A 50793-nucleotide genomic window follows, 5' to 3' on the forward strand; every position below is an offset into this window, starting at 1 on the left:
TCAGTAGAAGAGCTGATAAAAAGGTGAAAGGGGGGGGAAAATAAAAGGGAGGACAGATAGGCAAAATATAACTAGTTATGTAGAAGTGGAACAGGAAAGATGGAAAGTAAGGCAAGATCTGTGTAAGTGAAGGACCTGCACTGTGGGAGCACGAGTGCAAATACTGGTGCTGGAAATGAGATACTAAAGAAAATGCATCACCCCCGGTGAGGAGAGGTGAGGGGAAGAAGCAGATGGTGTAAAGGAAGGGTCATGAGCCCTAGAAATACGATGGTGAGGACCTATAGAGGAACGATTGTTCTGCTGTTTCTCACATCTTTTTAATCCTGGTTTGTCCGCTTGCAAGCCAGTCCTTGTGCTTCAGTTATGCAAATATCTAAGAAATAATAATTAAAAACAAAGGTACATGCAGAGCATGGATACAGGAGGGGAATGTGTTCAGTGGAGTTGATGTGTTTGAGACTATTAGAAAAATAAATCAATGGTAGCTTTTAATATAGGTAATTACAAAGCTTGATGTAGAATAGCACTAGCTGTTTTATAACAAAGATAACTTCATTTAAGCCTTGTTTTGGTGTCTTAAAATCCCCAAGAAGGATCAGAAATCTTGCGAGAGCACTTAGCAGACTAGGAAGTTTGGAGGGCCTCAAACTTAAGTTCTAGGATTATCTATGCCTCTGAAACTTTTGTCTCACCTTTCAATAAAACTTGTGATGCTTTATGTTCTTGGAAAGATTGTGGGCAGCCATAAACGTGATGGGAACTTGGGGAAGTCCTAAATAAGCTTAATGAGTCTGGCTTTATTTTTTTACTCTTGCTAGAAATTCTAGGAAGAATTTCTTCTTAGTATTTTTGCCCAGTTGCATGGTGACTGACACTTCCACTACTTCTTTCTCATTCCCCAACTAAGTCTATACTGTCCTAGCCAAAATCCTCTTCAGTGGGGTGAACCAGCACATTTTTCTAGGCTGGGAGTATGCCAGTTACATCAGTTACTGCTGAATGATGATAACCACCAACTGGATCACATCTTTGTACCTTGCAGCTAAAGAAAAGGGTCACCTTCAGTAGTGGTAGAGATTTTGCAACACTTTCTGACGGTGTGCTTCTAATAGGGTGATAATGTTTGTCCTCTACATCCAGAAAACTTAATTACGTGGTCCCAAATCCTCTACAGAAATCAAATACTTGCATGTTTATGCTTGTTTTATCCATTCTCTTGCTGTTGCTCTTAGTGACTAAGGACTTAAACAAACTAATTTAGGTAAATAGTACTTGCCAGTGGCAGTGAAAATGTTTGTGCTTCTGAACTTTAGGTTGCCACAAGAAGGAATTTGAGTCTTCGGGCTCAGTGTCCCTCTGCAGCTTCCAACTTAGTATGTCAGCTGACGTCTTGACACACTTACCTGGCAGGGAGAATTCTGCCTGATGCTGCAGGATGCCAGAATCTTCTATTTTTTTGCCATCTCCTGGAGGAGACACCCCTTCCTACCTCCATTAAAATGGCTTGCTTTCCTTGTTTGCCCTGTTGTGCTCTTTATTTAGTTACTGTTGACCACGTGCCTTCTCAGTACCCTCTTTCTTCTTCTGATTCCAGTTCCCGTGTAGAAGGAAGAATGTCATCTGTCTGCAGTTGCAAAGAAAAGCATGGTTTCCTGGCTGAGGGATGGAGCTGCTTATAGTGACAACCTGTCTTTGGGCATCTGAGCCTCTGGTAGTCATCTGCTTGAGTTATGGCAGAGGCATGAATGATTCTGCTTATTTGCCAGGGAAGAGTGGCCCAGTTCCTCAGCAGCGCTGAGCAGCAGCTGTACTACCTGCTCTCTTCAGAGAACCCAGATAACATGTCACCCGTGTAAACATAAACCAGTTCTTTGGGCTGATGAGGGGAAAAGGAAGTACTTAACCTACATATTTTCTTTAAACTCACAGTCAGTTTAACTTAAGCTGATGGACTAGTCTTTCTTAAGACCTGAGTAAGATGACTACAGTATGTCTAGGTAGGCATGGAGAAGATAGTCTTTCTTTCTGGTATCTCTGTTAAAAAATAAAAAGGAACTTTCTGTCTCCTTTCTTCTGTCTCCAGCTTAACCGCCCCCCTTCCCCTTTAGGTGTTTGGAATTTTTGGAAGATATTCCTGACAGAGTGCTCAGGACTGACTTACAGGGAAGGAAACCATCCAAACGTAAATGCCACAGGCAGTGGCATGAAGTGGCTTGCTGGGGCACTGTTTGTGATGTAGGTTTCAGAAAATAAGCCATCTTCCTCTTACTTTGCAGTTCAACAGTACTGTAGCTTCTGTTGTGTTTACGGAGTACTGAATGAGAAAAAAAAACCTTCTTCCGCCCCCCCCCCCCCCCCCCCCCCCAAATTTGTGACTTGGTGGGAGACCTAAATAGGTGTATATACTTGGGATGGGGGGGAAGAATGGTTAAAAACAAAAACAACTAAATTGATCTACTACTCTAACACTGTCAGTCACAGTGTCCTTCAGCTGGCCTTACAATACTCCACTTACTGCTTCTGTAATAGTGCATGCTAGCATTACATTTCTGACTGGCAAATGCAGCGTAGTTCTCTGTTTCTTCTGCTGAACTGCATGCTGTGAGGTTACTTATTTCTCTCATGTCTCCTTCAGCAGTCCTTTAGAAAAGAATTGAGAAGAATGTATTGTGGAGCAAGCTGCTTTTTCTGATGCTGCAGTAAAATGAAGACCAGAACTGGAGCGATTCCTGAAACCCCAGACAAAAAAAAAGTGCATTATGTGTTCACACCAACTGCTTTGAGTGACTGACTTGAACCTTGCACCTCAAATTGGACTTTTGTGGTAGTGATGATTTATAGAGTTGCCTCTGCGGCACCTGTGTTCTCCAAGGCCAGCAGAAGCGTTGATGCAGTACCACTTTGGGGCAGCAGAGCACGTGTGGCAAACAGGTTAGTCAGGTCACTGCTGGTACAGGTAACTTGTAAATGTGGTACTCTTCTACTCCAGCCTGTTGAGCTGCTGGGAATGCCAGTCCAGACCTTAACTCAAGTTACTTGTTAGATGCTACAGGTCAACTTCTGCCTCTGAGCTTTCCTGCTTCCTATGACGTGCCCTGTTTGTCTCAGGTGGGATTCCTGCCTGGCTCCTCTGCCCCAGCTCCTGGTGTACAAGGGAAAGTCCTGAAACTGCGGCCCTGGCTGCTAGGGCTCTGTTGAGCAGCTGGCAAGGATAGCCCCTGCTTTCTCAAGGGCATGTACTACATAAGGATAAGTTGATATGTATCAACTATTCCATGAAGAACATTTGTGCTCCTTTTTTTTGTGTTCTAGAGTGCTGCAATAAATGGAACAAAGCTTTTTCTTCTCTCTCTCTCCCCCCCCCCCCCCCGCCAAGCACAGCGCGCGCCACCAGTGGAGCAGTGGACAGGTAGGAGCTCACTTGTGGTCCGTAGCAGGTAGCTTGTAGTGTGAGCAGGCTAGACAACACACTCAAGGGGTTGAATATTGTACAGGCCTGCTCAAGGCATAAGACTTTTACTCTTTTTTTTTTTTTTTTTCTTCTGGGAGAGAGATTGTTAGGTGTTGAGCTTGGCAATCTGGGTACATTTCTTCCATGCAAGTGAGTTGTTCAGTAGGTAAAATGCTACCAGTATGAGTTAACGTACCCCTGCTTGAAGAAGGTGGAGAAGAAAAACGTTGTTTCTAAGAAAGAACCTCAAAACTACTTTGAAGTCTGTGAGCAAAGTTAAGTATGTACTTTGTTAACTAACAGATGATAGCAGTGGACACTCCTGTGTGATATGTGAGTGTCTGCATCCTCAAATTAACCCTTAAAGTGTTGGCCATTGGGACTGATTCTTAAACTGTAAGAGAAAAGGGAAGTCAACTTCCCTCTTCCCATCTGCTGTGAAGAGAAATAGACTGAGCAGAAAACAAATAGTTGCTTTAGGGCTGGAGCAGGTTGATTCTGGCATATTTAAAGACCCATCTTACTAGAAAAGCACTGTGGAGAAAGTTTTCCTTTAAAACAACCATACAAATTTCTCCTAAAAATCCCACCCTAAATCTGCTTCACATTATCTAATATCTCTTCAGGGAATTGCTTGAGACTTTTTTTCCTCCTTAAAGGACAGGCTGCCTGTTGGAGAGACATATGCATTGTTTCACCAAAGCTGTAGCCCTCTAACTTCAGACAAGAGGGAAGTGCATTGTTTTGTGTCTTTGATAAGATCCCTGCAGAAAACAGCCTTAGGGAAAAAAATTCACAGTCCTTGGCAGCAGCGCTGTCTTTCTGTCTTTTTTTCTGTCAGTGCCACAATGTACGCTGTTCTAATAATTTGAGATTAAACTCACATGGGCCGTCTCAAAAGTCCTTCTTAAGACTTAAGGTCATAACTTGCTGAAAGTTCAGAGGGACGAGTCTCATTTTCGTAATGAAAAAAAGTTCCAGGGTTATTTTAGAATTAGGTCTAATAAGAAACTGGTACAAGAAGCTACTTTAGTACAGTAATTTAGTGACAGTGCAGCAAATTTGTAGCGACTACTGAAAACTTTCCACCTTCCTGCTCAAGCAAGCTGAACCCTGCAAAATTCAGATGTTGATTGCAAAGGTGATGGATGGTTCAGGTCTCTGTAGGCTGCTTATTTCAAATGCATGGTCTGGCGGTACCTCCTAGTGCAAAATGCTCAAGAAACTTCACATATTGTTTATTTTGGTTAGAATGAGCCCATTGTAGTTTGGCAGGTATCCTAGCTGAGAAATGTCACAATTTATTCAAGGGCAGCTGCATCTTCTACTTACACGCTTTTCAGAGGGATTGAACATGCTTGTAATAGTCATACTGTGAGCTGGGTATCTCTTGTAGCAAATAGACATAGTTTTAACAAATATTTTTGTGATTTATGTATATTACTGTATAGTATAGCTTTGGCAAGGTCATTGATTAACCTACAGGGAAGATGGTGGGAAGTGAACTAAAGTTCAAGCCTTTAACATTTTTCAGTAACAGAGCAGGACAACAGAAGAAGGAAAATATTGGTTATTACTATTTCTTTAGCTTGCCCATTATTCTAATTTTCTGTATAGTAGTTTTTCTTTTTTCCACTGTGTCTGAGTAAAATCTCTTCTTCCCCTTTCCTTAGAATATTTATAGTTTTGGTATAAACATTATCATGTTTATACATTATTTGAAAATTTAGCTGAATCTAGTAAAAGACGCAACACTATTAAAGTGTTATTCTTAGTTTTAAGCACTTTTGAGTAGTACATTATACTCGTATCTGATGGCATCATATGATCTGAAGTGTTTATAATTTTGTGTTGGATTAAACTAATAGACCATTTAACTTCCGCTGCATTTGCGGGTGGGGATAAATGTGAATTCTTCTATGGAAGAATTTAAAATACATCTGTGGTCTGAGGCTTATGAGCATGATAAATTTAGCACGCTACTGTAATCAGTCCATTTTGTGCCATGTCTTCATAGTCTCTCATTATTGGCTATAACTCCAGCAGAATGAATATCTGTATTCTCATGTGGGTTTGTGGTGGTGGTGGGGAACCCTTATTATCTTTTTTGATTCTGAACTACTCTTGAAAAACAGCCAGCTCGTACGAATAACATGATTGTGAATTTCTCCTTAAGGCTGAAGTTGTGGTTTGCTGTAAACTATTTTTAAAATATATCTGCCTTAATGAGAAGTGCACATTCTTACATCAGCACCGTTCCTGCCTTCAGTAACGCACAAAGTAAGGCAGAGGGGGAAGTGTGTGCATTTTCAACCTTAACTATAGTTTTTATTATGGCCTACCTGAGAATTTGTAATGTTTTTATGTACTCTCTTCTAAACAAAACAAATATGCTACAGGGATGCTAAACAGGAAACCACCCAAATACTAGAATATGTTATCTGGGTGTTTGTATTAATCATAGATGAATTAATAGGGAAATGTGAGTTTCAGCATAGTGCCAAAGCACTTCTGCAAATGAAGTGGAAGGGGGAACGCCTGAAGCTGATGCTTGTAAGACTTCTAAGGCTGGTTATTTTTTTGTGCCTGAATTACCTTTACCAGTGGGTGGGAAAGAGGAATGGAGTCAAACCCTGTTCCTTACTCTTCTGTAATAATCTTGAATACTAAAGATTTGTGTTCTGATCTTTAGACTAAACTGGTTCTTTGCTTTGGTCTTCTCTTCCCTTGCTGTGCCCATTCGGTGTAGGAAGTAGAAGAATCTTACGTCCAGCGCTCTCTAAACCCATTAAATGGTTTTGGGTGGGTATAGGTAAATGATACCTCCCAAGGCATAATAGGAGATAGGAGCATCGTATCTCCATGGCAGAGGTAGGACCCAGTGTGTAGCTCTTCAGTGCTCCTTCCTTTCCCACCTGTCCGGTTGTCTGCCAGCGATATCCCCTTCCCTCCACTTCGAGCGCTTCAATCCTGCTTGCCTAAATGAGTACGTGTTTCCTGACATGCTTTGGAAGAATTGGGTGTGATTGGGGATTCAGGAATAGAGTGGCAGGGTATGCTTCGCCTCAAAACCTTCTACCTCTGATGTTAGTCATCCTCTTCATGCTTGGATGCAGATGGAAGGTGCTGGGAACAGCGCTTACTGGCATCCTACCAACTGTGACTGCTACCAAAATCCATCCAGTTCTCCCTCCTGTGCCTAGGGTGCTCCCAAAAAATCCTGAAGCCACGCGGGTGTGGGTATCAAAAGGCACATGGCAGACAGAAATACCCTAAAGCCGGATGTGAAGTGTAGTTTTGCTTTTGTCACTTGCTTGAGTGGGACTTTTTCTTCACTTAGATTACATGGGATATATATGAAGAGCTTTCATAGTAAAATGTAACCCTGTGATCATCTGTACCCCAGACAGGTGCAAACTCGCTTAAAACCTGCGGAATAACCTTGATTCTTCAGCTGATCTTAAATTTATGTTGTTTTTTGACAGCGTTGTGACTTCACTTTGATTTTTAGCTCTAGCAGCCAGCTGGTGTCTCAAGTGCATGCATGTGATGCCAGGATCTATCAAGATTTGTGGGGTGTGGTGCTAGAGCAATACAGGACATGACTAGCCAGGTTAATGCTCCTTAGTGGTTGTGTTTTGGGTTTGTTGTTTTTTTCTTTTCCCCCCATAAGATTGCTTGAAAGAGGAAGACCTGTTTAGTGGCTTGAGAAGTAGACTTGCGAGACTCTAAAGTAAAGAAAATTAAAATGTATTTCTGTTCCTTGCTTTGTTCTGGGGAATTTGGGTCATTTAATACTCCAGAATTGCTGCGTCCCTTAAGGTACTTGTAAACATTAAAGTTGACTTATAAAAGGCATTACTACTTAGTTTCACAAATATTTAATTATGTGTATTATGGATTGCATAAATACAGCAGGAAATATAAGGGGGAAAAATCTGTGGTGTTCAGTCATTGTTTTACTAGACTTCAAATTTTTTCTCATTACTTCATGAAATTCTTCTCTAATTCAATCTTTGTCTTTTGTCTTTGCTGCCTTGCAGGGTTGGTACAGTAGGCCTCACTAAACTTAGCTGCAACTAAGAATTTCTCCTACATCAACTGAGTTAAGGCTGATGCTCTTGTGGAATGTGGATTAAAAGTGCGTGCTAAGTTCCAAATTTCCATTTGAGAAGCGGAGAAAGTAAATGTACCACAACCACCAGCATCAGGACAGCAAACCAAGGGACAAAGAATTTGATCCACAGTGTTGATATATGTTAACTGGTTCACGTGTTGCTTAAAAGACGTTTGCTGGGGGGCGAGAAGTGGACGTCAGCTGTGCGAAGTCATTTTGTTTACAAAAATGAGGGCTTCTTTGGAAACAGCAGACATTGCCATTGTGGCACTGTACTTCGTGCTTGTAATGTGCATAGGTTTTTTTGCCATGTGGAAATACAATCGGAGCACCGTAAGTGGCTACTTTTTGGCAGGGCGTTCTATGACCTGGGTAGCTATTGGTGCATCTTTATTTGTGAGCAATATTGGAAGTGAACATTTCATTGGGCTCGCAGGATCTGGAGCGGCAAGTGGATTTGCAGTAGGTGCATGGGAATTCAACGCCTTAATGCTTTTGCAGCTTTTAGGATGGGTCTTCGTCCCAGTCTACATCCGGTCGGGAGTATACACCATGCCTGAATACTTGTCCAAGCGTTTTGGAGGGCATAGAATTCAAATATATTTTGCAGCATTGTCTCTAATTCTTTATATCTTCACCAAACTCTCAGTTGACTTGTATTCAGGGGCACTTTTTATTCAAGAATCTCTAGGTTGGAACCTCTATTTGTCAGTTATCCTCCTTATTGGAATGACTGCACTGTTGACTGTGACTGGAGGTCTTGTGGCTGTCATCTACACAGACACACTTCAAGCTCTGCTTATGATTATTGGTGCCCTCACACTTATGATCATAAGTATTACGGAGGTTGGTGGGTTTGAAGAAGTTAAAAGAAGGTACATGTTAGCGTCGCCAAATATTACGTCTATCTTGTTAACCTACAACATTTCCAATACCAATTCCTGCAATGTCGACCCAAAGCCTGATGCTCTTAAAATGTTGCGCGAGCCAACAGATGAAGACATTCCCTGGCCTGGATTTCTGTTGGGACAGACCCCAGCTTCTGTCTGGTACTGGTGTGCCGATCAAGTCATAGTTCAGAGAGTTTTAGCTGCAAAAAACATTGCTCATGCCAAAGGATCCACTCTGATGGCAGGCTTCTTAAAGTTGCTGCCGATGTTTATTATAGTTGTCCCAGGGATGATTTCACGAATACTGTTTGCAGATGATATCGCCTGCATTAATCCGGAACACTGTTTTCAAGTCTGCGGGAGCAGAGCTGGATGCTCTAACATTGCCTACCCACGTTTGGTGATGAAACTTGTGCCGGTTGGTCTGCGGGGACTGATGATGGCTGTGATGATCGCTGCACTGATGAGTGACTTGGACTCGATATTCAACAGTGCCAGCACCATATTCACACTTGACGTCTACAAACTCATTCGGAAGGAACTGATGATTGTAGGACGAGTCTTTGTTGCGTTCATGGTAGTTATAAGCATTGCCTGGGTCCCGATAATTGTAGAAATGCAAGGTGGTCAGATGTACCTTTATATTCAAGAGGTAGCAGACTATTTGACCCCACCGGTGGCTGCTCTGTTTCTTATGGGTATCTTTTGGAAGCGTTGCAATGAGCAGGGGGCTTTCTATGGCGGAATGGCCGGGTTTGTTCTTGGAGCGATACGGTTGATACTGGCGTTTATCTATCGTGCTCCGGAGTGTAACCAGCCGGATACTAGGCCAAGCTTTATCAAAAACATCCATTACATGTATGTTGCGACAGCTCTGTTCTGGATCACTGGGATTGTGACCTTTGTGGTGAGCCTCCTCACGCCTCCGCCCACGAAGGAGCAGGTTCGGACGACCACTTTCTGGGCCGTGAAAAACAGGAATGTAAAAGAGAATGCCGCAAAGGGGGAGCTGTACAAAGTGCAAGAAAAGAGCATCCTCAAGTGCAATGAAAACGCTAACCATATCATTCCAAACGGCAAATCGGAAGAAAATATTAAAAATATTAAGCCGGAGGATATCAATCTTCTGGTTACTTGCAGAGATGACAGCAACCCAGTGATTTCTGTGAGTCACTCTGAAGTTGAGACACCAGTTGATTGTTATTCGAACGGACAAGCGGCTTTGATGGGGGAGAAGAAGCACGAGGAAGAGACTGATGATAGAGAGAGACATTTGAAATTCATAGATTGGTTCTGTGGCTTTAAAAGTAAAAACATGAACAAGAGAGCTGTTCGGGAGATCGAGGAAGAGACTGTTTGTTTACAAATGCTGGAAGAGACTCCAAAAGTTAAACTATTACTAAATACTGGACTGGTCTGTGTCTGTTCGCTTGGAATATTCATGTTTGTCTATTTCTCTTTGTGAGTGAATAGTGAACTTTTAAGGGTATGGCTAAACATACAGAAGTTGATACAGGTCTCTGGAGATTTTGTTTGGTTTTTTTGTTTGTTTATTTTGTTTTTTTCTTTTCAAATAACATAACTGCAACCCAGGCATTGTTTACGCTATAATTGTAAGATCAACTCAACTTTAGCCTATTTAGAGACCATTTGAGACATGTTGTCCTATCTCTGCTGAAGGCAGAACGTGTTGTGTCTTTTTCTTTTTTCCCCTTTAGTCTTTGTTTTTTTTCCATTTGCAGTACTAACCTTTTGTTTTTCCATGTATACATGTATAAATATACCAAAGGCAGGCAGGTGGCTGTGTTTGAAGTCAGGCAGTTACAGAGCTCAGTCAGCATTAGGGTGCAGATAACAAGTAATCATTTACCAATGTGTAAAATTTAAATGATTAAAGCTGTGTCGAAAGGTTTTTTTGTGTTTTTTTTTTTTTTTTAAATGTAAGGCTGCGATGTGTAGTTGTTCTTTGTAACATAGCTATATTACCTTGGCCAACTTAGCACTTTTTAATTTTGCTCACTGCTTCTAGTTTTCAGTTTTCTTATTTCTTTTATGGCAACAACAGGATGATATTTTGTCTCATCTTGTAGCACTTAAAACATGATAGCTGTTAGTAGCTTTCTATCTTTTTTTCTCTGTAAGAAAATTTTTGTCCTTTGATTTTATCCACTGTAAATTCCATTACTGAGAAGTTGCTGTATTTAAAAAAAAAAAAAAAAAAGAAAAGAAAAAAAAGAATCAACAGCCTGGAGATGACAAACTGGCAATGGAGGAGAGGGGAAAAGGAAAAAAAGCATACTCTTTATTTGGGTTTTGTAGTATATTGAAATAGAAGAGTATATATTCAGCCTCTTCAGTCCCCAAACCTTTAGGACATAATTAGAGTTAGCCTCCTCTTAGAGAAAAATCTGTACGTAGGTTCTACCACGTGGGAAAGAGAAGTGTGAGACTTTGCATGTTTTCACTTTGGTAAGCACACTGAAGAATAACTGTTTTCCTCTGCTGTGTATGTCTAGAAGGAAATACTCTGCAGCCCTACCTCTGCTGCATACTGAGTCTGTAAGGGGAGGAAAAACAAGTGGGAAGACAAGAGGAAGGAGAAGTGGGGGAAAGAGGTGGAAGCGGTCCTTATTTTCCAGAATCCTTTTGCCTCATGTCTTCTCCCACTTCCCCTTTCACCCTGTCAAAGCTTCTATTTTTAAGGAGTGACTCCTGAGGGATTCTGTGCCAGGAGAAAAGGAGCGCGTGCAGTCGTAATCTGTGTCGGCAATTGAGGTCTGCCCTTACGATTTTTCAAAAAAAGTGACGCTTTTCCCAGGCGATCACAGACGACCAGTAGGTCTCGAGATGCTGAGGTTCTTTTCTCCCAAAGGATGGATGCCCGATGCAGGGATGAACAGTTTCCAGGTGTGGAGGACGTGTGCAGCAAGTCGGTGGAGCTCAGCAGACCGAAAGGCTGCAGAGCTCGGTCCACTTCCCCCTTGGTAAAGCAGGAGAACGTGTTGCCATCCTGGGTGCTCTTGCCCCTGTGCTAAACCAAGTCAGGGCCTGTTTTCGGGCGCAGAGGCCAGCCGACAGTGTGTGGCTGCGCTCATAGTATTAAACTCCCTTACCCTCCAGGACAGTGGTCATATCCAGGCTTCCCGTGAAAATAATTCCTCCAGTTGTCTTTGCTCCCGAGCTCATCTGGGGAATTGTTCGGGAGAGCATGAACTGGCTGGGCCAAAAATGGTCTGAGGGACCGTGCTGACAATTCAACAGCATCGATTCAAGGGACCAGAAATGTTTCCTTGGCACAGTATAATTTAATAATATAAATAAGAACCAATACCTATGGGTGAAATAGTTCTGTAGAGATGAAATTTGGGTTAATCTTGCTGTTGGCTGCTGGAGAAAGTTTGCTTTCCAGTACAGTGGTGCCGTAAGCTGCGGGCCGTCCGAATAGCTTTTAGTACTATGATGTACAATACACATTTTCAGATAAAATTGTTAACTTCCATTTTTGTAGTTTTTGTTTTGGTTTTGTTTTTAAATCAATTGAATCCTGTTAATTCCAAGACTTTAAACAGGGGCCAACATGTCCCGCCTTTCTCCACTTTGTTTAGTTGTTGCTGCTGGAAAGTAGACTACTCTGACTGGAAATACAGTAATAGGTGTAGGAGTGGTGTTGCAATGTATGTAGAAGAGGAGAGTTACCGTACCTGAGTCTTAATACCAGTGTGACAAGACACATTTTCTTATGGTTTGTGTGGCTGGCTTCGTTCAGAAAAATATTTTAAATCCTTTTTAATGGTAAAATTGTTGTATGTGAAATATGTTAACGGCATCTCAAAGTTAATTCATTAGTGGGCTGAGTTGGGAAGGACGCTACTATAAGAAAGATGTAAAACATAGTTAATTGTTTCTATGCAGGATAAAGTAATCTAGGGCAAAATTTAATCTTAGTGGGATGAAAAATAATAACTTGTGGAGGATAATGATAAGTCTCAGTCCAACAATATCTTCCTGAAAAGGCTGGGATCTGGCTAATATGCCTAATTTGGCACAGGGAATGAGAGACTCGTGTACCAGGCGCTGTCCCTTAGTAACTTGGCATGTCTTTCTATCAGTGACTGGTACTTGGATTTTCCAGGCTGGTCCTCTTTGCTCTCAATATTAACAAACGCATTGCCACCTGACCTGCGAAGCCAGGTTAGCTCAGGGACCCTTTTGCTTGGCTGCCATTGCTTCATCTGTGCTTGCTTTTTTCCCAGGGTGCCTTACATGGTTATGAAGCTGAAGGCATGGCTTTTATTGCCACCTGAAGAATGGTTTGCTTATAATGGCTTTTCCCAGCTCGTTTTTCCTCCTCTCTTCCCCCTCAAGTCATTTGCTATTTAAAGAGAACGCTGTTTAAAGAGTTAATACACAGGATGCCTGTGTCCTGTGCAGTATACCTGCAGTCGGATCCACTAATTATCCTTTGGCTGTGGTAGGGAGTCATAATCCTTTGCAAGTGTACGGTGCAGCCTTTGACTGTTGAATCTGAGATACGCCATCTCCCAGTTAATGCATTCTCACTTTTGCTAAACTAACCAGTTGCCGCATTAATCACAGTGGTAATTGGCAGTCAGTCAGGTTCTTAATAAAGTAATACTTTGCACCCCCCCATCTTTAGACCTGTTATTGTGAAGAAGTTTTTAAGCAAATTATTTCTCCAGTGCTTTTTCTCTTAAGTCATTTAGAAATGTGTTTCTGTGCTACTCTCTGCCTAATGCCGGCCTCTTCAGCCGTCTTCTGTTTTCATGTCGTGAAGGTCATAGAACTTGCTAATGTTCTTCGCTGCATATAACCACTTAATAAAAGGCCTTTATTAGGGAAAAAAAAAATGATAAGGCTTCAAGCAAACTGTCTATTGGTGAGCAAGTTCCTTGCCCTGTGTTATGGACCTTAGTATAAGAAGTTGCTAGAGGGTTTTTTATAGTGTAAACATGCCTTTGCTAATCTTCTGACCATGATCTACATGGAAGAGGTGTTAACCCAGGTTAATACGTTTTGGTTTAAACACCAGCTTTTTGGTCCGGTAAAACTACAAAAGTGTCTCCCATAATGGATAATCAGTTCCATGAATTTTAATGCCTGGCCTCCTCTTCAGAGGGACCAGCTAGTCATGTAGGGGTAGATCCAGGAGGACACATGCTTCTGTCTCGCAGCGATTGGTTTATTTATTGCCTTGAGCTTAGAACGACGGTCTTGAAAAACTTATTTTGGAATGACACCTTTTTTTTGTTGTTATTTCCCTTAACTTATTTTTCTGTTAAGATATTTGAATTTTCTCCCAGAAATTTGTTAGAAGCCTTTTATTTAAAAAAGAAAATAAAAATAAAAAAAGAAGAGGCTTCTTGAGAGCTTAATAGTACGTTCTGGGAGACTATTCTTATTTAATTTTTTTTTTTAAATGAATGATTTGATGCTATTCTCTGCCAAAGTTTGGGGTTTTTTTTGTTGCTATGTTTCCTGTTAGCTTTTAGCGATTGGTTTATTTATTGCCTTGAGCTTAGAACGACGGTCTTGAAAAACTTATTTTGGAATGACACCTTTTTTTTGTTGTTATTTCCCTTAACTTATTTTTCTGTTAAGATATTTGAATTTTCTCCCAGAAATTTGTTAGAAGCCTTTTATTTAAAAAAGAAAATAAAAATAAAAAAAGAAGAGGCTTCTTGAGAGTTAAATAGTACTTTGGGAGACTATTCTTATTTAATTTTTTTTTTTTAAATGAATGATTTGATGCTATTCTCTGCCAAAGTTTGGGGTTTTTTTTGTTGCTATGTTTCCTGTTAGCTTTTACTAATACCTGAAAGGAAACGGTGAGAGACTGTAAGAAATTAAAATGGCCTTCAATATACCGCTTGTGTATTTTCTACTTCTCCACTTCCGTGTTCCCCTTTCCACCCTAATCCCAGAAGGGCCAGCATGAGACTTCTGATGCAAGTCATGAGAGTACTGTAACTTGAGTAGTGAAAAGGATTTCCCACAAGGTTACAGTGAAGCGGGCAGAGCCATCAAAGGATCTCTGCACGAACGCTTAAAGCGGAAGATACTTACAACTTTAAAACGTACAGCTTTATTTTTTTTATATATATATTTTTTTAAATCCTAAGATAAAGGAGGTGTTGGGAGATGCTCCCTTTCAGAGAACAGGATGCATGGAAGAAGTTAGAGTTGCTAAGCTCTAGCTTTCTTGAGAAGATCTTTGGATTTAGCATGTATAGCGAAGCAAAAATACTCATCTGTTAATTTGGTATTCTGTATGTTCTGTGCCCTTAAATGTAATTGTTTTGAAAATAAAACTAACCTTGTTATGTGATGTTAAAAAGCAGACTTGTGTGCAATGTTTTAAATTTTTTTAAGAAAATGTTTGTATATAATTAAATGGTTTAATGTGCTTTAATTGGCCTAAGGTAAAGAGTAGTCCTAGAATGTAAACATATATAATTAGGATTTCTGATTTCACTGTGAGATCTCTGAACTCTCTTGTTTTGCAAAGTGGTTTGTTTTGTTTACAAAACACTTTCTATTCTTTCTTTTATGGTGTTGGTTTAAAGGCATTTGCTTCACTTCTAATATTGAATTCATGGTATAGTGACATCTGGTGACACTTAGCATTATCAGTTTCACTGTGTAAAGTCAGACACTTTGAGCAAAAATGGTAATGATATGACAATTCTCTGTGTCTATGAATACACGTTTTTAAATGAGGTGGTTATAAAAATAGTTGCTGTGCAAAATGTTAGTAGTCTTCTTCAAGAAGAAAGCAAATTTTCTAATATCACTAGAGCAGTCTCTTCATTCATCTTCTTATTTTTAAAGCACAGTGTCAAAGTGATGCTGCTTTACCTTGTATCTCTGATATAATGTTTTTTTTAGATATCTGTGAAGTATTTTTGTTTTTTGTTGCTGTTGTATTTTTCTGCAGATTTTATATAAAATACCAGTTAATGAACTGCCTTTTTGTTTTTTTAACTATTCAACTAAAATACATTTCAGACCAAAACCAAATGATATCATATAGCATTTGAAACCTGCCTTTTTCCTTGTCCCTTGTTTTTTTGAAATAAGCCAAATGGGCATGTAGATAAGATCACTATAATGGATCCAGGTCTCTTTTGGTAAAGTGTTATTTAAAGGTCTGTTAAGATCTTATAAGACAATATACTGAAAAAATTATTGTAGTAGGAATATAGATTTAGAAATGTTAATGAGATTAATACAGCTTAATTATATTGTAAGTTGCTACTGTCCATAATGACAAGCTTTTTGTCATAGAAACGATGTATGATAAATTAATTTTGGTCTAGTGTATAGAATTATCATATTGCTATAAATCTTTAAAGTAAATCTGATGCAAAATTTTCATAGTTAGCATTGCTGGCCCTGTGTATACTGTTCTTTGTATACTGTATGCATATTATTTTGCCTACTGCATTAGTCTTCAAACTAAAACTCTTATTAGAGAGTATTTGGATACTTCAGACTGTGTTTCTTGCAGTTTACATTCCTTTACCATGGCATTTTGTCCTGTCTAAAAGTATTGTATGGAAATGTTTAAAACTTCTGTACAAAGTTTCAATAAAAATAGAGAAAAAAAACCCAAAACAGAATAGATATTTGTGAAGCTATTTTGGAGAACTTGTCCATACTTACGTCATACATATTCTTACTTGTAGTAAGCGTAGCATCCCTACATATATATAAAGATACTTGTCATTTTGCCCCCATTATTAAAAGGCAGACCTTTTGAAGCAGGGCGTGGGCATTTGTTTAAAGAAGTAAAAAAAAAACCCAAAAAACCAAACTAGATTCTTTAAAACTGCGAGTACAACTTAAGGATCCAAAACTTGGTTGTGAAGTTTGGCTGCAAGACTTAACGCCGACTCCTGTTTGTGGGGAGGTGGGGCTGGACTGCTCTTTCTATGACCTGAAGCTGGGGATGCTGGCAGGGCAAGGCTAGCCGCCTGAAGCACCCTGCAGGGCAGCAGCTTGCGTGCAAAACAAAATGTGGGTGAACCCTCATTTAGCAGGGCAGCCTTGTTGGATATCGTGCAAAATTTTGTTTGTGTTTTTTCTTGGTTTTTTCTTTTTTCTTCTTTAAATGCCCTGTTCACCTGCTGCTTAATCAATTCTGGAGTGGGACGGGCACGTTCTTACTTGACTCTGGAGTGTCCTTAAATACCTCCAGTTGTGCTTTGGTATTCCTCTGGGACTGCCCCAGCCTGGATGGCTCGGTGTCTGTCTTGTGTGTATTTCTGACTGCGATCTAGAATTCAATCCTGGTGCCCATGTCCCGCAAGGAGCCCGTGCCAGCAGCCATGCTCCGAGAATGATGTGTGTGATGCTGTCTTCTCCCTTGTAGGAAGCAGTTACAGCTTGTGGTTGTCAGTGCTTAGATAGTTGCCTTTGGGGAGGGAAGGGTACCTTCTCATGATTTTTATTTGGAGAAGATTAAAACACCAGCACAGTTCTGGAAGCAGAGACCAAACATGAGTCTTCCACTTCCTTCTCCCCCTCGTCCCTCCCCCATAAGGATGTATTTGAACTAATAGCCATGGAAAGCGTGGTGTGAATCATGACTTCTTTGTTGTCCAGTGGTGACAGTTCAGCAAGGAGGGGGGTGGTTAATCACATGTGGACTGGGGATAAAGATGTCCTTTTAGAGATGGGATGTTGGCAGAAATTATGGGAAGGACACCAAAGCCAGATTTTCAGCTGTAGAGGAAATGCTGCATTCATCAAAATTATTCTTGGTATTCTCTTCTTTTGCTGCTGTGTTTTGAAAGAAAAGTGGAAGCTGTTGGTTGGTTGAAGGAATGGGTACAAAACATACTTGGAGAGGAAGCTTTGGATTTGGGATAAAAAATAAGCAGAGCCTGCAGACTTGGTTTGGATTTGTAATTTCCAGGAGGGAGTGGGACCCCTGTGTTTTTATTAGTTAGCTGTTAATTGGTTACCTAATGAGTTTATTAGGTGATTCTCTATGTAGTGAGCAGCTTTCCACTTCACTGATTTTAAAAGAGGCTCAAGAAGCCTCTTTGTCACCAGCTGGTTCCATTTGTATTAGTTAGCAAAGACTCTGTCAGTCCCCAATTTACTGATGTCTGAGACTTTAATGCTTCTTTGGGTGTGGAGTCCTGGCCCAGGCAAGTTGTGGGCAGGTTCGATAAATGCTGCAGCAGCATTTATTTTGAGGGTTCACTGGAAAAACCCAAGGAGATGGTTTTAATGAGTACTCTTTGCCTGTTGGCTCTGAAGTGAACTCACCCTCCTTGGATGTGGCTGTCCCAGTTCGCCCTGTGCTTGTTCTCGTGCCAGGAAAGTGAACCAGCCAGGAGGTTTCAGCTCTGTGATTTCTTCCTGCCTGTCTAGCAAGCACAGTTTAATCGGGTTGTACTTAGCTATTTTCTTTTTTGATGTTTTTTTCTGAGGTGTTCATAGCTTGATAGGAATAAGGTGACAATTTGACTTTATGGTTGTGATGCTGATAACCCTTAAACTTGTCAGCAACTATTTTTAATACTTATCTGAACCATGAAACTAGTTTTGTAAGTTAGCTTTGAGTATGCCAGTATATATGCTGTAGTGTACAGGAGAACTTGAGCAAGAAATTGCCAAGGTTCACTTGCACTTGTGCACACCAGTTGGACAAAACAGTGAAACTTCTACCCTGAACGCTCTTCTGGTTCAGAGCCAAAGATCTGTTCTGCAAAAGCGTGAGGATTTAAAAATTATGGCTGTGGTCCTCACACGCTCTTTGGAAAGTTTTTTACTAACCATGTTCAGTTTGTTCTTAGTCCTGACTTTTCTTTGTTCTTCTACAGCAGTAAGGATGTGTGTGATGGGTATAACAGCTATGTGTTAGGAACCAGATCTCTAGTCCTTAAAAGATTTCTTTCATAGAAGGGAGCTCTTCAGTGGCTTAGACTAGTCTGGATGGTGCTAGTGGTACACCCTAGGTCTGGAGTGTTGGGGACTTGGTTGAAATACATCCTGACACCCGACTGCTACAATGGATGCTTTGGACAGTTGCAGGTATTTTGCCCAAGACCGGACTGTTGCTGGCACTCTGAGGCTGGATGCCTCCAGCCTAGAGAATGTAAAAATTAACTGTATTTGGCCTTTGCAGCTGCAACTCTCAACCAAACTAGTGTTTGTCTTCTGGAAGCCATGCAGTGCCTGTTTCCTTTGCTGCCGCACAGATTTCCCCCAATTACAGTCGTGTGAAAGCTGATTTGAAAATGCTGAACGTGCCCAGAGCAATTACACTGGAAGAAGCTCTGTGGGTTCAGAGCTGCTTGCACGTGTGCCGTGAGTGAGCTATTGCCTGCGGGAGAAAGTACCAGGCTCAGTATCGCGTGGCAGGGAGGCGGCTTGGGTTGTGAACTCTGGTCGTGTTGTGTACTGTTTCCAACACACCGAAACCCTTCTCCTTCTTAATACCGCTGACTTTGTCCCTGAAGCATCTAGGGAAGCAAACAGTAACAGCAGCAGCGTGACAGTGGTTTGATTCGTGTCCCTTCCCCAACTTGCGCAGGAGCTGGTGAATGGAGGTGCGGAGCAGCTGAAGGAACGATTAGCTCTGCGTTCAGGCAGCCTTTTCCTGTCGAGCACTTGGGGCAAGGGGATGATGGGCTTCAGCTTACCTTGGAATAGGAGCAGTCGCTTTTGGACCCTTTCTGTCAGCGTCTTTTAAGTCTTCCAAGCTGGTGTTAAGTATGTGGGTGAATAGAAAAGCTTAAAATAAGTTGATGAGATAAAATACTAGGGGAGCCATACATGCAGCGTATGGAGAGGGAAACGAGGCTGAGTAAGAGGGGAGAGATTGAAAGAAAGAGCTTATTTGAGAATAGAGATCTTATCCAGAATTGAAATTCTTACTTAAAATTAGTCTTGTCTTGAGAAATTTGATAGTATAGGTGACATTCTTGAGAAGTAAGCTTCCAAACTTAAGTTCCAACTTAATTCTGGTGCTGGGTTGTATGCATTATTTTTCATCCACAGCCTGTTTTCATAGGAATTATGTCATATTAAACATCGTACTAGGTAAAATTGCACCATAAGACCTCTTATCCAGAGGAGGCATAACCAGCTTTCTCAAGAAAGCAGTAAACTGTAGCAGTGAGCTGTAATCTTGGAAGATGGTGAGGAAAAAAGAGCAAAACTTCTGCTCTCTGTGGTGGTTAAAATCCTGAATATATCTAAAAATACTGTCGTGCACAGGATTTCTTTTTTAAACTTGTCTAAGGATGTCTTGATGCAGATCTTGATTAGTCTGGGCTGTGCAGTTAAGTCTGGCTTTCCATTTTGCTTATCTCAGGGTCTTCTGAAGGTGGATCCGTGAGGTTGGGCAATAGCAGTCCAAACACTTGAGGAATCAAAGGGAAAGTTTGAGAAGTCAGAAGAAGTTCCAGGGTATCTTAAAACCGGCAGCTCATTGCTTTGAGGAGAGGAATTGATGACCTGAATTGGCAAATGGCAACCATGTATCCCCTCGCAATGTGCTGAGGAGGAGGTTTAGCAGTGAGAAGTACGGAGATGGTGAAAGAAGCACTGGCTTCTTGACTGTGGTTCCAGCTTCTGTGCCACAAGATTGGAGAATGTTTCTTTTCCTCTCACCCTTTTTCTGCTCCTACTGTTATCTTTTTGTTCTCTTCATTGGAATGTCTTCTGGTTTTCATCTTAAACACAACAAATGTGGAAACAACAGGAATTGTACGTGAGTGCGTGCGCGTGTGCATGCATTTCAAAGGCCAGGGAGAAAAGGTGTTTGAAAATAACTCCCTCCGTGGTTTTTTTGTTGGGGTTTTTTTTTCCTTTCCACTCTTGAAGATTTAAGCTTAGTGAATATATAAAGTAAACCTGATGAAATGTATTCACATCTAAAAGTCATGAGAGGAGCAAAACTTACTTGTAGTTTCTGGTAAGCTTGGTCTTAGCAAGTTTCTGGTAAGTAGACTTTAGCTGACCCGGAGTGTTACATTGAAGTCCGTATTATAATTTATTGTGGTTGAGAAGAAAGAGGGTAAGGTTCTAAATGGAGTTTTAAGGAAGGTGTTTAATTGATTCTGAAGTTGTGGCCAATTGTTACGTTAACTGTTTCTAGTAATAAAACCTTGAAATGGCCCTGAATCATGGAGGATTTGGTTGCTTTATCAGCAAAAAGTGATTTATCAGCAAAAGTGATTCGGTACTTCAGACTTACAAGACACCTTCTAGAGTTCTTTTCAGAAATTATCAAGAGTATCAACTCTCTAAAATGAATTAAATTCAGCTAAGTTCAGTGTTGAGACTGATGTGTTAATTTAACTGTGGCTTGGTATTTATAGGTTACTTGTATTGCTTGGTTTTTAGTTCAGCTTCTTTAATAATTTCCTTTGATCTTAAATGTTGAGTTAAAAAAAAAAGATATATTGTGGAATTTAGATTCTTGGAAGAAAAAAGGTGGATTTTGGAACAGAAGAGATACTAGCATCACTTTGACTTTAAAAATTGCTGCTTCCTCTGCATCCAAGTCCCCGGGCTTCATATTTGCATCAGGTGAAGTTGCTAGTTCCTTGGCTTATACCCTGTTAAAATGCTAATTAAAGATCTGTTTTGAGGATGGGGTGTTATTTTTAATTCAGACTGAGTCAATTTTGGTCACTCCCCCAAACTTATTTTTGGTGACTTGCCTGCTATAACTTTCTCGCTATTTGCCAAATCCGTTTCTAGAACAGTATCACGCCTTTTTGTTCAATCGATGTTTGGCGGAAATACGAGATGGTTATCACATTCAGGAGCACCTGGGTTTCTCCCATTTGTTCCTTATTCTGTATCTGGAAAATTGTGCTGTCGTAGTTACAGAAACCTCTGTCCCTACCTAGGGCTGCCCTATGTCCAGCTTTCCCTAGACCGATCCCTCCCCCCCCCAGCCTGGGTCTGAACTTCCAGGCAGGTGTCCAGAGCCCTCACATTTTTGTTGCTCAGTTTCCGGACATCCTGATTGTGCTAATCGGTCCCATGCAGGCCGTTTTTAGCAGGGGTGCAGCACGGTTCCCACATCTTCTGTTTGCTTGATCTGCTGCTTTTATCTTTATTTTGATCTTTTCTGAATAGTACGTATCCTTCAGTGGTTGTACCCTACTTAGGACTGCTGTTCTGTGTTGTTTATGCTTTTATAGTAATTGCAGCTTTGCATCTTGCACCCAGAGTTCAAGTTTGTTCCCTAGGCAGACCACTAGCTGTGTTGTATGCCTGGCTATGTTTTTTACTAATATTAGCAATAATTTTTTCTTTGCTGTCCATTCTTAACCTGCTGATTATTTTTTCATCTGTTTGCTGCGTCTTCTTGTGTACTAAAACAGGGTGTGGCAATTAAATGACTCCTTCCAGCTTCCCCTTGTTTCTCATTGCAAAGATCTTCTTTCTTATACCAGTGTTGATCTTGGCTAGTTCACAAATGTACGTGTGGTTTTTTTATCATTTTCCCTAATAAGTTTCTAGTGTTTTATTATGTAGTAAATGACAGTAAGGACTTGTTTTTTCCCCCTAGTTTTGCTGCTTTTGAATTGCAGCTTTCTTCTAAACATAGATTTTTCATTCTTTGATTTCCACCTCAGTAAATAATCTCAGAACAACCTTTTGTAACTGTTTAACAACCAAAAAAAGACATAATTTTATCCTACTATTATTACATTGAAGGGATAATCAGCTAATTACGATGGATTTCTTTCTGTTTATAATTTAAGGAGATGTGCCCTGACTTTAAATGCTGCCTGTTGAACTGAGTAAGTGGCCAGAAGAACTTGAGTACAGTCCTAGCCCTAAGACTTAAGTATTTGGTGTCTGCTTCCTTTTCTCTCTCTAAAGACTCTTCTTGGAGGAGCTTTGGTGGCTTGAGAAGGCTTCTTTTTTAGTCAGTTCTGTTTTTTGTATCCCTTTGACTTTCTGTCCTCTCTTGAGCAGCTCCCTCTGGCCAGCTAACATGATGGAAAATTGAGCAGTGGCGCAGAGTCTTTTCACATGGCTCTAGTTCCAGCCACAGCGTTTGTCCTTCCCTTTAGGATTGGGCGTGTGGCTCCTTGTTTTTCAGGAGACATCAGCATTGGAAAAGCTTTATTTCAAGCCCTTGCCACGCTTCTGGTCTGTCTCCAAGCTGTTGTTTGCTGCTTCACGGCTGATGAGCTCATATCTGTTTGGCCTCCGGTAGAACAGAAGATACTTTGCCATCAGAGTATTCCCCATTTTTTTTCTGTTCGCCTATTTTTAATACACTTGCTGGTTGCCATGTGAGTTCTGTATGACTGATAAAAACTGTGCTATAGTTTTTACTCACGCTGGTGGTATATAACTTCCCCTCAAAGAGAGGTTGTTGGCGCTGTGTTGCAGTCCTTGCTGGCTATTACTGTGCGTTTGTGGCTTTGATCCTGGGCGGTAATTGATGGTGCGCCCCTGTCCATTTCCATTTGTGCAGTCTGGTGAGATGCTGAAGTAGGCTGTGCATTAAACAGCTTTCTGCTCACTTGAGTGATGATTATGCTAAGCTGAAAGACGGGCGAGGAGAAGAGGAGAAGCCAGAGGTATGGAGGAAGTGCTTAGGGCATGGCGTTCACCTGTGGTTTGCCTGACACCTGGGGCTCTGTATAACTTCATGGGAATAATGGAGTTTTAAATAAACAGAACTGGACTCTCTGTGGAAAGGTGCCTGGTGATCTCGATGCGTGCACTGGCAGCAGCTGCGCGGAGTCTCCCTGGCGGTGCAACCACCTGGTAAACGTGGCTGCAGCGATCCTCATCGTGGAGAAAGCCAACAATCCACAGAAAGTCTGTTTTGTAACGTACCTCTGTTGTGATCGTTTTGCCTGGCAAATACAGGGTTGACACGCTAGTTAACATGTTTCTTCTGGGCAGCTGTAAGTTTAAAAAATGTGGGAGCAGAGGAGTGGGGAATTTTGATCTGTAGACCACAGTCCTTCAGTTACTTCTTCCAGGGGCAGTTTTCCAAGGAAAAGCCCTTGGACAGTCTGCAGTGACCTCCCTCCTCTTCCTTCCACGGCTCGGTCGGGTCCGTAGGGCTGTACCTTTCTGAGAACAAGGTAACTACTCGTGGCCGAATGATAGTGAACCAAGTTCACTAACAAAGTTCACCAAGTTCACTAAGGGTGAAGCCAGTTGAAAGGGCTCTGGCTTGACTACGCACGCAGGAGGGGGAACCAGAGCTAGAATTACATACCAGGGCTTACGCGCTCTTGCTAGCGCTTCCTGCTCTCTGGCATGGATATCCTGGCACCAGCTTCCATTTTCTCCTTTTCTCTCCCCCATCTTTGCTTCCCCACATCTGTGGTACTGGAATTAGTGCTGGCTGTTCAGGAAAAAATGTTGTGGCTACTGGGTTGGGAGCCAGGCAATACCATTTCCTATGTCCTCAACTGGTCTGGCTCTGAGGCAAACCAAGGAACCTGTGTCTGTGGATATTATGGTTAGCAAAGGCTAGCCTATATATAGTTTGGTTGATGGCTTTAGGCAAGCTATGATAAACCATGATCTTTTTTGGAGAGGAAGAATGAGAGGGATTACAGTGACAAGCTTTCAAAACCAACAATTAGTTTATGTTTTCAAAGTATGTCCACAAGTGGGGAGGTTGCAAAAACGTGTAATATTTTACAATCCTTAATGTAGAAATCTGTGGCTTTCTTTTCTTGTTCTTTTTGTTTTGTTTTGTTTTTAAATACATAGGACTTGATCTTAGGCTTCATTGTGTTCAGAAACTGCACATCATGTTGGACATGCAGCCACTCAGGGAATGTGCTGATCTGTTGGCATGTATAAGAGAGACAAAAAGCTTGTGTGTCGTTTGAGGGTATGAGGGTTGTAGACGAGTAAGCTTACCCAATAACATTTAACTTAAATCTGCATGGTTGTTAAGAAGGGTATGCCAGACAACTGCACTGCTGGACATACGGCTGTTTGTCTAAAGGTCTCAATCAATTAAGATCTCTTTTGAACAGAGCTCTGTTTATGGATCAGCATTTTTTATGCAAGTGGGAGACAAGTAGCAACAGTAAACTTAACAGTATTTTTATTCATTGACCTGACAGATTTCTCCTGCGATAATTGTCTGAGCACCGTGGAGGCTTCTGCAACCTAACCACACGCAGCAGGCACAGTTGGAGAAGACTTGAATGGCAGATCCTATTGCTTTCCAAGAGTGTATTTTCAAGCCTAGGGTTGGAAGCACTACAGGTGCACTGCAGTGCACAATATATTAAAGCTGTTAGGTTAGCTGCCCTTTCTCTCCTAAAACTGCTCATTTCTCTTACTAATGTGGCTAAGTAAAATCCTAATGGTGGGTGTCAGATACTTGTTTAAAAGGCAAAACCTTCTAGGTAGTAATGCGTACCTTGGTGCCTGCTTCACAAACTCAGTTGTTCTTGTTTTTCTCTTGTTTCTTGAAGCCAGATTTCTGGTATGGTTCTTACAGGATTAAACTATGGATATCACTAGCAGCTTTGTTACCCTAGTTTTTGGCTTGTCTGTGTGAAGCTGCTGCTTCACAACAAATGAGGGTGTCTCACCAGTAGCTCCTGATTTAGATGGGTTTGAGTGCTGAGATCTTGCGTTGATGGAAGCAGCATAAAAACTGTCTAGAGTTTGGGCCAGCTTTTCTCGCCTTTGTGCCATGTAAGTCGAGCTAAAACAGCCATAAGGAGCTTAGGTAGAAATTCTTCATGGGGAAAGTCTTAAGAAAAGAGCCTCTGCACCCCTCTCTCCCCTTGTGTTTTGGCATTTGTGGAGTGTTGAGGACAGGGTCAAGTAAAGTGGAGCTGCTACCTTTCTCTGGCTGTTACTGTTACTCCAACAGCAGAACTTTGAAAGAACTCTTTCCACTCTGGCAAAACAACACGTGGGTGTGATGCAGAATAAGAGATTTTGTTCTATGCTTTCTCCTAGTTGCTGGCATTATTGTGAAGACACTACTCGATCTCCTTACTTGGCTTTTCTTGATGGTGTTCCTCGCCTTCACTCCTGTCAGCTCAACCAACAGATTTCACAGTCACCCTTCCAACTCCTTGAGTACTGCTCAAAGTACTGAGGGAGTAACATGCTGTAGCAGCCGCTTCCCAGTTCTTCTCTGATAGTATTTGCTTGTCCTTCTTGGGTTTGTGGAGAGAGAGAGGACTGCATGTGACTGCTTGGTGGTAGTTGTCAGACAGATTAGAGGATGAAAAGTAATGCAAAATATGAGCATATAGAGAAACTAAGAATCCAGTCTTGGAAGAAAATCCTTGTGTGGATGGGATACTTGCTAGTATTTGAATCTAATATGCAGAAGTATTTGAGAGACAAGAGAGAGATTTAAAGGAGGGAATGAAAGTATTAACACGGTCAGCATCGACAATTGGTCAGCATCATCAGCTGTAGCATCGACATGCGTGTGCCTACATGATTTTACAGAATTGGTTTTATGCTGTTTTTCTAGCAAAGGGCTGTACAGTTGCGATCTGCCTGTCCATCTGTCTGCCTGTCATCTGTCAGTCTCTCCTTTGTAAGTTTTGAACACACTGGTTTCTTTCTGGGTAAGCTCGAACAAGTTTTGGAAATCTCAGAAATTCAGACTCCTGTAACATTTGTGGGAATGGCTTGCTTTGTGGCAAAAGGCCAAAAAGAGTTGTAAGGAGACTCAATTAGTTCTGCAAACGTTTTGGGGAAGGGGGTCCTAAGCATGAAAGGTGCTTACTTGAAAATCTAATGAGTGATAATGGAGGCAGCTATCCTAAGTCAACTGAAAAATATTGTTACTCCTGATTTTGAGCTAAAATATTATTTAAATTAATATAGTATAATCCATAAGATCTCTTAACCCCTTCATCCTAACTTTTCACACTGTGACAAGAGATACCTTTAGTATTTGTCTGTTGTGAGAAACTGCATTGAAGAATTTTGGCAAGGTAGCAACATTTCTTCTCGTGTGAACAAACTTGTCTGGTCCCTGTAATTGTTTTACAACACAATGTAAACATATGTTGGAAAAAAGAGTCCAGGCATTTTTGCTGACCTTATAACTGTTTAGGTTCTTTGTGTTGAAAATAAATTTCCCAGTTTATGCAGCTGGAGAGAGGGGGATAAAATTTCTGATTGATAGTGAAGAGCAGTAGGTGTGATCCTATGATGGGCTCTTGACTGCCACAGGGCAGTTAGCCCACGGAAACAAGAAAACATTTCAGGCCATCTGTACTTCAGGTATTTCAAAGAGCAGGCAATGTTGCAAAATGTCATACGTTGAACATGTCTGCTCTGCATTTGGAGGCTCTTTCATATCACCTTGTATCCTCAGGAAAATGAAGGAGAAATTGCACACGCCGGAGCATGGGCTGCACTGCTGGTACCACCTTTTTCCACCAATTTCCATTAAGGGATCTTGACATTAAGCAACCCTTTTTCTTAGTCAAGGTGTACATCTCTACCTTAGACTTAGGAAACTAACTTTCAGTCATCTTATACATAAGGCTTACACGAGTTTTATTCTGGCTGAGAAGGGACAGTGAAATTATTATGGTGGTCTGATTTAACAAAACAAAATCTGAATAAAGCTGAAAATCAGCTCTTTCATTACTTTTCCATTTACAGCTGTTGCCATCTCACTGGGCAAGTAGACGTGGGAATATATCTTGGTGTGAAATGTTGCAAGGAATACAGAAGAAAGCTATACAGTTTGATTTGTGTTTGGTTGGACATCCCTTTAGTTTCCTTTCTCTGTAGGAGATCTATTTCTTAAAATAACTTCTTGTTGCTGAGAGTGTATAAGTTTGCAGTTGTTTTCAAAACATTCTAATTTGTACTTTGTTAACATTTTCGTAGATATTGTTGAGTGTCATTACCGAAATGATTCAGCACTCCAAAGAGCTGTGATACGCAATGAGCAAGAAAACGTTGCATCTGTTTTACCTACTGTTTTTTGGCTGCCCGTCCTTCAAACTTGTTTTTCTAAGGAGTGAAATGTCTGCATGTTAGACTAATTACTGCATGTCAGTTCCTTGACTCTTAAAAAGGCTTGGATGTCGGCTATGCAGAAGTAGTGTGCAGTGATGTAGCCAAGGGTCCAAATATCTATTACGCATGTGCAGTTGAAATGACCATATAAAATGAATGCGGTGCTAACTGTTGTCTCTGTAGCAAGCCATGGATTAGTGTTCGCCCCACACTGTTCACTTTAAATATTGCAGTGAACATTATTAGTGAGCATCGATGGTCCAGGGACCTTAAAACTCTTGCCAATTCATAATTGCTCTTTGCCACATATATTTACTTACACCTGTGCAAGGGTCAGCCAAAGTGATACCAGGTGAGTTAAATCCATTAACTATTTCCTTTTTCCTGTTGTTGTTGGGGCCTGACTTCAAAATCGGTGGAAACTTTCCTGTTGCCGTAATTCACAGAGGAATTGGCTGTTTGTTCTTAAAAATTTTCTTCCTTAGGAGGAGGTCTGCTTCTGCTTCCACTTTGCCCTGCCGGGTTATGGAATGATCTCTTCCAGCGCTGAGCTGTGCGAGTACAGATGGCCCTTCTAATCGCATAATAAGAATAACCAGATTTATGTACATTTCCCGCTTTCTCTTTTTTTTTTTTCTTTTAAAGCCTGAGACTGCAGCTGTGCTGAAGCGCACTGTTGAGGCTCTTATGGAGAGAGGAGCCGTTGTGAGGAACCTGGAAAACCTGGGAGAAAGGTCTCTGCCTTACAAAATCTCCAAGCACAAGGAGCGCCACAGAAGAGGAGGGTATGCATGATGAGTTTTTCCGTAAAATCCTTTAAGTGCTCCTTTATAAATGTACATATGTAGCTCTCATTGTTTGGTCTTCCGTGTGCTTTTTGGGAGTACACCTGTAACGTCTGCGGTCTCAGTAAGGTGGTGTGTGGCTGTGCGTGCAGGCGTGCGTTCTGCTTGAAGTGTTTTGTGTTTTTTTTATTCTGTGTGGTGTCGGCTTTTTGTTGGTCTGTAGTCGTCGTGTTACGGGTTGCCCGAGTCCAGGCCTGCGGAACTGCTTTCCCCAACATACACAGTGTTACTTTGTTATGTCATTTTTATGTAACTATTTTCCAAGCCCATCAGGCTGTTTACTGATAAAAGTTGTACTTAATCTGCTGGTTGCTAGTTGGCAGGACTGATTCTTCTTCTCTAATGCATCTGAACTAAATGTTAATTACCGTGTGTAGCCTGTAACGCTTGTGTTTCTGATACAGTTTTTGTTAAGGGTGTTAAAGATGACCGTGTGGTTTACGGGAAGTACGATAGATAAATGTAAATGAAGCTGTGAGTTGGCATCTCGGATGTCGGGCTTCCCCCGCAGTGCAGGAGGAAGGTGCTGTGGATCGCACCCCTGCTCGCTTACGCCAGTGTGTTGTTGCTCCTTGAGGCTGCCTCCGAAATGGATGCTGGCTCTCGCAAGGGCTGAGAAATGTTGCTAGGCAACCTGCGCTGCGCTGGGGCTGCCTGCGGTAATCAAAATAACAATTAGCGACACGCTCCTCCTAATCCCTGTAGTGCAACTGTGCGTAATCGGATGGTTGGCCAACCTGCCTACCTACTGCCTTCCATGAGGGGCGTTTGGCACTGGGGGAGGTGAGGTGACCCCAGCGGTGCACCTTTTATGAAGCCCTTCTTGGATCATCTCCCCAGGGGTGACTCACGGTTTCACTCCCTCTTCTGAGGACCTCTTAATTCTCCTGCGAAGTGGGAGTGGTGACAGCTGCCAGTTAAAGCAGACTGATAGAAAGGGTAGGGGAGGAAGTCTCCACCACGTGCTGGTTACTTAACGGAAAGCAATGGCCTTGTGGCCATGACTGTGTTGCACTCCTGCTCCACGGTGTCCTTCAAAACATGGCTTGATCCTGCCAGTTTTGCATTTTTGGATGAAGTCTTGTTGCCTACACGTGGGAGCTAATCAAAGCCTTGTCTCGAGACAGAATTGCTCATTACCTCATCCTTCTGTTGGAGTAGAGGCATTTTATAAACATTAAGGTCTTTTCCGACGGCTTCAGCAGAACAAGGAGCTGGTGTTACTCTCCTTGTACAGGTGGGGAGCTAAGGCAGAGGGACTAAGTTCCACTAATTTTGGATGCTGAAGTTGAGACTTTGAGCTTCTAGATTTTTTTTTTCTAGAGTACTTAGCACTCTCTACCACTTCACCACTTTGCCGCTTGGCTTGGGTGGCAGTACTGCAGATCAGGTCTTGGGTTCTTCAACAGGGAAACCAGGACAGGAGAAGACAGTAACCAGCATCACAAGAGCTATGTAGTAGAGACGAATAGAAGCCATTTCTCCAGGGGATCTTTCAGACACGTAAACTAGCTTAACTCATTTACTGTAGCAGATTACCTACTTAATAAGCAGGACGAGGGGATCTGGAGACTATAACCGTCTTCTTTGCAGAGTCCTCAGAGCAGACGTAGTTTGTGTTCTGAATGAGGCAAGGTTTTAGAAGCAAATAATTGCCATCGTGTCTTGAAACACGGGCAGGAAGCCATCAGATTAATGTCACCATCGCTGTTCCTCCTTCACCTCCCAGTTCAAGTATCTCTAAATATTTAGCAGTCATTCTGCTTGCCCTGGATTTGGATCCTCTGTATTTGAATATGACATCTCCCTCCCCCAAGTTGCTTGGCTTCTTGAAAGGGGGAAGTGATTGAGAGGGGGTACTACAGGAAATAGTTGTTTTGTGGGCTTTTAATTGGAGAACTCAAATTCAGGAGACACGAGATATTACAAGGGGAAGCAGCAAGCAGTTTCAGTACCTGGTAATGTGGGAGAATTGTATTTCTGTAGATTTTACTGGGGAGATTGCAGTTCAGCATATGGGTATGGTGGATTCCTGGTATACCATCCAATATTTTATGTAGTCTGGAGAAGTTGTTATTCAGGGTATTAAACATAATCTAGGAATAGGAAGTGAAAAGTCAGTTCTTGATCCACCTTATAAAATCAGTCAGTTCTACTTTACAGCATCTGTTAAAAGGAATAATTTCTTTTTAACTTTGTCCTGTTAAAAAAAAAAAAAGGCTTTTCAAGATACCTCACTAAGCTGAATATACACCTGTACTTACTAAGATATCCTAAGGTCTTTTCTCCTTCATAGCCAGTTTTTAATTCTGTTTATGTTCCCTTTCTTAACAAGTTGGTGTAGAGTGGTGTTTAAGTAGTACAGAGTGTGTCACCTTTTCCTTAGTCTGGGCTTTTTCTGAAGTAACTGAAAGGGCTTCTGTGAGAGTGCAAATAAAGCTGTGTGTCTGTAGAGGGGAGTGTGTTGAATCTTTCAAAGCTTTTCATTTTGGTTTTTTTTTTGTTTGCTTTTTACATTTTTTTTTTTTTTTTTTTAGTTTTGTGATTCTTAGCAGAGCTTCAGCTAGTTCATTTTCCAATAGTATGTAGGTGGTTGGAGACTTAGGAAGTACACTGAATCCGTTACTTCCTTGGACCTCCTGGCTGGTGAATTATACGAAAATTAATGGAACACAATATCCTTAGCGACAAATTGTATGAAAATTAGTGCAATACAATAGTTGTGACATAGGTCACAACTTAACAGCGTGTCTCTTAGGGACAGCTCTTGTCCTAGTGACTGCTGCACGAACCGTCTTCCTGTCACTCAGAACGGCATGGAATCCCCCCGCCTGCGTGGGGTGTTTGCCTGAAAACCAAACCAAACCAAAGCAATCTTCCTGACATGCATAGTGAGCCTAGCTTTGCTCCCTTATAAAACTCCCAGTGCTATGCAGGCTGTCTCTCTTAACCTCGAATCAAGGGCCGACAGTAGGGCAGCACCGGCTATTCGCAGGTCAACCGAGACATGCTCTGTGGCATGCCTAGTAGTCATCCTTCTCCCAGACTTCCGCTGTACATTTTCTTCATTTAGTTAATTCCGTTTTTGACTGCAATTCAAGTCTTCGTATACAGCATATCATAAACTGAGTGACTGACAGCGAAAGGACACACAAGTGCAATGTGCACGGCAAAGCTACTGCTGGACTTAGCCAGGTTTTGGTAGTGTCTTTAGTGAACAGTAAAGAATTAAACTGGAAAATACGTATTCATAGATTAATAGGGAGGACAGCTGTCTCCTTAAAGTGCTTTTTCCCCTCTGAGTTCTGTAGTGCTTCAGCATCATCTGTCTTGGATATACTGCATTACAGGCACATTACAAATCTAAGAATATCCAGCAGACTTTACAGAGAATGAGAATTTTACTGCCAATTGATCTGTAAAGCTGAGATTTTTCAAAGCCTGCCATAGGGGATTGTGGCCCACAGCTGTCACTGGGCTAAACAGTTTTACTGTCCCAGGCAGCTTTGAAGACCTCAGATCGTACGTATAATTGACTTTGTTTCTTCTCAGGAAATTATATTCACTGAGCAGGTGGTGCATGTGCATTGAGGGTATATTAAAACAAATTTGGGCCTTTCTCTTAAATGCATCTCTTTTGGCAGAAAACACCCTCCTTTTTTTAGAGGCCTAATATTGACAGCTTTTGCATTTAAGTAATTATGAAAATAGTATGTTTCAGGAACTGTGTGGATATGTCTGAAGAATCAAACTTTTAAATCACTGGTTTACTGATATTTTAAACTGAAGTTGAATTAGCTACTAATTCACATTTATGGTATTAATGGCCATAGTAGAACATTAATATTTTGTTTTGAAAGTATTTAAAAGCGTGATTCAAATAACATCTCACAAAATTGTAACAAATACTATTCACCTTACAGATGAATAAAATGTGACAAGGACACCTTGGTTCCAGTATGGGTTAGGTATGTAAATTTAGTTGAGGCACTGAGCCTGAGTGACTTGCCCATGGCCACCGTGTCTCTGAAAAAACAGTGGAAGAATGTAAATAACGATTCCCAGCTTTATCTCCTAATGGGCAATAGATTTGTGCCAAATATTTGTTCTACTAGCCACTACTTGTTTATCATTTTTAATGAGTTGTATTTAAACTGCTTGTAACACTTAAAAAAATGTAACACTTTTTTTTTTAATATTGTATTACATGTGTCAGGAGGTGCTTATTTCTGGAACAAACAAAAGTGAACTGATTTAAATAAGGTGTGTAGTTTTGCATTTAAGTAATTATGAAAATAGTATTTGAATCCAAGAAATGTTAAACTCTGGATTTGTTGGCTGTTTAAGATGATGCAGAAGCATTGAATCCCTCAAAGCAGCTTTCAAATAAAGGGTCCAGACTGGGGCTAGGTGATGACATTGCAGAGCCATTGCTGCATATTTGGTCAATGCTAAACTGGAGAATATTGCAAGTGCTTGTAAAATGATAGATCTCAGTAGCACAGTCTGTGGGTTTGCACTTTGTGGCATACCTGTTTTCTTTGGCCTTGCCAGGCTATGTCTTAATCATATGCTTGTGACGCTTCATGCTTCAGGGCATCAGATAAAGGAGGTGGTTTGGGGGACGCGGTTTGTATGTAGGATATTTTTACTTTAGGGGAGATGGTACAAAGGCGGCTGCAAAACAGATCTTTAAAAAAATAAGATTCAGACACTCCTTTGGGAAGGTAATGGCTCAAACTTTTTGCAGACCAGGAATCTATTAAACTGGAAGGAGCTACGACAGGGGCTCTGGGGAGAAGAAAGTGGCCAGGTGTAACTGGGTTTTGAATACTGGGTATCTTGCTATCCCCTAGAGATTTGTTTTTAGTGATTTTTATTTCCCCCCCAAATGTTGCTTCCATTCTTTTGTTATCTCCGTTGTAGAAAAGATGATATACATCAGCCTGGTCAGTGCTATGATTTAGTACGGTTTTGTAAATCGTTAGAGCGCTGTGGCCTTTCCCTTCTACTTTGTTTTGCGTATGCGCGTGCTTTCCCCTGTTAAATCTACCTATAATACAGTAATATTTTTTAGACCTTTCGCCCCATATTTTTATTATTTCATTTACTTCATTTGTGAGTTCTCCAGCTAAACTATGCATAATTCTGATTATTCATAACAATTTCCATGTTCTATTTGCCAGTTTTTCATTGCCTTGTTGTTTTTTTCCCTTTCAAATTTGATTTTGAAAAGATGGCAATTTTCTTTTGTTATTTGCTTGCTTGTCTCTTAATCTTTTTGTTTTGCTGTTCACTCCCAGTTATCTCATCAGCCCACTTGTTCTCTGAAATAGCAAACTCCTCAGGTCTTACATTTGTTCTTGCTGAATTGTATTTTGGGAGCTTATCTTAACACATGCATGGGGAATTTTCTGTAGGAGGTGTGCAGGGACCTTGGTGATTGCTAAGGTTCACTGAGGAGCACGGGGTATATACTGATAGCATCTAATGGGATCGGGAGTCAGAAGATCCAGGTGGCCATGTTAGTTGTGCTGTGGACTTGTTTGTGTGATGGGGGAAAATGGCAAGGCAAAGAGGTCCTTTCCCAAAGACGCAGCGCGATGAACTCAACTTGGCTTCCAGGCCCTGCAGTGCTGCGATTACTCCCCAGGAGCTGGGAGCACCAAGCTTCAGTACTGTCTTCCCCTCTGCTACAGCGGGGAAGGCTTGGAGGCTGTCCTGGCCTTCCCGCAAATCACTCCCACCTCCTCTGGGTGGTTTAGAGTCTGAAGTGGTTGGCCCTCCTGCGGGAGCACCTTGTGTTTCGCCTTCGTGATGTGGCGTGTGATGTAACGTTGCTTTGCCAAAGCGCGTGCTCAGGAAAGGGGGCATGACTCCCGTTTCTTGGTGACTCGGTGGCCCAATGCACAAGAAATAGATAGTTATTAAGAGGAGTATTTCAGTAATTGAGCATCATGTTGTTTAAGAGATTTGAATATTTTTGAAACATATCTATGTAAATTACGTTACATGTTCAAACTTCTCCCCTTTCCATAAAGTATCTGAGCTTAGGAACTGTACTTACACAACTTATTTTTAAACAAGCAGCTTGTGGCAGAATAGTATTCCATGTGGACAAGAGATGCTGAAGTGTCTTCCAGTAACCCACGCTGTCTGGATACAATTTTATTGACTTTATTTGTAAGAGTAAAATAATAGTTACCCGTCAGAACTTTTCTCTGGAGCATTTACAAGTTTTAACAACCCTTCTCTTCTCCCCACCCCCTAGTAAAATACAAACTATTGCATAGTTAAAGGACTTCATCCTGCAGATAAATGTACCGATGTGTTTAGCTTCACTCAGGTAGACTCTCTTGATGATTTTCATGGCTACTGAAGACCAAAGAGGAGGAAAGAAAAACAGATGAAAGAGGTTGCAAGCTTTCCTTTCTTAATACCACCAAACTAAATTTGTAGCTAATGCACAACCTGTGTTGTTTATTTCTGTTCAGATTTTAGAACATCTTGGTCTGTTTCAGCAAAAAGGAGTTCTGGGTCTGTAATGCACTTGGATGAGAACAAAACCAGTTTGAATATTGGAGTATTGCGCACATCTGTAGTATTTTCTGCTAAATTGGTTGTCGGCTTCCACTAGATGGGGCTTTCTTCATTGATGAGTTGAACCATTACTTTTCTTTAAAATGCTTGTGTCCACATGTACATGCATGTAAGTGTGCATGTGCCCCAGGTATCAGAGCCCTGAAATGTTTTTTTTCCCCTCACCTTATCTGTGGGAGTGCAATTTGCAATTTTGGTGCTTTTCAGAAGAAATGGCACAGTGCAATAGTTGGTGATGTTGAGGCACCAGTGTCATTTTCTGATGCATTAAATTCTGTAGCGTCCTTGTGCGAGCACATTGATTAAATGTGATGGCCGCTCTTAAAATAGTGGGCTTGGTGGGATGGGAATCAGTCACCATTTTGGTGGTTTTTAAGCTGTGAATTATACAGAAGGCAGAGAAGTGAGACAAGCAGAATTAATACTTGCTGTGTAACTTCAGCCCTGCTCATAACAATTTTGCAAACTTTTCAAATGCTGCCCAGCAAGCATGACTTTTCAAATACTCAAGTACGTCAGGCTGGTTTCTCTTTTGCAGTGTTAACAGTATTTTTTTTTTATTTTTCTGCAGTGCTGCAAAATGTCTTTCCATTATTTAATTAGCTTAATAACAGGTGTCTATGTATAGAATTTGGCAAACGACATTTCTGAAGACTGTGAATGGTAAAATTTATTTTTCCCCAAAGTACTTGCTCATTGTGGATTATTTGCTTCATTGCTGTGGCACAGTCTAGTTACTAAGGTACCAGCCTTTGGGTTTGATCTGGTACTTCCCAGTTGCTGTCCTTGTGATTTTCAAGGGACGTCCATCTATTCCATACCTGTTTTTTGAAAGCTGAAAGTAACATGTGTACTAGTCCTTCCAGCTACAAAATGATAATCCTCCTGAGCATGAACTTGCCTGCCTGCCCTGCTGAGGAAGGGTAGCTACCACCAGAGTTGAGAAGAAAAGCAAACTACCTCTCTTCAGAGCAACGCAGTGGTCCCAAAGATGAAGTGGTCATTCAAGTAGCAAATCAATTTCATTTGTATAGGATTACCTTAATGAGAACGAATGTCCAGCTGCTCTCACGCGAGTGCTGCAGCTTGCTTTCCTCCAGGCGATTTCCTGTTTCCCTGTTCGATGCTTCATCTCTACCTGTTCGTCAGAACATTTTTTTTCCTTTGTATCTTCCACCTCCCCGCTGGGGGATCTTACATAGACTTACTGCCACTATGCAAAGGAGAAATTTAAGCATACAGACATTTTTGGGGCACAACCACGGGACCACACAGCCTCTTCCAAGTCCACCGGACGTCTGCTTTTCCCTTGGCTCCCCAGGCTGACAGAGTTGTATTCTAGGAGGATTTAAAAATGAGTTCTGATGCAGGTGCTTTTCAGGGTTCTTTGAAGTCCTAGACTGTCCATTTGAAAGCAAAATATTTAAGTATCCTTAAGACTCAAGGTTCAAACAACTTCTGGCTTGAATACGTTAAAAAGGATAAATGAAACCTGGCTTTCCCCCCCTCATATGCAAAGGCATGTTTCCTTTACTTGAGATCATACGATTTTTAAATTTTTTTTTCAGTTAATGCATCGTTTTAATATGTTTCGGTCTGCTCTCCTATATTTAAATCATCCTTCTATTTACAGGCGAGCAGGATGACAAAAATAACTGTGGTCTTGTAGTGAATCAGTGGAATTTTCCTGCATTTCTCCCCTGATGACTCGGCGGACTCCTAGAGAGCCTAAATGCTTTTGCATTTTTGCTTGCAAGAATGAGGTGGTTTCCCTCCTGCATTCCTGTACTTTTCCCTATCTTTCAGTCTCACTGGGGTTTGATTTTGTTTACTACATAAACAGTAGCTACAGCGTTGTGTATCGGGTCATAGATCACTGCCTGAAATTAAGGTTGCTGCATGCCTTAGTGAGGGTGGGTTAAAAAAACCCCACGGCCTCATGACAGCTGATTTAAATGTGTATAGTGGGGATAGGGGTTCCAGATCTCCTCAGGGATTGCATTGGCAATTGTGTTTGGTTATTGTTTTTGTAGCCATTAGTTTCTTCTCTTTCTTTAATGAAGCAATAATATCTTTTTACGCTGGCCCTCTCTTCCTTCTCTCTTTTTTGGCACAGGAAGGCAATCGTTGCTTGTTAACGTTGAAGAGTGGTGGTTGTTTTTAAAAACTCGCATTGTCCCCAGTTACTGCAGTTTTGTATCCTCAGATAAAACACCTATTCTGCGAGGAGTCATAAAGATATGCTGTAACAGCTCATCCTCCCATCCCCCCTTCTCCTTCAGTTATCAACAGTGCGTCAGTGGAAATTTCCACCCTTCGCTAATGTGAGAGAAAGCGCAAAGTTGCAAAGCAGCCTTTGGAGGAAAAAAAACTATTGCCGTTTTAGGAACACAATGAAAAGCAGCGTATGACTTGCAAGCAGAAATGAAATTAAATTCTCGAGAAATGGTGGGACTAAAACAGTGCAGCAAAGAGCACGGTTTGCAATACGAACGAATGCCCTTGCTAAGGGAAGGGGGTATGCAAGTGGTGGTGGATCACCAGCTAGAATTTCTCCCCCCATCCTCCTTTCTGTTAGTTGCAACTGTGAGAGGATTTGGAAGGCTTCTTCCCAAGGAGAAGAGTTAAGTGTCATCTGTTAAATTTACCAGTGGCTTTTAATGGCTTTAACAGAAAATATGACTTTCCCTTTTTAAGGGGTGTGCATCCTTCAGATGTTGCTGTGCAGTATTTCTAACGAATTGTCCAAGCTTAAAAATTGTTTCTCTCCCTAAACTTTTAACCAGGTGGCATCTCTTAATTCTGGAGACCAGATAATGGTAGGCAGTTCAGTTTTCCAAATATATTAAGCCAAATCCTGTTCCCCGTTGAAGCTTGTGAGGATTTGCGAGGAGAACTGAGCCCACCAGAGTTCCTCCAAATCCTTCTTGAGGCAAGTTATTCCTGTAGCTCTCAGTAGCCCTGCTGGAGTCAGCAGAGCCGCACCTTTGCTGACGTGACCTGGCACTGGTCCCTTGGCTTCAGTGACAGTCGGCCACAGCCTGCACCAGCTGGGCATCTCTTCTGGAGGACTCATTGCTTCAGTACAGGCTGCAGGGATATTTTTTCCATCAGACCCCTCACATACAAGAATTCAGTGCTTCAGTCTGGTCTTTCTGAAAAAGGCTTCAGAGCTGAATTGTGGCTATTAAGATTTTCAGGATTAGGATGTCTGGCTAAGGAGAAGTTTCTTCGCTGTGTTTTCCACGAGTGGATGCCACCCCTGTGCAGTAATCCAGCACACACTGCTTGAGTCATTTCTGGCCCGACAGGTCTGCTCTGTGTGTAATATTTTTGATGCAAGACATTTAGTTGGATGAAACTGAACTCCATGCAGCATGAAGAACACGAGTGTGTCTGTCGTTCATGACCCCATCCTCCTGCATTTCCTGTTCAGACTCAGAGTTCAGCTTCTGGTCTTGGGGACTTGCCATTCGAGATTACCTTTATGAAGGTGGACTGTGAAGTGTGATGCTCACGCTATAGTTGACTTAGTAAGAATCCATACCTCTTGCAGAACAAATTCCTCTCTGTTAGGTACAGTTTTTAAATCGAACGGGGATGCTCGATCCTGCTTGGGTAATATGACTTCATTTAAGGGATATCACTTTCAGGTTATACTGATGCTTCATGGGGAGGTGTGCTTGAGTGGACTAGGAGGAAAGGGGAGCTTTAGTAAGAGGATGTGTAAAGATTAAAATGAAATAGCTGGGTGGGAAGTGCTGTGCTGTACATTTAGCCTTTAAATTACTGCTAGTCTTGGAAACGAGGTGAGTGGTTAGTTCTCTTCAGTAGGATTTCTGAGACAGTTGTGGTGTCTTTTTACTGTACTATAGTTAGTGCCATGCCAAATGCAGACAAAGTGATTAAAAAGTGTTCTGGTTACAGCTCCATTGACAATGCTGGTTCATTCACAGCATTTCAAGGGAGGAGGGATGGCCAGTGACACGGCTCACCCATTTTTTGCATTGGTATGATGGCTGGCACTAGGTCGCTCATAACTTGCAGGAACAATAGACATAATGTTGCTAATGAATTTAAGGTACGTCTCCTGTTAAGAGATGGGATCTGAATTTGCATATCTGAGATTAAATTAATGCGCAGTGTATAGTTGTGTCCCTTGTCTGAAATGGGGCTCATGAAGTGCAGTAGACCTCTTCGCTTGTTTGGGTGTACTGGAGTTTTAAAAGCCTCTTGCAAAATTACAGCTGAGCTCATGAAGAGGGTTCAGTTCTTCAGCAAAGGAGTTTATTGCAGAAGTGACCTCGGTGACCTAAGATATTAATGGGGAGCAACGTTCTCCTTGCCGTAGGTAGGCGGTTGGCTTTTTCTTTATAGATGTCAAAGATAGCTGTGTGGTGGACGTGAAGTGCTTACCTGGAGCAGTGCGTTTTATACGTGCTCTGCATGTGTGGAAGTAGGACCTTTTCAGTCCCGCCATATATGACAGTCTGCTCGTCAAGTGCCAGTGGCGCAAGTGGGCATTGCCTGTACGCGGCTTCAGCTTCCGCCCTCAGGTTGAAAATCTAAGACATGTTCACATCAGAGGTGTGCCTAATTTGGGATAAGTCCGTCTCCTTGGGTTTCTTTTGCTGTTTTGTTTTTCCATTCAGCTCCCAAGCAGGACTTTAAAGGAAGAACTGTGCCTGTATGTATATAAGCTTGAGATGTTTCGCACTGGCATCTGTTCCCCGAAGAAACAATGCTGTGAATTCGAAGAAGGAGAATGCATGTTGTAACTGAAATGAATGTGCCACCCTACCTTTTTTTAAGACTATTCAAATCAAGGTGTGGAAATGAATGGAATAGGTACAAGAAGAGCAAGGTCTCTTTAATCTCCTTGTGTAAGCAGTGCTGTACCACAAAGAAAAGTTCAGGCTGAGCCTGCTTCAATTGAACTTTTCTTATTTGAAATCAAGATAATACTGAGCTTTCATTTGAAACAATTCTGGTACCAAAATGTAAGAAAAAATTAGAAAGTTTCACTTAAGAAATCCCATAGAACAGTTACTTGAATTAAAGTTGTGCAGTACAGGTATTTTTTTTTTTATTGTGTGTATGTTTCTCATTGCAGGTATTTTTTGATAGACTTAGAGGGCCCACCTTCGATTGTATCGACCATGATGGATCATTTAGGACGTGATATTGATGTAATTAGACGTGCTTTTATAAAGCATCCTGTGTCAAAGACAGAAGAATGCAGTGGCATAATTCCAGTCAACTATGAAGATAAACTAATTGCCAAGAAGAAGTGAATATTCCAAATAGCATGTTTGAAACTTTTAAAAACATTTTTTATTCCTGCTTCGGAAAACAATTGTGATAACTAATGTCCATCAAAAATAATCAGTTTTGGCCATGTTATGTGTGTGGTGTAGTACACTATCTTAAGTTATTGTAACATTTGAGGTTTCTTTTTGTTTCAAATAATTTGAATAGACTTAATCTGTATGCTTATCTTGATATTTGACAACTCTGAAAATTGATTTTCTTTTCTCTTAGAGCATTACATTGATAATGAAGATTTATCCATCATCAGAATGCTAAAAATAGCATTCTTTTCTAAAGACAGATTACTTCAGAGTATGTATATTTACATAAGAGATTAAGAAGTCTACGGTGTAAATATAGCAGTATAGGATGTGATTTGTTGGAGGGATTTTTTTGCTTGTTTTTGGAAAAAGGTAATAAAAGCGTGATTAAAAATAAAACTTGACTCATTTTTTAAAAGCAGAAAAGGTACAAGAAAAAATAACTTACACTGCCAAAAGACATGCCATACTTCTTTCTTTAAGGTAATAACTCTGTTCAAAGTACAGGTAAAAATTTATTCTCTATAGAAAAGGCCAGAAAGTTCCAGGTGGCAGGTTGGAGAATAACGGTGCTTATATATGAACAGAAGAATAGAAGATGCTTTGCTTTACCATCAGCTAGACCCAGGTGGACATTTCGAACTGAAAAAAACGTCAGAACACAGGTCTTAATGTACATTTTGTCTTTCTTCTGTAAAAAAACAGAGAAACAGCAATGTGTGTGCAAAAGGTGACATTAATGCAGTACAACCTGCAGGTCTGACTGCAGGTAAATTCAGAAGTTTCCAGAGGATCTCCATATTTCTCCCATGCTCCTGAAGCAATGCACTGGCCATTTCTCACAACTAAGAGTGTGTGTGCAATTTCTGTAGAAAAAAGTAAGTTGACACAGATAAGTTGTTAGGCACAGAGGATGTTCTTTACCTGAATAAGCTTCATCTAGAAGCTGCCGCCTCCAGCACTCCAGCGTTGTGCGTTGCCAAAGGGAAGGCCAGTCTGGAGGCCAAGGTCAGATTCCCAGAGACCCGTGATGCTATTTCATCACGTGTTTGTCTGTTCTCTTTTGTGGAGGTAGCTGGGTCATTTTTCGGAGGGGGGGTGCTGCTTTTTTTTTTTTTTTTTAGATACAGAACTTCGGGGGAGAAAGAAATGAGTGTTTCTTCTCAGTATCTTCTTTTTTTAAGGAAAAAGTGAATTAGAAAAATGAAAGGAAATTTTCTTTCTGTACATCTTTATTTAGGAGACATGAATGCGTGTGTGTTTGTGGTTTTCGTGGTTGTGTCATCCCCGCGCCCTCCCATGGTTTTTCTGATTTTAAATCTGGTTTTCTTTTAAGAGCAGACTGTCACGTTTTGTCTCTTCTTTCCTGGAAACAATGTTGGGAGAATAGAGAGAATGCACTACATGCTTACTGAAGCCAGATCTATATTAGGTGTGCTTTTTTTTTTTTTTTTTTGCAGTTACTGCCAGTTTCAATCATGTGGTTGCTGTGTGCACCGGTGCCTGCTCCAGGCAGAGCTTTTCTTACCAATGATTTTTGCTTGTAGGACAGACCTTCCTTCCATGTGGGTGTGAGCTTAGCCAGGAGGAGCCGTGGGTTTGTAAGTCTATGCTACAGGCTTGGCTCCCTGAGCTGACCTCTCTGGTGGGCTGCTGAAAATTCAGATTCGCAGCGTAGAAAGCACAAACTGCAAGTAGGGAAATACAGAATGCTTTAAAGAATGTGTTTTACTCAAAAGTTTCTCAGAAGCTTTTCTTAAATAGAAAGTGAACAGAAAGCCTATAGTTTAAAGTCACTTTGCCTCTGGCTAGGACTTTGGGCCCTAGATTTCATTTGGGTAGAAAGAATATTTAAGCTTTCAACTTCACAAAATGAAGATTATTGTCAACAGAGGCTGTACACATATAAATGTTGTATGTTTGTCTTTATTCAATTTCCTTTAGCGTAGTATTAAATTTTGCATTTAATTTGTTCCAATTTCTGGGTTGATGCCTGCATTCAGTAGGAAAATCCTAGATGCTCATTAGAGATGAGCCCATCAGCTTTAAATGCCCATCAGCATTAAAAATGTGACATTATTTGTTCTGAATTAGGACCTTTCGTCAGTCAGACATTCTTGCCCCTCTTTTCTGTGGGGCTCATTTCTGATCTTAACAGAAGATTGGTGGATGTCAAGAACAGAAGACTTGGACTCCTGCGTCCAACTTATCCCAAGAGCGGATCAGTAGTAGCACAACTATCGGTGCCTCAGCTGATCCCCCAAAAATACAGCAGTGCCAGCTCCAAGGGAAAGTGGTCTCAAGTAGGCCACAAAGCAAGGCGTAAGGAGATGTTACCAAGCCTGTTCTCCTGTCTTCTGAAGTACTAAATGTGCAAAGGGGAGTGACTGAAAGTCGTCTTTGCCTTTGGGATAGAAGCACTGACCACTGAAAACAGTGGCCACAAGCAGAGCCGCGCTTGCCGGACTGGTGCGTGGTTGCATAAGCACTGGTGCTTTCTCAGCAGCAGGATTTATTTATAAAAAGTCTGCTGAATAGCTGGCTCTCAACTGGATGTAGTATTTTCTTCATAATTGATAGTTTCTAATATGAACAATTTTTTTTTTCTTTTAATAGGGGATGGGGTGGGGGAGGCTAAGGAAGGAGTCTTGGGTTGCAATTTGTTTAGCCCAGTCAGCCACCCAGACTGGTAGTTAGCTATTTTGGGAAGCTAATGCATAACAGTATGCGCCTTCTCTCTCAATAGCTGTAAATGCAGGAATGGACACTGGAGTCTATCAGAAGATTTGAACAGTTCTGGGTTTGAGCCGTCTGAGTTGTGCCATGGAAGAAATCGAGTAACTGTACCTTGAACGATCATAAATTCTCCCTGCAGAGAAAAGGAAACCTTAGCACGTCTTTCAGATGTGTTTGCCTTTTTGATCGTCGATAGCCGGTTTGTTCCACCGGCCTGTAAGCAACTCTTGATCTCTAAGACTAAAATTTCAGGACACTATGTGGTGTCACTGGAGAGCCAGAAGAGTCTGTGCAGCCAAACCATGGCCAAATACCTAAAATGTCAAACTCCATTGGCATTCCCAAGGGCCTAAACAGTTTGAATACCAGTACTTTAAATTTTGTTTACGAAAGAATCTGATAGTGAAACTCTTCAACCCTTCCTTAGATTATGTTCCCAAGTGTATAAAATAAGTAGTTTTATACTCCTAGATACTCTGGTTTTCTTGCTTGTGGATTGTGGAGAAACACTGAGTTGGGTAAGTATTAAAATAACAACTGGCAGTTTTCCTGGCTCAGGAATGTTTTCTCCATCTTAACCTTCAGCAAACAAATGAGCACAAGTGGTTTTATGGTGAAGGTCTTAGGTATGTCTTCAATCACTTCTTTTTTTCTGATGTTCTCTCTCTCTCTCTCGGCTGAATCTTGGACTTTGAAGGTTTCTTCAGCAGACTGAGGGCTCTGCACCGTCAAAGCACTCGGCACTCTGCTTGCAGAGCACTTGCTGTGGCCACTGGCTTGACCCCAGGAGATTTGTGCATGCAGTGATTTGCTCCCACAGACCCAGAGCCTGTGCATCTTCTGTACATCTGACTCGTCTGTCAAAATCCTGTTTGTTGATAGTGTGAGCTTAAAGAATTTCAGGATCCTCAGCGTCAGCAGAATATTTCTGTCACTAAATGTTTTAATGGCACTCTGAAAATCGCCTTTCAGCTGGACTTCTACTTAGGAGTAAATTGTCAGAGCTGCAGGCTGAGCTGGATACAGCAAACGTGCAGGGATGTATTGCTCTGGAAATCATCCAAGGAGCCGTTAGAATGGCAACAGTGGACGTGACTCATGGGCTCCTACTGTTGAATCTAGGCTTTGATCGCTGAAACACATCACCTGTCACTTAATGAGATCAGTTTCTGTTTAGTAAGTTGCTACACTCTGTTATGAAGGAAGACTTTGAAATTTAAAGCAATCCTGTTGGAGTTGTAGAAATTTCTCTTAAGACACAACCAGTCTGCCAGACATTATTTCTGCTCAGAGAGGCTCCTAGGATCTGTCCAGCACTGCCAGTGTCTCCAGCATAAATGTTCAAGAATCATAAGGCAAACCCCCCAGATATTTTGAACTCGTGGCATGTAATCACGGGCTTAAAAATCATCAGTATTGTTTAAAATGTGAGGTTCTTTTTACTGGCCTTTTTGATTTTATGATTCACTTTTTTCAAACTTTGTTGCTGGCATGATTTTCATGTAACATCTGACTGAAGAGCTCTCAGGAAAACAAAAACTATAGCAAATGAGGTGCTTGATAAATTCATTGGGACTGTGCTACTGAACACAGAATAAGGGAAATTAAAAAAGGAATCATTATTGTGTCCTTTCCTGTAATTCTGAGGTTCAGATAGGATAAAAGTGAGAACTGATGTGGAGCCAAATCATGCATTTTCTCAACAGCTGCACGAAGGGAAGATTAAAAATGTGTTACTCTCCATGACCTATGAAATGTGTTGCTTTCTTAGTGCTGCTTCAACAGACCTTTAAAAACACACAGGCTGCAGCTGGTGGACTACCTTAGGCTAATGCTGCTCCTCTTTGCACAGCTATTTGTGCAGGGCTGTGGAGGAGTGGGAGAGTCACCACTTATTGAACGCTGGTTCAGAGGGGGAGTGACGCATTGAGAGATTCCAGTTCTGGAGTATTCAAGGTTGCCTTCTAAAAGCATTTTTAATGGGAGGTAATGCTCACTGTAAACCTGGGAGAGTTTTCGTCCCTGTTATTTTTGCATTGTGCTTAGGCTGCCAAGTCAACCTTGTTTGGAGAATGCTAACTGGCACATACATAGAAAATCTGGCTTATTAAAATCTTCAACACGTTTATGTTGAGGATAGTTTGGGGGGATAGCACGGCTCCAATGAATCAGTAAGAGGCCTCTGCCTGAGTTCTGTAGGAGCAGATGTATCCTGACAGTACAATGCACTTTCTCCCAAGGGGAATGCTTTAGCCACCTTAGCAGGGTTTGCTGACTTCTGAATTTTTGTTAATGAAGACTCACATGACCCTTCTGTGCAGGGGCTGGTTGGTGTACCTTGGAGAACGCCTAACACGTGCAGGGCTCTCACAGAGCTTCTGGTAATGAGGTAAGTTCAGCTCAATTTTCTGCCGAGGGCTGACGTGAAAGTTACATGCAGGCAGAAAAAGTCTTTAATTTTGAGTTTCCCTTCACAATTCACCTTGGAAGCAGCAGTGGGGTGGGGCAGGGTGGAGGAGGCTTGTTGCATACTCAGTGTTGCATACTCAGCGTTCTTGCAGGCTGTCTGCTCTGCTGGTTTTTGTATGTGACGAACAGAATGAAAATGTCATATATAATCAACTATTCCGTCTGTATGCATTGGTACCTGGGAGATATATGTGACTGAGGAAAATGTAAAGAGCAGGATGTTTATTACCTTATTAATGCATGGGCATCATTGCCATTCTCTTGCTCAGCGAGTGGGAATGTCATGAAAGAAATACACTCCTTAAATGTCAAGGAAGTAGGCACCTTAGAAGTGCTAGGATCCATAGCACTGGGGTGGAGGGGTGAATGGGGCCGAGCATCCTGTTCAACAGTAAGTGGTCGCAGCCATGGTCGTAACAGACCATACTGGGTGAAAAGTGTGATGGAGAATGGTGTCAAAGGAGTAAAGGGTCTTCGCGGAGAAGGTGAAGGGACCCACGCTAAGTACAGGCCACAGAGGCGAGTAGGAATGTTGGGGGGGAAAACCAAAGCGCATCCCTCCCTCCTGCCCTGAAGCAATCTGTGTGTTTGCACAGAGGAGTACTGGAAGCAGCTGGTGGGTATGGGTCTGTGCCCAGCGCGCTCAAAGTGTAGACACAAGACTTGTGCAGCGTCAGCATGCTGGAGGAAAATCAAACCAAAATTGTTTGATCCTCCAACTTGTAAACTATGAGGCAGGGTAGGATATTGCAAGTTGTACCAGCCACTGGAAAGTGCAAATGGTTTGCTTTAGTAATCCCTGTAATCCCCTATAAATAATGCCCTCCCCTATATTGATGAAAAAAATTACATAACAGCTACACCCAGCCAAAAGGGAAAAAATAAACGAAACAAAAAATGAACTAGTGCACTCGTGATGCTGGTCAGATTCATCTGAGCCGCATTAGGAGAGCTTAGGATTCCTGCCAGAGAAAGGAGGACTATCATCAGGAAGGAAAATCTGTGTAATCTTGGGCTGGAAAAGTAGTTTTCAAGAAGCTCCAGACCCCGAGGCTTTGCTTGTTACACAGGATGCAGGCTGAGCTGGAAGGTGGGGGATTGGTATGTTGGGTCACTCTCAGCTACTCGTTCATGGGAACTTTCACCCTGGGGTTCCTACACTGACTGGCCTCCAGGTCAGTAGTGGCCACCCCAGCTTTGATGTGGTGGCTCTTCCATGTTCCACATGCGCAGAGAAATCGCTACTGGCTTGCTCTGGCATCTGTGTTAAGCTTCGCTGAAAAGTGATTTAGTGGATCAGGAGATAGAGCTGCGAAGGGTTTCTCTCCCAGGGCTGGACATACTGGCAGAGCTGCTGGGAGATATTTGCCCTGTGGCTGACGGAAACTTTATTCTCTAGTTAATTGCAAAAGGGCAATCAACGGCCCAAGATTTGGCTTTAAAAAATGTGTGCATATTTGTTCAATGTATACGTAGATGCTTGGGGTTGTCCTGAGATCTTACCATGTGTCGGGCTGTGCTTTGGGCGGCAGTCTGCAGGAGTCGCCTGTGACTGACAGAGCTGACAGTAATGCCCATTTGGTGATCCTTAGATATGCCACAGGGGTTATGGAGTGCACAGAGAGACATGGCTAGCGAGTGCTGGTGCTGCACCTGCCTTTCTCCTTCCTCCTTCCCCCTCTCCTGCCTTAGCCACCTCTGAGAAGCACTCCCCCACCATCCTCTGCTACCCCTGCCCAGAGACTGCCAGCTCAGGCACCTGAACTTCTCGTGAGACCTGGGCTTAAATGTTGGTGGCAAGCCAGAATGACGTGTGGGCAGGTGGCCTGTGGCAGAAATCAGGGGTGTCACAGCTGCTGGTAAATGGGTAGGCCAGAGCTGGGGTCACTTCATGGATCCTCATATGCACCTCCTTCTCCGTCCCCAAGGGACAAGTGCATCACCTTGGTTGGACTTGATGATCTTAAAGGTCTTTTCCAACATAAATGATTCTATGATTCTATGACCTGGGGTCTCCGTGTGCCGGGAGGTGCATTCCCACACCAGGCGGCTGGTGCCTGCCTGAGTTGGAGGCAGCACCGGGTGGGCTTGTGCCTCTGCAGCACCCTGGCTTTGCAGCTTAGGTTCCGGGGTGGGTGGAGAGGGCTCGGCTGGGACAGGGAGGATGGGGAGCAATAGCCTTGCACGTGACAAAATGGTGTCAGGCCCATGCATGCAGTGCTGTGCCCAGAGAGGCTTGCTGCGCTGGCTGGCAATGCCCGGGCTCTGTGTGGGTGGAGGAAGTCCATGGGCCTGGTGGCAGGATGAGTAGCAAGCGGGACTTGCCTTTGGTGCCGGAGCTTGCTGCAGTCCCCCGGCACTGGTGTGCCGGCTGACGTGCAACCTCAGAGGAGACACACTGTCTGTGGTGGGGCAGGGAGCAGTCTGGGGTGTGCAGTGGTTTGGCCGGCGCTGTGTTATCCTGCGGGTACATAAGGGGTTTGGGCAGCTCTGGGAAAGCCACTGCTGAGGTTCCCAGCCCATTGTACCAACCGAGAGGCTCTCGTGGCACCCCTGCAGACAGTCTGAGGCCAGGGCAGCATGGAGGGTCAGGGAAGGGGTGCTGGGAAGCACACCGACAAGGCAGTGTAGACGCAGCCCGTCTTTCCGGTTGAAGAAGGCTGCAGCAGGTTTCTCTGAAGGCTTTCTGTGCTCGGTGGCTGAATCACTACTGAGAAGTGTGGCACTTCTTGTGTAGGTCTGTGCTGCCGGCTTCTCCACAGCCTCCGCTGACGCTGAGTAATCACTCGGAGACGAGTGGGGCCGATGACTGTGAAAAGGATTGTAAATCACAGCATTATAATCTCTCCTGCACGTGACATTCCTCTTGACCTCTGGGAACTCTAAAAACAGCTGTGGTCTAAAACCCCCAGTTAATTGCACTGTGAAGAGCAAGAGCCCCCTCTGAGTGTTATTATTATTTGAATTACATAGTCCTTAAATGCTGGCATTTAAGAAAGTACAATAGTGGTCTTCCTCATGTGAGAATCCACAGAAACGTTATGGGTTCTTTTAATGGTAAATGTGGCCAACCCACTGAAGCCAGTTGGAGTCCATGGTAGATGGTTTTACCAAAAGTATTTGCTAAGGTATTTTTGTGAGGATGAAAATTAAGAAGTCCAGATGGTCACCAAGGTATCTCATTCTTGCAAACACATGCACATGCTTTGTTTTATTCCTATGTCATTGATTTCTTCTTGAATCTGGGGAAGAACGTGTGTTTACTTTGCTTGCCCTGTTGATTTCAATCTGACTGCTTACTTGCACAAAGCTAAGCGCATACCTGAAAATTTGCAAGATCAACAACTTGCTTGATGTCATCCGGGCCAAAAATCAGAACTTTCTGCAGAATTCTCCTAAGAGATTTCTAACAAACATTCCTTGAAAAATAATAGGTTGGGTTTTCTTTAAATCCTGAAAATAAAGTCTAGCAGGTTACCCGCATACCAGTTCTTTCCTCATTCAGATGTCAGTTTTTCCTCAGACCTGGGTGAAAGTAAAAATTTTGGAAGATTTTACTGAGAGCTCAACTGTTTTGACTTTGATCAGTGCTAGCAACAGAGTTCTTAAAAAAAAAAAAAAAAAAGAAAAAGCAACTCTTGGCAGAGAGAAGACTCTCTAGGTGGGCCAATTAACTTTAATGAGTTTTCTCTTCTTTGCTATGTGTGTCCATTATTTGAAAATACCTTGTAGCATTTGGTTGAGAGCCTTCTGGAGTTTATGGAAAGCCTGCTGGCTTCTCAAGGCTGGCATGTTGTAGGCATGCTTATGGAAAGATAAAGACTTTTCTGACTTCATATAAACAGATGCCATTTGTTTCTGACATCTTTCAAAGTTCTGTCCCTTACTTGGAGGTCAGACAGAATTTCAATGGAAATGCCTGAATCCTCTTTTTTCCCTTGTCAAGTTTTTTGTAGGTTTTCTACAGTACTTTTTACCATAAAGAAGTTCAATTTTATTTTTTAATTTGAGCCTCATTGTCAGGAAACAAACCATTTCAAACAGGATACATCAATCCTCTTTCTATTGTAGGAAACTCTGCAGTTCAGAGGTACTTGCACTTACTTGACTTTCAAGCTGTTTCAGGTGTCTTTCTGTAATTAGATTAATTTTCACATAGTCTTCTACACTTCTCTCATCTCTTCTTCAATGCATTCCTGAATCAATTTCTTCTCTTTTGAGTTCTTCTAATTGAGCGCTTCTATCATTGTCCATGGCCAGTGAGTTGTTTGGGAACTTTCTATCATGTCCTCTGCAGAGATTATGGAGGAGATCAGGTGAGGTGTACAGCAAGTCTCGAAGCATTTCTTTAGAACTGCACTCTCCTGGCTTCATAGAGTCATACAAACTTTAAGGGCCAGAAGGTGCCTTAGATAATTTAGTTTAATCTACTCACTATCACAGACTCTACTTATTGCCATATTCCAACCTGTTTTGAGTTGGCCCAACAAGTTCGGTTTGGCATAGATTTTCTCTCTGAAAGGTAGCCAAATTTCAAATGAAGATTTCAAGTGAAAGGTAATCTAGTCCCTCCTCTGGAGAGCCTCTTCCACTGGTTAATCACTCTCACTGTAAAATATGAGTGTCATTTCTGCCTGGCTTCCTACAACTTGCCATCTGTTTGAGAGAGGCAGGTTCCCACTTTTGGGTTTGAGAAATCCATGGATTTAGTTTCTGAAATGCATCTTCCCCTTGTCTCATGGACCTTAAAAAAAAAAGGGAAGATGGGATCTCGTGATTCTTCACTCTCCCAATGACATGATAAAAGCAACCGATCTCTTTTAATATCAAATGTTGTTAAGGTAGTGCTTTTTAGATGCAGGGCTTTTCCAGATCTGCCCACTGTCTTTGCTACTGCTCATACTGTCTCTGGTGTTGCTTTTGTAGACAAGCTGCTCCACATCCTCCACTGTTGGAAGAGTGAAAGAAGCATAAAGTGGAAGGTGTAAACTCAGAAAAAAGGCAGCGTGAGGCACTGTGCCTGTCACCTTCAGAAGCAGAAGTCAAGATGTGTTCATAAGAATGCTTGTTTGTAATTCTTATACTGCTCATGATTATATTTCTCTGATGTACAGCTCCCTGTTAGTAGGAAGAGTCTTATGAGACACTTTGCAGGAAAAGTCATCTATATTTATATAGCTATTATGTTTATTTGTAGCTTTGTATATATTACCAGCAAGTAAGTCTATTCCTTCCAAGAGCCTTTCCCTGGAGGATCAGTAGGAGGCAAGATATCTCATTTAATGAGAGAAAAAAGGAGAGAATCTGGGGAAATAAAAGATACCAAACC

At 41.9% G+C, this 50793-nt stretch overlaps 2 protein-coding genes across 3 annotated transcripts; both read left to right on the plus strand.

Moving 5' to 3' along the window:
- Window positions 1-2647: 2647 nt before the first annotated feature.
- SLC5A3 (solute carrier family 5 (sodium/myo-inositol cotransporter), member 3) lies at window positions 2648-10372 on the plus strand. 2 transcript variants are annotated; one of them, XR_663783.1, is made up of 2 exons: window positions 2648-2934; window positions 3316-3351. XR_663783.1 is itself a non-coding variant. In XM_009327953.1 (2 exons), the coding sequence occupies exon 2, from the start codon at window positions 7800-7802 to the stop codon at window positions 9924-9926; it is 2127 nt and encodes a 708-aa protein (XP_009326228.1). In that variant the 5' UTR covers window positions 2648-2934; window positions 7498-7799; the 3' UTR covers window positions 9927-10372. The 2 variants fall into 2 exon arrangements, 1 of the variants encoding a protein (XP_009326228.1); XM_009327953.1 differs by lacking the exon at window positions 3316-3351 and adding an exon at window positions 7498-10372.
- A 962-nt stretch (window positions 10373-11334) lies between these two features.
- Window positions 11335-40740, plus strand: MRPS6 (mitochondrial ribosomal protein S6). The gene is made up of 3 exons (XM_009328023.1): window positions 11335-11445; window positions 28109-28248; window positions 40022-40740. The coding sequence occupies exons 1-3, from the start codon at window positions 11335-11337 to the stop codon at window positions 40200-40202; spliced, it is 432 nt and encodes a 143-aa protein (XP_009326298.1). The 3' UTR covers window positions 40203-40740.
- The last annotated feature ends 10053 nt before the right edge of the window (window positions 40741-50793 follow it).

Source organism: Pygoscelis adeliae, unplaced genomic scaffold (genome assembly GCF_000699105.1).
Source record: "Pygoscelis adeliae isolate BGI_AS28 unplaced genomic scaffold, ASM69910v1 Scaffold154, whole genome shotgun sequence".
Lineage (NCBI taxonomy): Eukaryota > Metazoa > Chordata > Aves > Sphenisciformes > Spheniscidae > Pygoscelis > Pygoscelis adeliae.

Coding starts and splice junctions, on each gene's coding strand:
- SLC5A3 (XM_009327953.1), top strand. CDS start 7,800: ATGAGGGCTTCTTTGGAAACAGCAGACATTGCCATTGTGGCACTGTAC.
- MRPS6 (XM_009328023.1), top strand. CDS start 11,335: ATGGATGCCCGATGCAGGGATGAACAGTTTCCAGGTGTGGAGGACGTG. Junction 11,446..28,108: donor CTCGGTCCACTTCCCCCTTG/GTAAAGCAGGAG, acceptor TTTCTTTTAAAG/CCTGAGACTGCAGCTGTGCT. Junction 28,249..40,021: donor GAGCGCCACAGAAGAGGAGG/GTATGCATGATG, acceptor TTCTCATTGCAG/GTATTTTTTGATAGACTTAG.